Source organism: Eucalyptus grandis, chromosome 9, assembly GCF_016545825.1.
Source record: "Eucalyptus grandis isolate ANBG69807.140 chromosome 9, ASM1654582v1, whole genome shotgun sequence".
Taxonomy (NCBI): domain Eukaryota; kingdom Viridiplantae; phylum Streptophyta; class Magnoliopsida; order Myrtales; family Myrtaceae; genus Eucalyptus; species Eucalyptus grandis.
In genome coordinates this window covers 35,074,764-35,135,711 of record NC_052620.1, presented here as the reverse complement: position 1 = coordinate 35,135,711, position 60,948 = coordinate 35,074,764, and the positions used below count along the sequence as shown (strand labels likewise).

Below are 60,948 nucleotides of genomic sequence, written 5' to 3'. Positions count from 1 at the left end.
CACCCCACTCCAATTCTTATCTTATCCGATGACGTGTACGGAGTTACTACAAATCCCCGGGCCCCACCTCGCATTTTCCGGACGGTCTCCTCGGCTCCCGGCTCTGCGGCTCCGGCTCGCCGCGAGCCGCGCACTCGGCTTCCCGTCGCCGTCGCCGTCGCCTTTGCCACCTGCCACCACTAGCCGCAAGCCAAGCCGGCGCGCGAGCCGCGATAGCGACCGTTCATCGAACCCACCTCTTTCTCTTTCTCTCTGTCCCACCCTTATATAATACTTCTCTTTTCCTTCAGAGAATCTCTTTCTCCGTTGGCTGCTTCTTCTTCTTCTTCTTTGGCCCCCGTTTCTCCGTTAACAGTCGCGCAGGCGAAAGTGAGTGAGTGGGTCAGTGACAGATCGGCGAGCGAGCGAGCGATGGGTCTGCTTCACAATCTCTGGGACGAGACGGTCGCGGGCCCCGCGCCCGAGGCCGGTCTCGAGGAGCTCCCGGAGCACCGCTCCGCCGCCGCGGCCGGGCGGTCGGCCGAGGCGGCGGCGGCGGCGGCGGCGGCGGTTCTTCCCCGAGGCGCCGGCCTCGTCAGTCGAAGGATCACCTTCGTCAGGACCGGGACGCTGGGCGGGGCGGTCGGCTGGGATTCGGTTCCGGAGACTCCCGCCACGTCCTGTAGTGACCCGGGAACTGCCCCATCTCGTATGTCCCGTTGACCCTATTTTTTCTTTCCCTTCTTTTGCCGTTTTCGCTTCTTGCCCTTCGGCAAGGTCGTGTCGCATGAAGAAGAAACCGCAGAAATGGTGGAAAAATGGGCGATTTTTATTTATTTATTATTATTTTTTAAATTTTGTTCGCTTTTCTCCTTTATTCGGCTTCGATGCGATGTTTCAACGAACGGGTCTGCTTATTCAACTGTTTAAAAGCGCGAGCTTTCTTGAGAAGACAACGCAACCTGATTTTTCTTCTCAATTATTGCACACCGCGAAGAAGAAAGCGCAGAAATGCTGAAAAAGGGCAATTTTTTATTATTTTATTATTTTCTTTGCACTTTCCTCTTTATTCGGGTTCGATTCGACGTTTCACGTAACGGGCTGCTTATTCAATTGTTAAAAAGCGGAATCTTTCTCGAGAACGCAACGCATTTGGACTTTTTCTTCACAATTATTGAAGTTTCCCATCTTGTCTGAAAATGAAATGGTTGGGATGATGGGTTCTTTTCGTTTCAAGTTTTGCTCTGTGTTTGCGTGTCTCGATGTGCCATTGATCAAGAAGAAAACTTGACCCCCCTCGGATCGTTTGTCTTCAATTTGGAAGCTCTGTTTAGTGCTTATGGCTTCAGAGATCATCCAAGACGAAGGCTCTGTTATAATTACAACATAGTATAGTAACGCATGAAACCGAGTGAGCTTACAAGGTTGGACTTACTTCTGCATTTGTCTTCAGGCACTTGAGCCAAAGTGGATTCAATTTTCCTACCCATTTTCTACTATGTAATAATCATGGAGTATGATATATTAGGAGCCTTACCTAGCATGGCAATGCGCATCGCCGACGAATGAAACGGGGTTTTTGCGTGCTGCTATTTTGCTGTAGCCAAAACCTCAGAATATTGTGACTAAATGCTGTGTTTTTCTGGTTTTGAATGCAGCCGGTACGCAGCAGGGGGATTTCCAGAAGTTCACGAGGAGAAAATCCTCTGAAGCATTACAGAAGGCAGAGCCTAGAAGTCCTACGGCTTTCGATTGGTGAGTAACTGTCTAGTGTTCATGACCTGCATATTGAACATTCATGTTCCTGCAGAGTAGGAATGATGAGTTTTGCATGATTTTATCAAGAATATGCCTGGGCGATTGTAGCATGAATCGATCTGATCCCCAAGTCACCATTCACAGACGGGACAGGCCTATCTTTGATAATTTCTAGTTTAGGTTTTGTCCATCGGAGTAATTCAAACATGTTTAGTCGTTCATGGTTATGGCATGCGAGAACTTTCTGATTTTCTAGGCTGCAGACTCAGTTCTTTTTCAGGATTTCCTGTACTGCTTATTTCACGGAAGTTTTTGCCTCTCTCCCATGTAGTTGCGCTGATCTATGAACGCTAATCCATTGCAGGATCTTGATCAGCGCTTTGGATCGTTGATGGATGGAAGCGTGGGTTGATCTTCATTCAAGAACGCCCTATGGACATCTATCTACTAGAAGATGTCCGTTAACGCCGGAAACATGGAATGAAATGAGCTCAGAGTCTGAAGCAACCCAATCCCCATCAACGTTTTTGAGATAGCCGCATTTTTGGTCGTTATCTTTTCTTTCAGCTGCGCCCTTTTCGCCTCTGGATCTCCTGTACATAGGGCTGTCCGTTTTTGAAGATTTTTGTCTTTTTGTTTTCGGGTTCTGTAAATGCTTCAACTCCGAATGCTCCTCTAATGTTATTAAGTGGTCTGTCTAAGTTTGTATTTCTGGCTTCATATCCTACTGTTTGCCTATGGTTACTGTTCGAAAGGTCTTATTCTGCCTCAGTTTCTTGTTTTAAGCCTCATGATATCCTCCTAAGAAAATCCCAAACAAATTGCATACGGTGTCGAAGTAATCGTCTTCATTATTCGACTAAGTACTAATATGAAAAAGGATGAATACAATGATCGTGTCTTCAAAGTGGTCTAGCAATAACACAAAACTAAGGCAGAATTCAGATTATTGTAAGGACATTGAAATCGGGAACTTCTGAAAATGCGGCGAAATTTTTTTCCTCTTGATCTTCAGCAGACTCTTCATGGCTGGCTAGCTAATGTCGGGGGTACTGGCGTAGCCAACTTTGGCTTATGCTGAGGCTGTCTTCACCTTCTCGATGAGATCGGCAGCATCCTGAACGGTTGCAATATTCTCGGCTCCTCCTTCGCCGATTGACACTCCAAACTTCTCTTCCAATGCCATCATGATTTCAACCTGTGAAAAAGTAATATGACAATCAAGAACCAACCCAATAGCCACATTTAGGAAGGAAACAGTCATTTCATGAACTGGGGAAGCTGGAGCATACAGTGTCAAGAGAATCAGCTCCCAAGTCTATAAACTTGGTCTCAGGGGCTACGGTGCTTTCGTCGATCGAGAGCTGCTTTGCGATGATGCTCTGGACGGTTTTCAGAGTCTCCGGCTGGGCCTGCACATAGCATTGGATCATCAGACCATCGGCTACCGCAACTCGTATTCGGATGAAGTCCAGATTCTGGTTTTGTTTTCAGGACTAGAATGTAGAGGGGAGGGAAAATCTTACACCACAGCATGTGATTGTGGTCTTGGAGTAACTTGGTGCAACTGGCGACACTCTTCTCGCTGCCTTGGTGATTCGGATCCTCGGCACGAGTCTTAGTCTGCCACCCTGCAATTAAAGATCATAAACATGTTTATTCTTGCGATGAACCGGCCCTTAGTACTCGTCATTGTCAGCACTGTTGCCCCTCCGTCTGATAAGACGCTCAATACAAAGGCATGGTACTTTATTTCACTAATCCTACTACACATCTGTTCTGTCACATTGTTTTTCTAACAAGAACCATAAAGCATGAATTAAGACTGAAAAACATGCAACAGGATTGCACGCACAATGGCCGAGAGGCTGCTGAGTTGGCGAGAGTTGCTTCTGGCCTTGGGAGCGCAGCAAAAGGTGGCGACTGGAGACGGAGAAGCTGAGAGAAACGCAGTGGCCATGGATCCTCGACTAAGAGTGGAAGATAAGCTGATGATTAAATTCACACAAAGCTCTCAATAAAGCAGATGCAGAGCTTTCACTTAGGCTACAACACAATATATAATGTTGTTCTTGGGTCTCTCCAAATGGCTCAAATCAGGGTTGCGATGATTACTATGATTTTACACAGGCTTTTTGATTGTTTTTCCAATGGCATTGGGCGGTTGGTACCATGCGTTGTGTCCTTTGTGCGCATTAATATGCAACACAACTCGCCAAATTGTCACAGCTTGCGAATAATTTCTTAGTATTGAAGAGCTGGCATCATTTTCCCATTGGTTGTGGCTGAAACTGCACATATACACATAAATCAGAAAAGAATAGGATGGAATCGATGAAATGATAATTGCATGACTAAAATAACCATTGCATGCAACGATTTTTCATATGGTGGTACTCATTTCCGATGCCATGTACGAAAAAAACTAAGGAAAATTTCAAATAAGGACCCAAAGTCTGCAATTATTTTCTCAAAAGAAGACTTTGTCTCAAAAGGTGAATTTTGCTCAAATGATGACACTTTGGGTCATCATTTTCTCAAAAAAAGACCTGAAGTGAAGTTTGTCTCAAGAAGGACCCAAAGTAGTTATTTAATCTCAAAGAAGGACTTCACTCGCCGGTCGGTAAATAGATGCATCTTCAATATATTAAAGAAAAAGAAGAAGAAAACCATGGCCTTTGATTAAAGGTATTTTCGTCCATTTTTTTTTTTTCATTTTGGTTGCCTTATTCATCATTTTTTTTTCTTTTTGTCCCCTGTTCACTTCTTCTTGCCCAGATCAAGAATATTGGACTTGGGGAAAGGCCAGCGAGAGTCAACCGCTGGTAAGGGTCGGCGAGGGCTTGACGCCCATCGCCGGCAGTGAGCGAGGGCTCCACGCCCATCGCTGATAGTGAGCAAGGGCCATCGAGCCCTTGCTAGCCATGGGGGAGGGGGGCCGTCCAAATCGAGGCCCTACAAGAAGGTCTTCGAGGGCAAAAGGGGTAGCCAAAGAAGTTGTCGATCTAGGAGCGGTGGTGGGAGGAAGGGATGAAGAAAGTGACGTAGGCATCCCAATTGTGTCGATCTAGGAGCGGTGGTGGGAGGAAGGGATGAAGAAAGTGACATAGGCATCCAAATTGTAGTCCTAGCAGAAGACGAGGTTGTTGATGGAGTAGCGAGTGGAGGTGGGGGAGGTCGCCCCTCACGGCCATTAGTGAGGTCACCCCTCGCCGGTCCTGGGCAAGGGCTCGCCCACCTCACCGGCCACTGATAAGGGCCAACGAGGGCTTGCAAGCCCTCACCTGCAGCTAGAGAGGGCTCGACGGCCCTTGCCAGCCACAACCGAGGCCACCCTCGCCAGATTCGGCAAGGGTCAGCTTACAAGCCCTTGCCCACGGCCGGCAGGGCTTGGTGGCCCTTGCCTACTGTCGACGATGGGCGTCCAACTCTCGCTGACCCTCACCAACGGCCAACGCTCATTGGCCCTTCTCAAGTCCGATGTTCTTGAGAAGAAGACGAACAGGGATAAAGAAAATGATGAACAGTGCCACCATTGACCCAAAATAATAATAATAATAAAGAACAAGACAACTAAAAATTTTAAAAGAAAATTGACAAAAATATTCTTGATCAGGCTACTGGAATATACATTGGAGATGCATTTATTTACCAATGGGCAAATGAGGTCCTTCTTTAAGACTAAATGATTACTTTGGGTCTTTATTTGAGACAGATTCCACTCCAGGTCATTTTTTGAGAAAATGCATTTGGATCCTTATTTGAGACAAACTTTACTTCAGGTTTTCTTTTGAGAAAGTGATGGCACTGTAAGTCCTTATTTGAAATTTTCCCAAAAAAACTATTAAGTCTTGTTCATCCTAAAGAAACAGAATCACAACCTAGGCGAACTTCTAACCATAGAAATGCTCTAAAAGATCTTCCAATGAAAGAACCAATAAAAAGCACTCAAGCGAGGAAAAAAATTGCTTTAAGTTGGTATTTCGAATTCGATTCTTGCTAAGTTTGTCCTGCATATGTCTAAACTAGGGACCTGAATGAATATTGTATTCACAAAATATCTCTTTCCTGTTGAAACTTTGGCAGGTCCATTGAAATCCGCACCAATAATGGATAATCTGTGTTGTCAGCATTTGCCAGCCCTGGTCAGTCTTGCTTTATTCCCCCAAGGAAAAATGAATCTTGACTGACCAGTGGCTTCTGATGTCTTTCATCTTTGTATTCAAATGATAAGAAACTGAAGATGCATCTTGAGTAACTCGCCTATACAATTTTTCTTTTTCGTACTTTGATCCGAATGTTGACGGTGATATTCTTATTAAAGAGAACTTCAAATATGAGAAGCTGCGCTGGTTTATGATTCATCAGAACTACAGGTGAGTCAATGTCGGTGTAGTTCGATGTAGAAAACCGTGGGGTCGACACTGTCTCTTTTGTTGGTTAGCACTGCTTGGGTTTCCTGCCGGGTCCCCACTATTTTACTCAATGAATTGCATGTGACTTGCACGCTTAGAAGGACAAAGGGGGCTGAAACTTGTGCAGATCAGATTGAGTAAGCTGTTTGGGTGAGAATCCAGGATAGATCCAATCCTGCGGGTTAAGCCGGGTTACATTTCCTTTTTTTTTTTCAAGCCTCCTTCAAGTGAACAATTCTCTTTACGTTGTTATTCCCATAATGATGGTGTTCCCAGTGCCAGATGACAAACTTTGACGCTTGAGAATCTTTGCTGGTGCAATGTAGTTTCCTTTCTCAGGACCGACTAGGCAATGGTAACTTTCTTCACTTTTGTTTTCATTGTTTAACTGAGCTTCTCATCTTTTCGCCTTACAAATTACTCTTGGAAGCATCTTGAACTTTTTACAGCGGCTACCGGCAGTACACTTGAGGAGGGAAAAGAGACGTAAGTTTGGCTGTTATTGTCTTCTGATGCGTGTCTTTTACAAATGGCTTTTGAGATTTTTAGTTTAAGAATGACTGTTAGTTTCATAAATAATCTTTGTGAAATCTGATGTCTAATCATATCAACCCGACCATAAAAAGCCATCGTACGCAGAGGATTCTGCTGTTGGGCAAGAGGTTGTTTCATTCTGTTCAGCTTATTATGGATGCACTGCTGTAGAAAACTGGCGATTTCGTTTATGTATTAGCAGTATTTCTGTCACATTCGTTGAGAAAGGATGGAGAAGAGAAGCATATAAAGGTTCCTGTCGGAATGCTGATGCGGGAAGCTGCCCATCGAACGACATAGACCTTGGAGGAGAATAAGATTCAGGCCCAGGCATGCTATCCGGCCACATGAAACTCTGCATCATCTTTGCATAATGGCTAATGGAAATGCTCCTTCTCTTAACTGCATCCACATCAGTGATCACCGCATAGCAAACGAACGCTCAGATAAAAGCACCCTTTACATCCATTTGCCATGTGAGCAAGAGCATTTCGCGTGAGCCATGCTCTAGATTGGATGCGTGATGCAGCATCTCGAGGGTGGTCAATGCACTTTCTTCGACGAAGAAAATGTTTCTAATGTCTGTTTAGGAGCCTGGGATGGAGATTAAAGAGAGAATTAATGGGATTTGGGCTTTGGGCTGGGCCCCTTTATTGCAGGGGTTATACAAGACAGCATGTCTTTGGTGTGTACATATTATATTCAGGCACGGAGCCAAGACTATGCAAAAATTCAGGAGTGCGTTTGATAATTGTTTTATTCCCTAGAATAATTTCTATTCAAAAGTAGTTTTTCCCATTTCTATCTTTGGGAACAAGGAAGAAAATTTGTTTTACGTGTTGTTTTCATTCTAAATCTATTTTCTAACCATTTTTTCCATTTTGAGGAATAGAAAAATTAGTTGACGTTATCAAACATATTTCTGTTCCGGGAAACAGAAGACTGAAAAAATTATAAAAAGGGATAGTTTCCCAAATAGGTGCTCAATTGCACGGTTTCTTGAAGCTTTTTGTTACTGAAATGTGAAGTTAAATGGTGAGATGGAGGCAATGGTTATGGACTTGAAATGATTCTAGTTGTGTAGGACTAATTTGTTTGATTTCCCTTCATAGGGCCTTGCCTTCTCTCTCTCTCTCTCTCTCTCTCTCTCTCTATCTCTCTCACTCTCATATGATAAAACACTGGCTAGTTCCTTCTTACATGACAAAACAAGGCAAACTAGCCATTTTATCATGGCCTTCTCAATCGGTATAATCTAATCCATGATAGTAATTCATGCAGTGTGTTAGTCATTATCAAGCAACTAATGTAATGGCTACCCCCTCATGTCCTAATAAGTTACCAATAAGCATTTGGACACTATCAATATCCAGTTAATCCTAAGTATGAATTGCAACGGCATACATTGAAAGTTATGAGGATTGTATTGGATATGAGTGTTCAAGATTTGTTCATGTTGGAGGTATTTTCAACTCAAATTGAACCTATCAATTCGTGAACATCTCATGGCGAACCAATAAAATTACTATTCAACCAAATCGATAACTTAGACTTGTTGTTGGTTTAGTTCAGTTTTAAATCGTTGCCATCAAGTCGGTGTACAAGTAAGAAATGTAATGCATACTTAGACTATCTAATTTCAACGTGCAATAGGATAACAAAAGAGCACCTATTTCTACACAATTATTAAAAGAAAGGAATGTGATCACAATTAGTCATATTAGACTATTTAAACATTCAATGATACTATTTAAGTAAGTCAACGGGAAAATACAAAAGGTCATAAGCAGTTGGGAAAATGACCTAAATACTTCATAAATTTTGGTCTAATGTGTAATATCATCATTTGACTTTAATTCATTTAATGTGGTATTTGAATTATAATAATGTTTGATTTAGTCCTTAAAATTTCAATTTATTCAATTTAACACTTCAACTTTCTATAACAAAGTCAAACTTATCACTTGATACCATTCACAAATTTTCATAATTACACTAGTATCCAGATTTTATAATTTTATTTTTCATTTCAATCCATTTCATAAATCTGAAAGAGAATTCTATCATTTTACTACCTTCTTACCTTTTAGATCTCTATAAATATTACTATAGTTCCATTAAAATATATTTTAACTTATGATTTCTATAATATTTAAAATATAACCTCATTTGAAGTTATATCTATTCATTTTCCTTTTATTTTAAAATAAGTGATTCCCAAAGAATATTTAATAACAATATTCATCATAAATAGACTTCTTGTACTTTTATTAACCTATATCTTGTTCCTTTTTTATTTAAATAGCTAAAATTTTCAAGTTTTTGTGTTTTCTTAATTAAAATTAGTTAGAACTGTAAATTAGGAAATTGAAATAACATGATTATTAGCTCAATACAATTCCAAATGAGATTCTACTTTTGCTACGATAATGATTATAAGATAAAATATAGTTAAATGGAACTATAGTAATATTCATAAAGATCTAAAAGGTAAAGAAATGATAAAAAGATAGTTTTTTTTTTTTGCTAAGTTAGGAAATGGATTAAAATGAAAAGATATTGTAAAATTCAAGCAATAATGTAATTATAAAAACTTTTGGCTTTTTCCTATGAAAGGTTGAGGGACTAAATTGAACATTTTATGAATAGTTTGATTACCATATTGAACGAATTAAAAGCTCATAATTTACATCACATGTTGGGCCAAAGTTTAGAAACTACTTGTGTTATTTCCCTTTAAGAGTTCTTTCAAACAAATTATAAAATCAACCAATAATGGTCAACTTTTTTTTTTTTTTTTTTTTTTTGGTCAGTCCTACTCTCCTACGCTACACTCACTCGCGGACTTGTGCCAGAAATCTTTCATGGGGTCGCAACCCACTCTCGAAACGTACGCGTCCCTACCCCCATCCCTCGAGAGGTGGGGATTTGAACCTCACCTCCCTTCCATGTGTTGGAAGGGTGGCTTAACCCCCAGTGGTTTAATGGTCAACTTGAGAAGTAGAAATCTTTCATATAATAGCGTAGAGCAATCTTAGATAGGAAGAACTTATTTGATTAGGCCAAACTACATTTTTATTTGTCGAAAAGAAATATTTATTCTTCTTACATACATTTATTGGTTTAATTCAATTTTATTGGTTTCTAAAATTGTAAAGTAAAACCAACCCAATAATCTAAATACAAAGAAAAAACAAATCTAAACTAAAACCGAGTGTACCCATGTGAACCGGTTCGGTTCGGTTTAACTCCACTTGTCGATTTTCAGTATTTCTATGGCAACTTTTACTAATGGAGGCTAACAGCTGCACAACGCTAGCTTTTGAAATGTGAGTTACCAATTCAAGTGAAATGTGCATATTTTAGTTGAAATATGCCACAATTGCCGGCAACAATTTATCGTGAATATACGGCAAAGTCATCAATTTCTAGCCGAGTTTATCGGGATGCGGTCCATTCGCAAATTTACCAACTTGTCGAGAATGAGCAAGAGGGTCGAGAACTTCTTTCCCAAATATGGATCCACGAGATCTCGGGCGAGAGCCATTGACAGCTGCGATTTGACTTGGTCGGTGGCTTTTGGTTCAGGCAAGAATTCCTCCTCTGCTGTGGCGGTGTAACTATGTGGACCGGTTCGGCGCAATTGAACTCCGTTTGTCATTTGTTAATATTTCTATGGCAACCTTTATCAATGGAGGTTAAGAGCTGCACAATGCCAGCTCTTGAAATGCAAGTTATCAATTCAAGTTAAAATTACATATTTTAGTTGAAATATGCGACAATTGCCGGTAACAATTTATCATGAATATACGGCAAAGTCATCAATTTCCAGCTGAATTTATCAGGATGCAGTCCATTCGTAGATTTACCAACTTGCCGAGAATGAGCAAGAGGGTCGAGAATTTCTTTCCTAAATTTGGATCCACGAGATCTTAGGTGAGAGCCATCGATGGCTGCAATTCAACTTGGTCGATGGTTTCCGGTTCAGGCAAGAATTCCTCCCCTGCTGCGGTGGTGTAACTATGTGGACCGGTTCGGCGCAGTTTAACTCCATCTATCAATTGTTAATATTTCTATGGCAACCTTTACCAATGGAGGCTAAGAGTTGCACAATGCCAGCTCTTGACCAGCTCTTGAAATGCAAGTTACCAATTCAAGTTAAAATTACATATTTTAGTTGAAATATGCCACAATTGCCGGTACCAATTTACCGTGAATATACGGCAAAATCATCAATTTTCAGCTGAATTTATCAGGATGCAGTCCATTTGCAAATTTACCAACTTGCCGAGAATGAGCAAGAGGGTCGAGATTTTCTTTCCCAAATCTGGATCCACGGGATCTCAGGTGAGAGCCATCAACGGCTGCAATTCGACTCGGTCGGTGGTTTCCGGTCCGGGCAAGAATTCCTCCCCTGCCACGGCGGTGTATAAATATCCCAAAAGGATTTCTTGGCATGACATGTCTCTGTTTGCCTTTTCTCATATTTATTTTCTGGTTTCACATTAGGTGGCGCAAAAAAAAAAAAAAAAAAGGAAAAAAAAAAAGAGAAGTCGCTGGTTTTGTTTTCCCCGTCGTCGACCCGACCAAAAGAGGACGGCCAAGAAAGCTCCACCTACCATCACCAAACAGCCGGCGAACCCGCAGAGAACCCGCCGGTGACGGGACCCCCGGCGCATGATAACCACCCAATCGGATCTCGCCACCTCGGCCCCTCCCTCCACCGCCTCCCCGCCACGTGTCCCTCCCCCTCGCCGTCCCGCTTTTCCGTCGCCGTCAGCCGAACGCGCCCCCTCATCTCCGTCAACCGTTAATTGCGCTGAGAAAACCCCCACACACCTCGACGCGCTCTTCTCTCTCTTTTCCCCTCTTTCTCTTCTCTTCTCTTTCTCTCTCTTGCTCGCGAGTTACGTTGATCAAACCTGCGCACCCCCCGGCGCACGGTAGCTAGCCCCCGCGCCTCCCATGGAAGACGACGACGAGATCCGCTCCCCGCCGACCCCCGGCCCGCCGAGCGCGTCGTCCTCCCCGTCCCCGCCGCGCGCCGCCAACGGCCGCATAACGGTGACGGTCCCCCGGCCCCGGCGCCGACGCGGCGGCCCCCGGAGCGGCCTCTGCCGCCGCCGCTGCTGCCCCCGCAGAACAGCCTCGCCCTGGCCCTCCCGATCCAGAACGTGAAGGCCGGCGCCGGCGGCGGGGCGGCGGGGAGGGGGCCGCGAGGACTGCTGGAGCGAGGGCGCGACGGCGGTGCTGATCGAAGCCTGGGGAGAGCGGTATCTGGAGCTGAGCCGGGGAATCTGAAGCAGAAGCACTGGAAGGAAGTCGCCGACGTGGTGAGCGGCAGGAAAACTACGCGAAGCCGCCGAAGAGCGACATCCAGTGCAAGAACAGGATCGACACGGTGAAGAAGAAGTACAAGCTCGAGAAGGCGAAGATCGGCGCCGGCGCCGGCCCGAGCAAGTGGAGGTTCTTCGACAGATTGGAGCAGCTGATCGGGCCGTCCGCGAAGTACACCTCCCCGGCGGCCGCCGCGGCGGCGACTCCGAGTCCCGTGCGGACGCTGAAAGATGTCCCCGTAGGTATCCCGGTCGGAATCAGGTCGTCGGTCGGTAGTCAAAACAAGGACCAGCGATCGTCGCAAACGCAGCAACAGCACAAGCAAGGGCAGCAGCAGCCGCGAGGCGGGCAGAAGATGCAGATCCGGAAGCGGCGGCCGGCGGAGTCGGAGTCGGAGCCGGAGCCGGGGTTCTCCGACAACGACGGCTCCTCCACCGACAGCCTGCCGCCGGAGATTCGCCGCCCCAAGAGGTCGAATCCCGGGCGAGACGTGAACCTGAACGAGACCGGAGCGAGGCGGCCGCCGAAGCCGAAGGCGGGGAGCGGACTGGGGAGCTCCATCGGGGACCTGACCCGCGCGATCGCCAGCTTCGGGGAGGTGTACGAGCAGACGGAGAGCGCCAAGCTGCAGCAGGTGGTGGAGATGGAGAAGCAGAGGATGAGGTTCGCCAAGGAGCTGGAGCTGCAGAGGATGCAGTTCTTCATGACGACCCAGGTGGAGATCTCCCAGATCAGGCCCCATTCCGGGAAGAAGGTCGGGGACGGCGGCAAAGGCGGAGGCGGCAGCGGCGGCGGCGGCGGCGGAGGGAGCAGTGGGAATCACCAGCATAGGGACGACGACGACGACGACAAGGCCGACAACAGCGAGGATAGTAACTAGGATTTTTTTCCGACTGTAAGTGTTAGAAATTTATGTAGAGTTTCTAGGAAACTATGATTCATATGGGTGAAGAAGAAGACTTTAGAAGTTGAGGTTGTGTTTCTGAGGGGAGTTGTTATTGTTTGCTCTGTATCTCGAATTGGGGCTTCTGTCAAGTGTTATAATCCAAGGCAAAATGGCCAAATCCCCTCCAATTAGAACTATCTAAATTTCTGGGTATGTGCCAGTTCTTGGCTTTTTCAGTGACTAGTGAATTGGGAATCTAACCATCCCAATAAATAATAATAATAAAAAAAAGGAATTGGGGATTTGCTAAAAAATTTGCTATTTTCTTGCTGAGGAATAATCTAGTTGAGGAAGTGAATTTGACAGAGAATTGGTACTCACTCCTCTGTTGCTCTGTTGCATTTCGCATTTTGGGTCCGTGTTAGAATCGGGCAATTGCTGTTATAGGGGACTATTCATGGATCGCATGCATGATTCTAAAGATTTGATTGACCTTTTAGGGACCGTAGGAGCTTAATTGTTGCTTTTGATGTTGACTTTGTAACTTATGTACATTCGTTCTACCTTTTCTTTTTAATCTAATATAATGCTGAAAAAGATTGAAGTCCCTCTTTCGTCCGTTTCGTTGCATTCACATGAAAGCCAACACTAATTTAGATCTTTCTCGGACCTTAACCATCATCCGCCGCCTTGAAAACGTGAAGAGTTGTCTTGATGCTTTTTCCGTGAATCCTTTCTCTGTTCCTTTTGGGATTGGAAGAGCAAGGGATCATTTAGATAAAGCATTGGTGCAAAAAGAGGGTCTAAAAACTCTATCCTAATCCTACGGGAAAAGGAAAAACGCTATCGTTTCGTAGTCTCGGAATTGGAAAAAATTTAGGAAAAGAAGAAAAAGAAAAGGGGTTGGGGGAGATATTCTGTCATGTCATGTCTCATGATTATGAACTCATGATGATGACCTTATGGCAGGTATTAGCAGTTAATAATTGGCTGCTTTCGAGATCCCAAATTCCACGTTCTCGGACTTGCCGCCCTGTCGAACAGTTTCACAGTATTCTCCCTGTATTTTCCCAAATTTTGTTAAGGAAAAGAATAATCTGGCATTTGCCAAAGTGATGTGCTCTTGTTATTTTTCCCATCCTCCTATTTTATTTAATAGTTAGTACTACCAAAAATCCTAAATTAATATATATATGATAAACTTATCTAACACAAAAGATTTTAAATTGATATATTTATTTCTCCTTAATTTCCGTTAAATTTAATTAATATTAGAAAAAATCACAAAATCACACATCTATGACAAATACAAGATAAAACTCCAAATTGATGTATTATTGATTGTCTCGTGTAATCAAATTCAGTAATTTGAATTTATTACTAGATTTTTTACTGATTTAAAAATTCATTTAAAATAATTTTGTTACAAAGGTATTATTCTATAGTTTTTCGGGTATAGACCCTCCTTTTTATCCGCGGTAAGCCCAGCCCCCATGCAATTCCCCAGCGAAGGAGACCACTTAGAAGCCACGTGTCAACAAATTAAGCCGTCTCTCTCTCTTTCTTCTCTCTTTAGTCACCTGAGTATGACATTGTCCGCTGACGATCCCCGCCACCAATGGAGGCAGAAGGAAGAGCCAAGTGGGCCCGCCCATCTCTTCGAACTCGACGTTTGACCGGCCTACGCCCCCCTCCGGGGCAATCGCGAGCCTCCACGTGTCGCGGACCCAGAGCCCCTCCTCGCCACCATCCTCACTTCCCCGTCACACTCCCCATCCAAAACGAGAGATCGCACGAGGGGATGAATAATAATACGAGGAGCCTCACCTGACCGAGTCGCCAAACGACTCAGCCGGCCCGGAGGCTCCGTGCATTGACCGAGTTAGTCTCCTGAAGATCGAACCGATTCAGAAGCAGACAGGCGGCGTGGAGGAGCAGATGCTCGACGACGCGACTTCGGCGTATCGCTCGATGGAGCTAAGCTCTTGCGAGTCATGAAGTTCCAAGCACGAGCTCCCAGCGGCTCCCGGAAGATCGCGGGGTCGCGTGCTGCGGCCGGCCGCGAGACGGGTCCTTCTTCTGGTGATGGGGATGCAGTGTTTCCGGGCGGACAGGCTCCGGAGAGTCCGGTTCCGAGGTTGACACGGCGCTCCAGGGGGAACCAGGAATTCATTGAGGAGCTCAGGAGCCAAGCCGATGAGCTCGAGAGGCTTTTTGCTGAGCAGAAGCTTCGGACGCCCGACGATCAGTTCAGTTCCAGACGGAGGAGTACAGAACTTGATGGCCGGGCGATTCCTACTCGAGTTCATGAGAAGCAAATCGTGACCGAGTCGATGAGGAGTTCGAGCGGTGGCACAAAGTTCGGCACCTCTCCATCAGTGAAGATGGTAGGTGATCGGGAGGACAACGCCGATGCTTATAGGCAGGATGTATCGGTTAATCTGAGGGGGAAATTCTACGACGAGTACATGCGGAGACGGGACGTGAGACGCAGACAAGAAGGGGGATGCAGCAGGGTGGCGAAGGAGGCGAAGTTGAAGGACATGCAGGCCGACCTCGAAATGAATATTTCAGAGTTGAAAGCCAAATTTTCTGGGTCTGCGGAAGGACCAGATTCAAATTCCAGCGCGCGGTCGCGTATTGAGACGCTGCGATCATTCAATACTCGGTCGAGCACGAGGATGGACGAGGTACTGTTCCATGTCATTTTTTTGAAAGCTGGAATTAGGCTTCCGGGTTGTTACTTGGACTAACCATCAGAAAGTTTTCCTTGTCGCAGCATACGAGGGCATTATTCTGTGGTGAAGCAGAGAATTATCCAGATGGACAGAACGAAGCATCTCCTGGAGCTGGTTCTTCCAGGTGCTCTACAACCAAGAAGCAATTTTCACCTGTTCAAGATCAGCCTTCCAAGAAACCTCAGACAACCGCAGTGCCTGTCCCTCGGTCTTCCTTAAAACCATCCAACTCCATTTCTGGAAGGCGAAGGCCGCAATCTGAAAGCCCTCTTGCGCAGTCACTTCCTGTTGTTCCCAATTTCTCCAATACGAAGAAAGAGAACAAAAATCCTGCTCCAGGACTCAGTCAAACAGTGCCCCGCTCCCAAAATAGGAGCTTCACCAGAAGCAAAAGCAAGGAAGAAGAGATAAAAGTACATTGTGCAAAGGAAAAGAAGACACGGGACTCTCAGGCGACGAGGAAAAGCTTTTCCAGTCCATCAGAGTCCATAAATATTTCTGCTCGGAACTCCAATGGGGCTATCTTGGAGTCGGTTAGATTTGATGAAGAAGGGGTTCGTCCCAGCCTAAATGAGGAACATGTCAAAAGTGCTGATTCAGAGGCCTTCCCTAGTAACAGCGATGATTCGAAATACAGCAATGATTTTGGCGATTTAGCCTTTGAGGCTGCTGACATGGCTAACAAAACCGAAGACGAAGAGGTAAAAAACCGAGAAGTTAGATGTCATCCCCCCCTAGATGATGGAAATTCAGGAGACTCGATTGGATCTTATCATTCTGATCTCATGTCTGTTTCGAAGCTGCCAAGGTATTACCAACACGACTTATCAGAAATTGATGCTTCTGTTGATTCCTCAGTTGGAAGCTCCATATCCTGGAGCTCTCAACCAATGGTCCATGCGGAGACCGGTCTTGTTCGAACAAGAAAGAAGTGGGGCAATGCTCAGAAACCCAATTTCCCTGGTGATTCTTCCCAGAATGAATCTTCCAAGGATGCGAAGAAAGGTTTTTGGTTGCTGAAGTTTGGAAGAAGTCAGGTGGCAGAGAGCTCGGTCAATAGGGTATCTACATTGACATCGGATGGAGATGACGCTATTGAAGGCATGTGTGGTCCTCCTCCCCAGAGATCACTTGAACACTCGGAGCAGCCTGTTGCAGGTTTTTCGCAGGATCATTCTTGCAGTGGTAGCTTTGATACAAGTGATTTGTTCCAGGAACAAGGTCAGTTTTCCTGTTGACAACCAAGTTTGCCATGGTGTCTGATTTTGCTCATTACATGTCTGTGCGATACTAGCCTTTTAATGATGATGTCAGGATGAGTTTTTGCTAGTTAAGATTAAGATAATTCATTTGCAATTCCTAATGCGAGATTAAGATAATTCATTTGCAATTCCTAATGCGGATATCTCTATTTCTGGGTGTTGCTTATGATGCAGCCACTGAAATTTCGAAGCTCAGGCCCTGAAAATTTGTTCTGTCTTTTCGTTTATGTGTGATGTTCAACTTTATTTTATTTTATTTTTTAATAAAAGGGTTATGTTCGTGCATCAGAAGTAAGTCTGCATGGGGTCCTGTTGGAACTAAAATAACGTGTTAAGCTAAAAGTATTTCATGAGTGAAGCATACTCCCAAAAAAAAACAGAAAAAGAAAAGAAAAGCCCTGCAGCCAGACTAATAAGCACCAAGAAAATACATCATAGTTATTTTTTCCTTTGAAGTCCACCACAAACTAATTTTATCTATGCTTTACGTTCTCCCATAATCATCTGTAAAAACTCACATTTCTTTTCTTTGCTGGACACTGGCCCCAGTGATTGTTTAATGCTACCTACAACTAAAGCATGACTCTTGACTTGATTATGAAATCTGGTCTTCTTATCTTGCAGTTCAAGCCCTAGATGGATCTATCCCAGCCCCACCAGAAAAATTCAAGCTGAGAGGTGCTCAACAATCACTGTCGGGAAGCTCTCTCAAAGGTAATAGCTCACAATTGATGTTTCTAGTTGTCCAGCATTCTGATGTGCTTCAAAGCTTTAGGTAGGGTCTGCGTCAGGGGCGGTTTATTATGTTTACATCCCTACTGAGCTCACCCGGTGCTTGTGCAACAATATTTTTTTCCAAGTAACTTACATGCCAGTTGAAATTTTGCAGCACCACGATCGTTTTTCTCACTTTCATCTTTCCGGAGCAAGGGAAGAGACTTGAAGGTTTACCACTGAGTCACTCAACTCCTAGCGATAGTGTTCTGATTTTTCCCTTTCTCAGTGATTTGGTGTAAAGGAGGAATTCATGCTAGATGAAGATGTTTAGCTGGGCATGCTTAAGATTTGCATGAGATCCACTATTTATCACAGTACATGTATACACCAAATAAGTTATGCTGCTTGGCCAAGTTGAATATGCCGTATGTTGTGTGGAAGTTCTCACAGGCACGGCACCAAATCTGATTTTGGTATTGTATAGACCGCATTTATTCCGTATGTGAAATATGTATCAGAATGTGGAACCATTCTGTTAGTGAGAGTGATAGTTTGGCAAGTGAAGATGGATGACGTGATCATGTGCAAGCGGGTGTTATATTTTTTTGCATATCTTCTCCTCAACTTTCTTTTCTCTGCTATATCATGAGACTCACGAGTGGCCTGGGAACTGGATTCTGGAGTTAACATGTTCAGAATTGTATTCTCTGGCGAACAATATCCCAGGTCTTCAAAAGCAGCCTAGTACTTGAAAATGAATTTCCCAGTCAGGCAGTATAGTGCATTTTGTTTCCCAAGCATTGCTAAAACAGAGATTCTATTGCTCCAAACAGGAAAAAGACTGCACAGGTGAAATATGTGAAGTATCTGTTACTTAACACAAATGAAAGGAAGCCCCAGAAGTGAAACTGCGCAAGAGAATTTCTCAACTGATTTTCATGGATTTTAACTGTCACTCAGAGCATACAATTAATTTTATCAGATAAATGCAGCCTTGGTCCTCTGTCCTTGCATTTAACTTTGAAAACATATGACTAGTTGCAGAGGATGAACATGAGAGATGAAGGGAATTTCATGCATAGAGCATGGAGGGTGCAAAGAGTAAAAAACCAACAGTGACATGTACAAGCTACTATCTTAATCGAACTCAGTCCTTTTCTTTTTTTTTTTCCTGGTTATTTTCTTATAGGGAAGATCAGACCAAACCGAGTGACTTGCTTTGAACAACTCCAACTAAATTGTACCAAATTAGACCCTCAAATTATTAGCTTTGCGAGACTGTATACTTGTGTCTATGTGCTTTAACAGCCAAACTGAAGTTATGCAACCAAGATACAGATTGATTCTCGTCGATCAAAACAAAACCTAACTGAATAATTTGATCATGAATTTTTCCCTTTCGACTTTAAAAGGAAGCATTGTTGCTTCTCAATCATTACCTTCACCTTTTTCCCGCCAAAAACCAATTGACCATTGGCATACTCTTTCACCATTCCAAACGTACTCATATCCCTGTCTTTCAATTGAACTTTGATGCTTGTCATGACCCTTCACTGATATACTGACAGAGAAGGGATTGCATAAACTAATTAGCTCCAACTTCCATAGCCATGTCTTATGAGTCAAAGTTCTTATTGTATAGCTGCCAGAATTCACAAAAAATGAAAGAAAAAAAATGTGGAGCAGCTATGAATGATCTCGCTGCTGACAAATGGAGAGGCCCATTTTGCTTTGGCCTAAAGATATCACAAAAAAGAGCCCAGAGCTTGGCTAAGAGAGAACTCAATGTTTGGAGTTTACACATGGCTTTAAAATCGTGTATTTCCTTGGATCCTATGTTTTGCAAGACAACACACACAAAAGGGTCATCATGCACGACGAAAGAAGGACAATATTAGCATAAGCACCAATCAATTTAGTGCCTGTCTATCACTTCCACCCACTTAAATAATTATGCAGAAATGGTCAATATTTAACCACAGCTGTTCCTTGCAAATTCAGCTGCCGGCTTCGATGTCTTCTGCATTTCTCGTTGCATATGCACATATTCAACTCCTCTTTGTGATATGTTATTGTTGTTTCAGTCCATCGTTAAGTCTAAAGAAACTTTGCATTTGGATAAGCAATCAAATGATGCTGCTTCTTTCCAAATAATCAACTGTGGGGTAGAGAGGAATAAAAAAATGGAAACGTAACGTGGAACATCACGAACTAATCAAGTTGATTCTCCAAACACGAGGGACGGTTTCTTTGTGCTCCGTGGAAGTCACTCGAGAACAAACAATGTTTACCATAACTTCACGTTCCGATCCAATGTCCATACAATCTACCATGCGAAACATGTAGAAAAGCTAATCAATCTGATGTGATCAAATTGGTGGGTTGTCATCGAGTTAGTGCTGATAAACTCATTTCGGGAATAGATCAGTCATAAAACTACTGAATGAATATAGTGACGTTTAATTCTATATCAATATGAACCCGCTTGGTTGGCAAACTTAAGCATGGACAACATCGTAATATGAACTGTCATCCTAAAAAGGAAAATTTGCTGTGAGTATCTACGTTTACAAAAGAAAGAGACAAGCGTCACAAGAATCACGAAGAAACAAAACAAAAGCATTTTAATATAGGCGGAGCAAGCATAGTCTCAGTTATATCCTAGGCAGATGTCTCCTTGGATTTAACTCCTAACAAGGTTTTTACCCTGTCTTTCTAATCCTTCCTTGCGTTGTTTTCCTCTTCTCTTCATGGCATTCACACACATCTCTTTCTCTCATTATCATTGATCTTTCCATGCTCTCAACCTCTCCCTCCTCCACCCCCAACAATGGCTGACTCATCCTTCGACTTCGACTGCTCCTCCTTCTCCTCCCCAACCAACTCTCGTCGCCGACGCCATGTCACTCCAGCCACGTCGCGCCATGCATCCCACACCTTCACATCTCTCAGCTCGCGTCAGACGTCACGCAGCCATACCCCGAGGCGGTTTCCCCACCCTTCGCCTGCCACACCGTTTGGGACGGATGACGACAGGTCATGGCAGGGCGAGCTGTCCTGGCAGTTTGAGCCGACAGGGTGGTGGGATGGCCAGAATCTTGGTGTGGCCCTAAGCCCCTGGGCTGCAACCACGCCGTCCCAAAGCCGAGTTTTTCGGCGGACGGCGAATGACTACTACCTCTCTCGCACAAGTGGTGGGTTTCGGAGCTTCACAAATCCTTACTTCGAGTATTCAGGGCACGGTGCTCTTGCTGGGGGGAGGCTTGAGCTGCAAAGTTTTGTGGACAGAGATACTAATGAGAGTGCATTCTTTGGAAGGAGTTATGCTGCTGGTGAGAATGCTAAGATCAAGAAGGGTCATTCAAACTTAGAAGTGATTAAGGAAGGAAGTAACGATGGCCGTTTTGGTCATAAGGATGAGCTCAAACTTATTGGCTACAACAAAAATGATGATTTTGAGAGGAAAGTGAGCTCTTTAAGTCCTCTTAGATATCATCGTCATGTGAATACTGATTACAACGATGACGCAGATAATGACAGTCGTGGTCATCGTCATCATAACATATTGCATAGTGGACAAGATTATGGTCACGGCACATCACATGGTCGACATGATCGGGGTGGACATGGACATTCAAGGTACAAGGAAGAAGACACGGATCATGGTCGTGATTGGCATGATCATGACGAATGGGATTCAGGAATGCAATCTCACGGTCATGGAAATAGATATAATAACATTGAAATATTACCTCCTGGTGACAATGAGTTCGATGAGGAAGAAGAGGATGAAGAAGAGCCAGTGAAGCCTATTGGGCTATTCGGCTTGTTCAAGTACTCGACCAAGTGGGATTTTGTTCTTGTGATCTTGGGGTGCTTGGGAGCTCTGATTAATGGAGGTTCTCTTCCTTTGTATTCTTATCTTTTCGGAAAATTTGTGAACAAGATTGCTCTAGAATCGAAAACTGACAAACACCTGATGATGAAGCATGTCAACGAGGTATTAAAAATCTTCCCACTCTGTTTTCTTTCCTTCACCTTAACATGAATATCCAGGCTATGTTGGCGACCTGACCACATAACTGTCCATCTCTTGTAGTTAGTGATGAAGCACGATAAATTGTCTGTGATTTCAGTATACTCTTCACCTGCAGTAAAGTGATTGATCCGGCACCTTATAGTCGATAGTGAATTAAAGTTCATAGCATACATTGTGTGCGTACGAGACTGCATTCTTTATGCGGATTATTGCTACATGGTCAATAAATATGTTCAAATTTCTGGTGTTGATTTCATTTCAGGTATGTCTGCTTATGACTGGACTAGCAGCGGTAGTGGTGGTTGGAGCTTACATGCGTAAGAAAAAAAAAATCTATATAAATGCATTTTCTGTTATTTTATTGGCGTCAAAATTTTAATATTAGGACCTTCTCTCCTATAGCTAAGTGGCGTCTGGTTCGTGTGCTGCCTTCATATTGTCTTCTATATTGCTTTGGAAAGAATTTAACCGCTTCAATTCTCTTTTTCTTCAAAGTTTGCAATTATACGTCCCTTGGCAATAGTTAAGTGAAGAGGCGTGGCAAAATTTTTGCAGAAATAACGTGTTGGAGATTGGTAGGGGATAGAGCAGCTCAAAGGATAAGAACTAATTACCTGAGAGCAGTTCTGCGACAGGACATTGGCTTTTTCGACACACAAGTTAGCACTGGTGATATCATGCATGGAATCTCAAGTGATGTTGCGCAAATTCAAGAAGTAATGGGTGAAAAGGTGCACTCTTTATGCTATTGCTCTCAGTTTCTCAATCTTTTGACACCCTTTTCCCATGTTATCAGGACCAGCCAAGCAGTGCATCTATTTCTTTTTCATAGACATCCCATTCTTTTTTCTGTAATTTACAGATGGCATACTTTGTTTACCATATTTTCGCTTTCATCTGTGGATATGCGGTTGGGTTCTTTCAATCGTGGAAAGTATCTCTAGCAGTATTTGCTGTCACCCCATTGACGATGTTCTGCGGCATTGCTTACAAGGCTGTCTATGTTGGTCTAGCTTCAAAGGAAGAGGTAATGAGGTACCAAATACGCTTGACATTGAAGGATCTTAATATGGGAGGTTTTCTAACTCCTTTCTTGTCCTTTTCTTCTTGGTACAATATAGGTTTCTTATCGAAGAGCTGGCAGCGTTGCTGAGCAAGCTGTCAGCTCCATTAGAACGGTGTTTTCGTTTGTCGCGGAAGATAATTTGGCTGCAAGATATGCTGAATTGCTGTCGAGTTTAATTCCCATAGGAGCCAAGGTTGGGTTCGCCAAGGGTGCAGGAATTGGAGTCATCTACTTGGTTACGTACTCAACATGGGCATTGGCCTTTTGGTACGGTTCTATATTGGTTGCTCGTGGCGAGCTCAGTGGAGGTCAAGCGATCGCTTGTTTCTTTGGTGTCAATCTCGGTGGAAGGTACTTAATTTCCATCATCATACATGTTGAATGACCTCAGGATGAATTATTCAATAAAAGAGAACTTAATGATTTTTTAATGAACATTAGTAATACTATGCTACTCGGAGATGCATGAGGTTTCTGGTATGATGCATTGCAAATGCATATAAAGCTCTTGGCCAGAAGAAACTTGATTCACCTTCCTCATACTACAGGGGCTTGGCATTGTCGTTGTCCTACTTTGCTCAATTCGGGCAAGGCACTGTAGCAGCGACCCGGGTGTTCGAAGTAATAGACCGAGTCCCAGAAATAGATCCCTACGATCCTAGTGGGAGGATGCTCTCACATGTTCGAGGAAAGATAGAGTTCAGAGGAGTTAGTTTTGCATACCCAGCTCGTCCAGATGCTCCAATCCTCCGCTCCTTGAGCCTGGTGATTCCCTCTTCAAAGACTCTCGCATTGGTGGGTGTTAGTGGAGGTGGCAAATCCACCATATTCGCTCTGATAGAGAGGTTTTATGATCCTATAAAGGGTATGCTCATATGTACTTACAGTTATTTAAATGCAGATTGTTGCGCATTCTATTGACAGTCCCACAGGCAAATATAGTCGATAATGAGGGCTAATCTTTAGTGAAGCGTTGGATATTTATCTAGTTCTCCACTAACGTTTAGAAACGGCAGGCACAATTGCCTTGGACGGTCACGATATAAGGTCACTGCAGGTCAAGTGGCTAAGAAGTCAGATAGGCATGCTAGGCCAGGAGCCAGTTCTCTTTGCTGTAAGCATTATCGAAAATGTGATGATGGGCAAGGAGAACGCAACAAGGAAGGAAGCAATGGCTGCTTGCGTCGCGGCAAATGCCAGCAACTTCATCTTGGGCCTCCCACAAGGCTATGATACACAGGTGATACTGCTGAAATACTCGGTATTGGTATATACAAGGAACCAAGCTGTCTATTTATATCTAATTATGGAATTTAACAGTTTTTCTCAATTTGTGATCTCAAATTCTGGCTCTGACGCCTGACTAATTTCTTGCCAGTCAATACTAGCCTCAAATGCAAGAGTTGTCTCTTACTGACTCCTATGCAGGTTGGGGACAGAGGAACACTACTCTCAGGAGGTCAAAAGCAACGGATTGCACTAGCCCGAGCCATGATCAAAGATCCTAGAATCCTTCTACTAGATGAGCCAACTAGTGCCTTAGACCCCGAGTCTGAAATTATAGTTCAACAGGCAATCGACAAAATCTCCACTAACAGAACAGCCATTGTCATCGCCCACAGGCTTGCAACAGTAAGAAATGCTCATACAATTGCCGTGCTTGATCAAGGGTCTGTTGTTGAGATTGGTGACCATCGTCAGCTCATGGAAAAGGGCGGCGCCTACTATGACCTTGTCAAGCTAGCTTCTGAAGCAGTTTCCAAGCCTCCAGCAAAACAATTTGACATTGTTCAGAAGGTTGCTGACTCTGTCATAAATGATAAATCAGCGCACAATGTATCGGGTTCAAAGTATGACCATAAAGTCTCAAGATCAGACTACTATAAATCCCCGCATGACAACCAACTAGAGGATGGAGAACCACAAAAGCCAGTGCAAAGAAACTTTCAACTCTCTGAGATATGGAGCTTACAGAGGCCAGAGCTTTTTGTGCTGGTAGTAGGATTTCTCTTTGGTATGGTTGCGGGTGCAATTCTTTCAGTCTTCCCCTTGATACTTGGAGATGCCCTTGACATTTACTTTGATCCAGACAAGACAAACATAAAAAAAAGGAGTCGGTCATCTTTGTTTGGTTCTAGTTGGTCTTGGCTTAGGGTGTATAATATCCATAACTGGGCAACAAGGTTTCTGCGGTTGGGCTGGAACAAAGCTTACGACAAGAGTTAGAAGCCTTCTATTCCATTCAATATTAAAGCAAGAACCAGGGTGGTTCGATTTCGAAGAGAATTCCACTGGAATACTTGTTTCAAGGTTGTCATCAGATTGTATCAGTTTTCGGTCAGTCCTAGGAGATCGATTTTCTGTCTTGTTCATGGGTCTAAGTGCAGCAGCCGCTGGGCTAGGTGTATCGTTCTACCTCCAATGGAGATTATCCCTAGTGGCAACAGCTGTTACCCCAATCACCCTTGGCGCAAGTTATTTGAGCTTGATCATAGGTATTGGACCGAAACTAGATAACGAGGCTTATGGCGTAGCTAGCAACATAGCTGCTGGGGCAATCTCAAACATTAGAACGGTAACGACATTCTCAGCTCAAGAACAGTTGATTGAATCCTTTGACCGTGCTTTATCTGAACCCAAGAAGAAGTCTGTGAGGAGGTCGCAGGTTTTAGGCTTAACCTCGGGATTTGCTCAAGGTGCCATGTATGGTGCATATACTCTTACTCTCTGGTTCGGAGCGTACCTTGTCAAAGAAGACAAGGCCAAGTTCGGTGACGTTTCCAAAATATTTCTCATTTTAGTACTCAGCTCATTCTCAGTCGGGCAACTAGCAGGTCTGGCCCCGGACACTTCAATGGCGGCGACGGCTGTTCCAGCTGTTCTTGAAATCATTAACAGGAGGCCTCAAATTGGCAATGACAAAGAGAGAGGAAGGAAACTCGAAAGGTCAAAACCTTGGGATATTGAGCTAAAAAGGTAAATTTTGCATATCCATCGAGGCCGGAGGTGAGTGTTCTGAGAGACTTCTATCTTAAGGTAAAAGCTGGCAGTAAGGTGGCTCTGGTGGGATCTAGCGGGTCAGGGAAATCAACGGTCATATGGTTGGTACAGAGATTTTATGACCCAAACCAGGGGAAGGTCCTGATGGGAGGGGTTGATCTGAGGGAGATGAATGTGAAATGGCTAAGGAGGCAGACGGCATTGGTAAGCCAAGAACCTGCACTTTTCGGAGGGAGTATCAGGGAGAACATAGCATTTGGAAATCCGAACGCTTCGTGGGCTGAGATCGAGGAAGCTGCAAAAGAAGCTTATATTCACAAGTTCATTAGTGCTCTTCCTCAAGGCTATGAAACCGAGGTACATTTTTTATTACATTGCTTTCCTCAGTTCTTTTACTGGCAAGCAAAGCGTTATACGTTGTCTGTTTGCCATGAGCTTAGTCCTATTCCATGATGGCTTTCTAAAACCTCATCTATTGGGTCCCTAAGAATTAGTTTACTGTTAAGTGATGGAGTACCGAAGTAGTTTAAGAGTAAGAGAAAAAATACAGTATAGCAAATAGGTTAACCTAAGAATTCTCTGCTGTTGCAGGTTGGCGAGAGTGGTGTCCAATTGTCTGGAGGTCAAAAGCAAAGGATTGCCATAGCAAGAGCCATGCTAAAAAAATCGGGAGTGCTTCTACTAGACGAGGCCAGTAGTGCTTTGGACTTGGAATCTGAAAGACATGTTCAAGATGCGTTGAGGACGGCATCGAAACGAGCGACTACCATCGTTGTGGCGCATAGAATGTCTACCATTAGGGAAGCCGATATGATCGCTGTTGTCAAAGAAGGCAAGGTCACAGAGTACGGAAGCCATGATACACTCATGGCCTCCCATGTCAATGGCCTCTATGCTAGTCTAGTTCGCACCGAGAGCGAAGCTGTCGCATTCTCCTGAGCCTCTTTGTCTAACATTTACCAGTGGCTATAATAACTCCCTCTCCCTCTCCTGTCTCTGATACTGGCAAACAGAAACTGTGATATCAATCTTTTTGTATAATAGACAGTTTGATGACCTCACAGAGCGGAAGTGTTGGTTCTTGGGATTGCTACAGGCGTAGTGACTGAAACATTGTTAAAAGGATACGAAAATTAAAAATTCAGAACATCATGCGCCATTTCTGTATTTAACCTTTCTAGTCCCATATGCTAGGCCATGAAATCCGTCAATTCGTGTTATAGCACGGGTCAACTGATTCAAGGATGTCAGAATGACTAAGCGCAGGTATAAGAAAGTTGAGAGAGAGCTAATATACAAGCTGGCACAAATGTCCATATGTACGACATAAAAGATAATGGAAGAGTTGTATTACCTCTGATATTTCTGGTGCAGCTGACGCTGCTAAACACTAGCAAGTCGGCCAAAGATTAACACTAAGAGAGAGAACCAAGATGGAGAGCCAGGGCACACGCTCAATTTGTGATCAACCTGCATAGGCATTACAAAACTAAATTCAGCATGTGCCCTGCTTCTCCAGCCTGGTTTTATCCTCTCCCTGACTTCCTTACACTTTCTGGTAATTAGCCTGCAAGAACTTATGGGGATGACTTTCAGGGACTAAAGCAAGCACAAGTTAGAATTCCGTTCCAACTAGTGGCAGACATAAGGGTCTTAAAAAGATAAGGGATTTTGCATACGATTAACACTTGCAGTGATGGGACTAACGGGCCATTTTGTTGGTTGGTGGGTGGTTGATCTTTTCTGCAGGTTGGTTTAATGTGAATAAGCATTTACATGCATTGTTCTGTGAGCAAAATCCAGGAAGCATGTTGACCAACCAAGTTATGGTTTTCCGACTGTTGAGGTTTGGCTGCCAAAAAGGTCAAGTTTGATGAAAATTGCTGTTCTGCTCTCAAATACTTTTCCTCGTCATACTCGAAGGCTAAAGCTTCATAAATTCTCTTATGCGATAAATTCAACTAATAGACAATATACACATTCTATCTTTTCTTTTCTTTTTCTTTGAAATTTAGCTTTCTTGGGTTCTCCATTTTACCCACAGAAGTCTTTGGTAAATCATAACCATGACCAATGCTAAAGAGGGCCTCGTATCATCACTTTAATAAGAGAAACTCGTTTAATGATTATATCAGGAATCTTTGTGCAGTTCTGACTTTACCCATGCTGACTAACCCTGAACAACTTCAAAACAAAAATAGCTCCAGCTAACCTATCACGGAAAAATCATCTACCACAATAACTAATTCAATGTACTCAAACAAATAGTAATAAGAAAAAAAACTAAATAAAAAATATAGCCTCAATTAGAAAGATCGAAACTTAAAAGTCATCCTCTTGGTTCTTACACCACATTCTGTCTTATGTATACCTGACAGGGAAAAGAGAACTGATATTTCTAAAATGAGAAGCTTAGCAACTGTCTTCCGATTCCAATCATGGTTAATATCGACAAAACCACTACAAACCAAACTTTTATATATGAAACCAATTAACAGCTTCTTGCACCTAATACTATGATATCAGTACTCTCGAAAAGTTAAATTCAGACGGCCACTTCGAAGCCTTGATTGTTCCAACAAAGTCTTGGGTGCAGAGTCCTGGACAATCGAAGGTACCCCATGAAAAATATGTCTAGATTTTCCACCAAATATCAAGACGTCTCCTGATTCCAGTAAAACCTTTTCAGCTTTAACAATGTCTCTTTGATCTCCGTATAAAAATTCTGCCGAGTCTCCAATGGAGAAAGACACCACAGGTAATCCTTTGCGAAGACTTTCTTCACTCTCATCCCGATCCTGCATTTTGACAATGTCACAAAATTCTGTATCCAGCAAACCCAAACCTGACTGTCGATAGTGACGCTGTGTGAACCAAGACTCCTATTTCTATATACTATATAGAAAGACAGTACAAATTTGCATCTACTCTGCAGCTCAAACAGACTAGAAGGGTTAATGCTGTTTTTCCTTCGGAGGAGAGAGGTGATAGATCACATCTACCTCACAATTTACATGTTGCTTGGAGAAAAATAGCAGTAATAAAACCACGACTTTACTAGACTTGACTCCTTTAAGGAGCCATATCATATCAAAGACTTCAGTCAAAGAATTTCTGACAAAAGAATGTCGTACTCCGTCAGTACTCAAGGTAGAGGGGTTTCTACTGTTCAGAGGATAGATGAGCAGATAAGACATCCATCCTATAAAGATAGAACTTGAAAGTAAAGAGAATAATCAATTACAAAATATTAGCATCCAAGAAGAACAATCTTCGATTAATGTATTTGGGCCTCCAAATTCAGCCTTACTACATCTGCCAGAACTATTCTGACAATGCAGTTCCTTGTGTAGGATATATCTACTCAGTAACAAATTTATATAAAACAACCTAAATAAAGACCAACTAATTTATCCGATTAATTGCTACAAACCTGATGGAGACCAAGTCGGCCACTGGCAGTATAAAAGTTCACAATGCAAACGTTTGGGGTCATCAGTGGAAATTTTTCCTGCACATCGTTTTCTTGACATTTTTACCCATAAGAGCATGAGAATCTTTGAGAGCTTTTGCAACCAAGTTACAAAATTCTTCCGGGATCCTTGGTGGTTTGGCTCCATCGATTGGCCGATGCTCTCCATACTTGCTTGTCTCAGGGTCCCAGTTTTTACCAAGGCACATCATTTTCAGATGCAACTTTGCACCATCCCGATAACCAGGTTGGTAGAAACCCCAGCTCCAAGACCAAGGTCACGGCACAGCTTTACAATTTTAACCTAGCATCAGACAAGACAAGCATAAGATGCAGTTCCTAAACAGCTATAGATAGTAGGATTACACTGAGCGGACTCCATTCAAATACCACTGTAAGTAACTGAATATGCCAGTTATTATTTGTTGAAAAGCATATTTTAAGACAGCCAGGAGAAGGTATCCATCATAATAGCAAACTGGTAACACCAAAATGGGGCTACTCATTCATACTGAGTAGTGCTAAGACTAACAAGTAATAGTCCTATGCTGCCTTCATTTTTATTTTTCTTTAATCATACCATGGGCTTGAACGTGATACAAATTTGCAAATCAATAGGCACAGATGTTACAAGTCAAAATTTTCAATCAAGAAGGACGCTTCTGTTCTTCTTCTCCCCCAAAATTTCCATTTCAAGAAAAGGTAGTGTTTGGAGAGGGATGTAACCGTATACCTGATCACCTACGGAGAGATAGCTTTTAAGAAGAACCATTCCAGGTCTCAATATCCTCCAATTATGTTCTTCCAGTGACCGTTTCTCTTCATTACGCTTTTCTCTATTCTTTACGAGCAACGACGGCTTCAGCATTACAGGTGTACCAACTTGGGGCACACAGATATCAATCTTCCAGCCCCTGTGAACTCCTCAGCAGGCACCGAATCTTCAAAGCCAGCAATACTTTTCGTTTCCTCGCTTTTACCACTATTGGAATGTGAAGGTTGCTGAAGCTCACTTGGTGGAAAGTAACTATTTTTGTTGGGTGAAAGAGAATCATTCTCTGTTTCCTTGCTGTGAGTTTCGTCAATTTGGATTCTGTTCATGCCCAAATTAAGTTCCGGGTCTGCAGGCTGAGAAGACAAGCAACATAATGATTTCAATCTACTTAATACCTGAGCAGCAGTGATTCAAGTCAAAGGCCCCCCGGAACTAAAATGGTTTCTAATTTGTTGCGAAAAAGAAGTCACATTGAGAGATAGATGATACCACGGACTTCAGTTTACTATAATAAACTAAAAGAACTTACAAGTGCATAAATACAGTAGACATGAAGCTGAATTGTTACATCAGCACTAATCTATTACCGATGAAACAAACAAGCAGCGATGTCTGCTATCAATTTTGTCCATAGTTTTCCATCATCCGTCTTACGCATACATTAATAATGCTCATTCATCCCATGTTAATCACACTTCCGATTTTCACCGACAGATAAATCCTTTTTTCACTTTCAGTCCAACAGTGAGGGGTCGGTTCTTTTTCTTGCAAACTTTCAAATTGCACAATTGTTTCTCCGTGTATTCTTCCATTAAGGGACATGCATCGGGCGGTGCATCATTTCTAGTTCACCTAAAAAATAAACTCACTACCATAACGCCACAAACACCCCATCATATCTACTAGCCAAAAAGCAGACTTTACAGAAACCCATTGCAACAAAGAGATGAACTTATCTACCCCAACATCAAACCCAGAAAAACAAGAGCAAAACGACGCAGACCCACGAGAGGAGGGACAAAGATAAAACGATACAACGACCGGACAAATAACAAGTGCATAAGAGAAGAGAGAGGGACACGAGGAAATTACAGAGGAGCGACGATGCGCAGGACCACCCACCGGACGCCAAGCTCGGCCTCCCGGCGGGCGGAGATCGATCCCACGTCGCGTGCTCTCCTGCCGCGATTCATCTGCTCCGGAATTCGAAACTTGGGCCGTCGCAAAGGTCGGGTTTTTCCTCTTGTAGCGAGAGAAAGTCCGAGGACGAGAACGGCTTACATACGTATATGTGTATCCGCCTGCGATGGAATTCGCTTCGAAAATCGAAACTGCTTTAAATGCTTCGCGAAGTCTCGCCTTTTCCGACGTCGAAGATTCAGGTTTCGAGGATGACGGTAGTAATAAGAGGGGAGTGATGTTGTCGACCAGTGCCTAAGCATTTCTACGCCAAAGCCCCCCCCCGCCAAAAAAAAAAAAAAAAAAAAGAGCAAGCGCCGAGGAGTACATAATTGTCTAAATAATTATTAGGATAAAAATCGCAAAAATTTCCAAACTTTATCTATTGTAACACATTTATCATGATCTATTTATGTGATACATTTACTCTAGATTTATATAACGTAACACATTTATCTCAAGCTTATTTTTTGTAACACCAAAAGTTATGAACTTTTTTCAATGACATCAAAAGACCCCAAATTTATATATGTGTAACATATTTACATGAAAAATTTAGCATCACAAAAAAAAATTGAGAATTTTTGATGTCACAAAAATAAATTTGAGATATATATGTCACGGTTTTTGGCATCAAAGAAGAAAATTGGATTGAATGTGTCAAAGTGGGCAAGGTTTGGGATTTTTGGTGTCAAAATAATTTAGCGTAAATGTATCACTTTGGATAAAGTATGAAATTTTTGTGTAACTTTCTCCCTCATTATTAGAAAAACATGGGGGAGATAGTATATAATATAAAGTTTTCACTTATTCTACAGCAATATAAATATTGCATCTTGTAAACTAATGAAAATCATACCTTCCAGACTCAATAAATTGAAATCACCTTCTTGAACATATGAGCAGTAGCTTCGTCAATCGAGCAAGATATTTATGATCACGCGTCATGTCGCGCAAGACTTTCACAAGCCTACTTGGAACGAAGAACCGTCAAAATGCTAGTAACGAGGACACGAAATCGCTTTAAGAAGTTAAAAAATCAGTCTGGCCAGAGAATGAAGAAAGGATCTGGCAGGATCCACGGGATAACGTACACGCACATGATATCTCCATGAATATTTGGCATGAACTTGTTTCTGATTATTATTTCTTACTATAGACAACATGATTACAGGGATTGCAGAGTATATGTCTTCACCACAAAGTCAGCCAAAACAGAAAAACCCAGAAGGAAAAGAAAATGGGAAAGGAAGTAGACAGTCTTGACATGCTCACTGCTCCGGCTCAACTGATTGAAAATTCACATACATCATTCCGTTTCATCCTTCAACCTTGTACATCGCAAATTTCGCATCTCAGAATCCAAGATCTGATTCTCCTCTGCTGTTCGTGAGTTTCTTTCTTTCCCCTTACTGTCCTCTTACGCCGCCGTGAGTTCCATGCTATTGTATGTAAAATCCACCTCGGACATCAAAACAAGAGACAGATCACAGTGCAGGTGTCCTGCTTTTAATCAACTTATTGGTGATTTCCAGCATCGAGATCAATTGAGTCTAAAAAGCAGCCCTTTCCTAGAGAGCCAAGGTGAAAATTTGTGCCTTGCCCCCTCCTCAAAGCCCCGGTGTCGATTATACTGGCACTTTTATCAACAACTACCTCTTCCGCTCCATCTTATAAAAACAAAAACCTCTAAAAAATTCCTTCGACTTCTCTGCTAAGTTAAGAAACGATTCAGAATCGCATAGGACAGGACTTCATTATGCACTGCTCAAGTTGCTTTTATTAACACCTTGTAGCTCCATAGGAGAATTGTTTATACTGCCAACTGAGCCAAGGGTCTGAGAACTCAACTGTGGACTAGCGGGACAAGCTTCTGGATTACCAGCACTCATGCCATGCATAGTCCCAGAGCTGATCTGTTGTGGGCTCACTGGGGTTCTTTGGCTCATTTGCTGGGGACTAGACTGCTGTTGCTGCTGTTGGGATTGTGAACTCAATTGTGGAATTGCCATGTTTGAAGGTGAACTTATTTGTGGTGGTGACATAACAGCTTGCAAGGGTGAGGTTGTTTCAAGCTGATGCAGCTGCTGCTGCTGCTGCTGCTGCATCTGTTGCTGCTGCAATTGGAGTTGCTGCTGTGGTTGCTGCTGCAATTGCTGTTGCTGTTGTTGCAATTGCATCTGCTGCTGCTGGTGCTGCAGCTGCATTGGCTGCTGCTGCTGCTGATTCATATACGGATTCATCCCTGTCAACTTTGGTGGGCCCATTGCCCCCATTGCTGCACGCTGCATGTTAGCTCGATTTGAGGCCAACATTTGCAGGCCAGCAGGGCCCGGAAGCATCGGTCGAGGTCCAGAGACACCACCCATGCCAGACTGAGTGCCCCTAACACAGCTTGACTCTGCCTCGCCCCCTGAAATCTTGGCAAATTAGCGGGTTGCATCAGTCGCTGGTTGCCAATGTGAGAGGCCTGACCAATGTTTGGCATTTGGCCCATGGATGCTGACATTCCAGGCCCTCCCATCCCCTTTGCGCCTGCCATATTTATGGTGTTACTGATGCTACTAAGCCCAGCCAAGTTACCACCCATGTTTCCCATGCCCATAGCAGCTCCTATCACCATTTGTCTTTGCAACATCGATTGTCGTTGCTGCTGCTGCTGCTGTTGCACTTGCTGTGGCTGTTGCTGCTGTAAAATCTGAAGATGCGGAGGTGGTGGCTTATTTGCCATGTGATTGCCCAACTGAATACTAGTATTCTGGCTGGCATTCAAGTGCAAGAGGGGATTTGTACCAGGCATCGTTGTGGATCTTGGAAACTGAGCAAGATGTTGAACCATAGGATTTTGGTTATGTTGTTGCTGCAGCTGCTGAGTCTGTTGCTGCAATAAGGACTGTGAATCTAGCTGTTGTGGCCGTCCAGGCACAGAGACTCCGGAGCTATTTGTGAGGCATGAGGGTTTCAGGAGGCAGCATCCTTGCATGTGGAGGAATATTCACAGATGAACTAAGAGATACATTGCCACTATTAGAGGTAGGCAACACTTCACTGGACAATTGACCTGAAACTCCTTCAGGACAGCGGGGATATCGGCAATGGAATTATTATGAGGAATTCCAGGAGCATTAGGTTGATTGCTTGGAGCAAGATTCATGCGGGTCGGTTTTGGTTGGACCTGATCTTCCACATAAAATCCTTCGCGTGTCATCTGCAGAAACATTCAATATCATTTGATTGAAATGTAAATCGATATCGGATAGATTTAAGCACTTAAGCTTAACCTGTTTTCATAAACCTACCAATGAGCATAACTGGGCTCCAAGCAAATCTGCCAAATGCTGTATCAGAAATTCAATCACAGATGTTAGCCATAATGTTGAAAGAAAAACATACTTTCTTGTGAGGCAAGGTAAGAATAAGGCCACATAGTGCATATGATAAACAGGAAACCACATCTTCCAACTATGAAGTAGGTGAACACACTGAAATGCCATTTGACATAAGAAAGATTTATAGGTAAGACTCCTACGGTATTTGGTAGTGTCGGAAGATGCTCCTCTGAAGCCAGAATATCACCCTCTTCCAAATCTCCATAGTGCATAGCAACGGTACCATCGCTTGATTTCTCTGACATGATCATCTTGGTCTGAGGCCAGGAGACAACAGTCCCTATACAAACAGGAGAAAGCCCATGTTAATTGAAAGAAAGTTCATGCAAGTGATGTTGCTTTTGTCTTTCATTACATTAGCCTCTCTACAACATTAAAATTAGCATCTCATCCTTCCAAAATCATTCAAGTTGGGTGTTGTTTATCAAACCAAAAGACATTCTTTTCTACGGGTGTCTTTTCTACAGGTGGTACCGTATGTGACAGACTTTTAACACATCAAGATTGGGCAAGTACAAGTAACAGGAATTTAACTCCACGCCACATGAGATTGGGTACTTTGCATTGTGGCCAATATAATGGTAAATACTGCAAAATTCTAGCAGCCAGCAGCAATTTTAAGTCAGCATAAAATGAGAAGGAAAGTTGTAGCAAAGTCCAAGGTACGATTAATATCAGACCGGAGAAATCAATTTTATGCTGCCATAGATCATCTCCACATGAAAGATGCAACAAACCTTGAAGATTTTGCTCTAGCTGCGAAAACTTAAGGACTCTAGTCTTGCAAATATTCGTGCTGCCTCCTACCAGTGACTTCAAGAGTGGTCTGGCACATGAGTCATCCTTAAAATTCACATCGTTGGAAACATTGTGTAGACATACCAAAAGATTCTCAGTCAGGAAGGCACCGGGCTTTGTGGCTGGGTAACCTGCCTTGTTCTTTTTGTGGTCTATTTGGTGCCTGAAGCATCATTGGATGAGGGACAGTACTCAGAATGAAATGAATTATATATTTGATATTTATATCAGAAAACAGATGCCAATAATTGCCTGAGAAAAATAATGTAACAATGCTTCTGGATGCACATGTAAAGCACGTGGACTAAGAATATTTCGAGCTTACGTTTTCAAGATTTACTGTACTTCATATTACTTAACTCAATTACGAGTCAAAGTCAAGCAGCAAGCACAATAGCAACATATAAGTTGTCATGGTTGCAGCATGGTAATTAGAGCATCCTATGCTTTAAAGAAGGACAAAGCTTACTGATATAATCCACATCTAAATGCCATCTAGATCAGCCTCATGATCAAGAACGCAATTAGATCATTTTTCAAACTATTGTCTCACTGGGAGGTAGAAATTTAAAACTCATGACAACAGATAAATGTTGTAGACATCTATCCTTAATCTACATTTCCATCAGAGGTAGATGTTCGCTAAAAAGCTATTAATTTAATAGGAATACATCCTGAAAACAGATCAAAGTTCCTGATTGCTCTGAAAATCATTAGCCAACCACCATAAATACTCCAACTGGCTTCGCCTATAATCATGTAAATTGGTGCTTTACATAGAAAAAATAAGATTGATATCCCAATTTTTCAAGTTTTAGACAACCAGCTTTGCTGCATTGCTGATGCGGCTAACTAAACTTTTTCTCATCCTCGATATTATCATTAAGACTCTGTATTAACAAACTCCGGGCAAGTAAATTACTGAAGAGAAAGTATAAACTATAAAACTGAAAAATGTCTGACTAGCAGAAATACAGGAGGGAAAACAAGACAGAGCAACAGGCTTCAGAGCTCAATCAACCTCATACCTCATCATAATTGTATCAATCTTTAAAAACCTCTCAAGCATTGTTTGATCAACCAGAGGTGGGGTTCCAACAGAAGGACTGCTTGCATTTAATGCAACACTAATGTTGCCCACGCTAGCAGGAGAGCCAACACCACTGATTACTGGCGTCTTTGGAAGTGAATTCTGTCTTTGTTTTGCAGCAGCCTGAGCCTGGTTCTGTTGTAGTGTTGAATCATTGGCACTAGATGTTAAAGATCCTGTCGCTCCAACAGGAGGAACTGAGGTTATTCCAGCCCTTTCCTTGGGCAACAATCCAGGCACAGGAGTTGCTGCAGCTGCCCCATACTGTGGTCCAACTGAACTGCTAGAAAATTCCCCTGATTTTGATGACAAGGGAGATTGAGCCAAGGTTCCACCAGATAGGCGTGGGCTTTGCACTGCTTTCCTTTTTTATCTGTTCCTCCTCTTTCAAATTACTATCAATCTGCTGATTGACGTTACTATCAAATCTTCCATCCCCTGTGAAGTCCTCAGCAGGCACCGAATCTTCAAAGCCAGCAATACTTTTCGTTTCCTCGCTTTTACCACTATTGGAATGTGAAGGTTGCTGAAGCTCACTTGGCGGAAAGTAACTATTTTTGTTGGGTGAAAGAGAATCATTCTCTGTTTCCTCACTGTGATTTTCGTCAATTTGGATTCTGTTCATGCCCAAATTAAGTTCCGGGTCTGCAGGCTGAGAAGATAAGCAACATAATGATTTCAATCTACTTAATACCTGAGCAGCAGTGATTCAAGTCAAAGGCCCCCCGGAACTAAAATGGTTTCTAATTTGTTGCGAAAAGAAGTCACATTGAGAGATAGATGATACCACGGACTTCAGTTTACTATAATAAACTAAAGGAACTTACAAGTGCAGAAATACAGTAGACATGAAGCTGAATTGTTACATCAGCACTAATCTTTTACCGATGAAACAAACAAGCAGCGATGTCTGCTATCAATTTTGTCCATAGATTTCCATCATCTGTCTTACGCATGCATTAATAATGCTCATTCATCCCATGTTAATCACACTTCCGATTTTCGCCGACAGATAAATCCTTTTTTCTCTTTCAGTCCAACAGTGAGGGTTCGGTTCTTTTTCTTGCAAACTTTAAAATTATGCAATTGTTTCTCCATGTATTCTTTCATTAAGGGACGTGTATCGCGCGGTGCATCATTTCTAGTTCACCTAAAAATAAAAAGGTCATTGTCATTACCATAACGTCACAAACACCCCCATCATATCTACTAGCCAAAAAGCAGACTTTACTGAAACCCATTGCAACAGAGAGATGAACTTATCTACTCCCAAAATCAAACCCAGAAAAACAAGAGCAAAACGACGCAGACCCACGAGAGGAGGGACAAAGATAAACGATACAACGACCGGACAAATAACAAGTGCATAAGAGAAGAGAGAGGAGACACGAGGAAATTACAGAGGAGCGACGATGCGCAGGACCACCCACCGGACGCCAAGCTCGGCCTCCCGGCGGGGCGGAGCTCGATCCCACGTCGCTTGCTCTCCTGCCGCGATTCATCTGCTCCGGAATTCGGAACTTGGGCCGTCGCAAAGATCGGGTTTTTCCTCTTGTAGCGAGAGAAAGTCCGAGGACGAGAACGGCTTACATACGTATATGTGCATGCGTGTACGGCTTTCCGTCTTCCGCCTGCGATGGATTTTGTAATATATGGGCTCTTTAATAAAATAAAAGGAAAAGAAAGAGTTGAAAAGTCAAAGAAGGGAGGCTGAAGAGAATCGTAGAACCTTCAGCTGGGCTTTAAAAAGAGAGAAAGAGGGAGAGAAAGAGGAGCACGGGCAGAAACAGGGGAACGAAAGAAAGAGGGGAGAAGGGAGAAAGAAGAGAAAGGAAAAAGGAAAAAAGGAAAAATTTTGGCGCGCTCGTGACCCGGACGCCTCATCAAGCCGACTCAAGTGTGTTTTGCAAGGCCGGTAAGAAATTGAAGTCTTTAATCACTTGCTTGAAGCAATTACCGCAATTAGGGCTCGAAATTCGGATTTCTTGGGTATTTGTGTGGCGAAACCCAATTTTGAGTCATTAAGCTGTAAATTTTTTTAGAAATGGTACTTTGGGATGTTGTGAAGCTATAGCATCTTTCGGATCGTGATTTGAGCTTGCGGTTTGTTCGGAACGGAATTTTGAAGTTGGAGCGCAATCTGGTACTATAGCGATCAGTGGCTTCGAGTCTCTTTTTTTTTTTTTTGTTATTTCCGGTACTGTTTTGGGGCGGCTGAGTTGGGGTTGTTGTTGTTCGTTAAGAGAGCTTTCTAACGACTATAAGACGGCTTGAAATGGAATTTTGTGGAGGAAGTTATGGCGTGACGAAGTTGGCGCATGGGCCGCGCCTAGCTGAAAATGATGGGTTTATGCTAAATTGTGAGCTTTTGGGGCGCGTAGGTGTCGTTTATCGACTCATAGGCCTAGTATAGACGAGTTGTTATAAGAATATCATTTTTTACTCGGCTTTTTGATATTTTTCCGTTAATTGTTAGGAATCCGAATGCGTCGGTTCGTGTGAGCGTCGTAGTTGATTTTTGGCTTTTGCCAGGTGAGTGACACTATTTCTTCTTTGTATTTTAAACTCATGTTTTGAGAAACGTGATGGATTATATATTCCATGAGTTGATAAAAGCATATTTTGTTGCATTAAACGATTGAGCTATTACTAACATTTTTGTTATTCGAAGGGAGTTATATTCCGACTTCGATTTGAATAGTTGTTTGAAAAAGGATTTGTGAAATTCTTTGTGAAAGAATCTTGAAATGTTTTGGAGAATGCTTTGATATTTATATATCAAAATTTGGAGTTGTGGTATGATTCTCTTTCCGATATTGAATTACTGGATATTGTAATTGGTGATTAGTACTCAATGTCACTGTGGACCCTGAGGGATGTGGGTATGCGCATACTATTCTAGGATATCCTTGTGGGCCGAACCACCGGCTAATAATATGTGGAGACCTTGCCAAGGGGGGAATCTTGGTCGTCTTGTCACGAGCGTTACGCATGACCATGGCTAGACATTTGAGCATGAATTGGTCAATGGAGTGGACCATTGACGTGTGATTTGAGTTTGGTCGATGGAATGGACCATCGATGTGATTTGATGAGATTAATCAATGGAATAGACCATTGATGCATGTTTTACGAGATTGACTAATGGACTCGACCATTGGTATTTTCGGTATTCGAGTTATGATTTGATAGTATGATAAAATGGGTTATATTTGTGTTTTAAAATGTGCATAGTGATTTCTCGATCCGCTTAGAAGAAATGTGTTACTCACTGAGCCGTGGTAGCTCACTCCTCTCATCTACTTGTTTTTCAGGTTCTTTAGCGAGTCACGAATAGGCGTGAGCGTTCGTTCGAGGAGGACTTTTGTGGTGGAACTTTTTGGTATGACTTGTGCATAGTTAATGGGTTTATAAGTTAGTCTTTGTAGAAGGTTTATGTTTTGATGTTTGTGATTATAGATATACTCTGATATAGATATTGTAACCAAGTGCCCATTTTTGTCAAATATATATATGTGGATGTATATATGTTGATATCGGGTTGAATTCTGGTTACGTTGAGGCTGCGTCCTTTGGTAAAAGGACGGCCGTGTCATGCCCCTTCTTCTTGTGAATCGGGGTGTGACAGATTTCGCTGCGAAAATCGAAACTGCTTTAAATGCTTCGCGAAGTCTCGCCTTTTCTGACGTCGAAGATTCAGGTTTCGAGGATGACGGTAGTAATAAGAGGGGAGGGATCGAAAATGTTGTTGTCGACCAGTGCCCAAGCATTTCTAGGCCGAAGCCCAAAAAGAAAATGAAAAAAAAAAAGAGAGAGCAAGCACCGAGAAGTACCTAATTGTCTAAATAATTATTAGGATAAAAACCGCCAAATTTCCAAACTTTATCTATTGCGACACGTTTATCATGTATTATTCATGTGATACATTTAAAACTTATACAACATGACCTTAAACTTATTTTTTGTGACACCAAACAAACTTTTTTAGTAACATCAAAAGACCCCCAATTTATATGTGTAACATATTTACATGAAAAATTTAGTGTCACAAAAAAATTGGAAATAATAAGTTTGAAATAAATACATCATGGTTTTTGGCATCGAAGAAAAAAAAGTTTGGATTAAATGTGTCAAAATGGGTGAGGTTTGGGATTTTTGGTGTAAAAAAATAATTTAGAGTAAATGTATCGCCTAAAGTTTGAAATTTTTGTGTAGCTTTCTCCTAATTATTAGAAAAACATGGGGAGATAGTATATAATATAAAGTTTTCACTTATTCTACAGCAATATAAATCTTGCATCTTGTAAACTAATGAAAATCATACCTTCCAGACTCAATAAATTGAAATCACCTTCTTGAACAAATGAGCAGTAGCTTCGCAAATCGAGCAAGATATTTATGATCACGCGTCATGTCGCGCAAGACTTTCACAAGCCTACTTGGAACGAAGAACTGTCAAAATGCTAGTAACGAGGACACGAAATCGCTTTAAGAAGTTAAAAAAACAGTCTGGCCAGAGAATGAAGAAAGGATCTGGCAGGATCCACGGAGTAATGTACATGTACATGATATCTTCATGAATATTTGGCATGAACTTGTTTCTGATTATTATTTCTAACTACTATAGACTACATGATTACAGGGATTGCAGAGTAAATGTCTTCACCACAAAGTCAGCCAAAACAGAAAAACCCAGAAGGAAAAGAAAAAGGAAAGGAAGTAGACACTCTTGACATGCTCACTGCTCTGGCTCAACTGTTTGAAAATTCACATACATCATTCCGTTTCATCCTTCAACCTTGTACATCGCAATTTTCGCATCTCAGAATCCAAGATCTGATTCTCCTCTGCGGTTTGCGAGTTTCTTCCTTTCCCCTTACTGTCCTCTTATGCCGCCGTGAGTTCCATGCTATTGTATGCAAAATCCACCTCGGACATCAAAACAAGAGACGGATCACAGTGCAGGTGTCCTGCTTTTAATCAACTTATTGGTGATTTCCAGCATCGAGATCAATTGAGTCTAAAAAGCAGCCCTTTCCTAGAGAGCCAAGGTGAAAATTTCTGCCTTGCCCCCTCCTCAAAGCCCCGGTGTCGATTATACTGGCACTTTTATCAACAACTACCTCTTCCGCTCCATCTTATAAAAACAAAAACCTCTAAAAAATTCCTTCGACTTCTCTTCTAAGTTAAGAAACGATTCAGAAGCGCATAGGACAGGACTTCATTATGCACTGCTCAAGTTGCTTTTATTAACACCTTGTAGCTCCATAGGAGAATTGTTTATAGTGCCAACTGAGCCAAGGGTCTGAGAACTCAACTGTGGACTAGCGGGACAAGCTTCTGGATTACCAGCACTCATGCCATGCATTGTCCCAGAGCTGATCTGTTGTGGGCTCACTGGGGTTCTTTGGCTCATTTGCTGGGGACTAGACTGCTGTTGCTGCTGTTGGGATTGTGAACTCAATTGTGGAATTGCCATGTTTGAAGGTGAACTTATTTGTGGTGGTGACATAACAGCTTGCAAGGGTGAGGTTGTTTCAAGCTGATGCAGCTGCTGCTGCTGCTGCTGCTGCTGCATCTGTTGCTGCTGCAATTGGAGTTGCTGCTGTGGTTGCTGCTGCAATTGCTGTTGCTGTTGTTGCAATTGCATCTGCTGCTGCTGGTGCTGCAGCTGCATTGGCTGCTGCTGCTGCTGATTCATATACTGATTCATCCCTGTCCACTTTGATGGGCCCATTGCCCCCATTGCTCCACGCGGCATGTTAGCTCGATTTGAGGCCAACATTTGCAGGCCAGCAGGGCCCGGAAGCATCGGTCGAGGTCCAGAGACACCACCCATGCCAGACTGAGTGCCCCCTAACACAGCTTGACTCTGCCTCGCCACCTGAAATCTTGGCAAATTAGCGGGTTGCATCAGTCGCTGGTTGCCAATGTGAGAGGCCTGACCAATGTTTGGCATTTGGCCCATGGATGCTGACATTCCAGGCCCTCCCATCCCCTTTGCGCCTGCCATATTTATGGTGTTACTGATGCTACTAAGCCCAGCCAAGTTACCACCCTTGTTTCCCATGCCCATAGCAGCTTCTATCACCATTTGTCTTTGCAACATCGATTGTCGTTGCTGCTGCTGCTGCTGTTGCACTTGCTGTGGCTGTTGCTGCTGTAAAATCTGAAGATGCGGAGGTGGTGGCTTATTTGCCATGTGATTGCCCAACTGAATACTAGTATTCTGGCTGGCATTCAAGTGCAAGAGGGGATTTGTACCAGGCATCGTTGTGGATCTTGGAAACTGAGCAAGATGTTGAACCATAGGATTTTGGTTATGTTGTTGCTGCAGCTGCTGAGTCTGTTGCTGCAATAAGGACTGTGAATCTAGCTGTTGTGACCGTCCAGGCACAGAGACTCCCGAAGCTATTTGTGAGGCATGAGAGCTTCCAGGAGGCAGCATCCTTGCATGTGGAGGAATATTCACAGATGAACTAAGAGATACATTGCCACTATTAGAGGTAAGCAACACTTCACTGGACGATTGACCTGAAACTCCTTCAGGACAGCGCGGGTTATCAGCACCGGAATTATTTTGAGGAGTTCCAGGAGCATTAGGTTGACTGCTTGGGGCAAAATTCATGCGGGTCAGTTTTGGTTGGACCTGATCTCCTTCCACATGAAATCCTTCGCGTGTCATCTGCAGAAACATTCAATATCATTTGATTGAAATGTAAATCGATATCGGATAGATTTAAGCACTTAAGCTTGACCTGTTTTCATAAACCTACCAATGAGCATAACTGGTCTGCAAGCAAATCTGCCAAATGCTGTATCAGAAATTCAATCACAGATGTTAGCCATAATGTTGAAAGAAAAACATACTTTCTTGTGAGGCAAGGTAAGAACAAGGCCACATAGTGCATATGATAAACAGGAAACCACATCTTCCAACTATGAAGTAGGTGAACACACTGAAATGCCATTTGACATTAGAAAGATTTATAGGCAAGACTCTTACGGTATTTGGTAGTGTCGGAAGATGCTCCTCTGAAGCCAGAATATCACCCTCTTCCAAATCTCCATAGTGCATAGCAATGGTACCATCACTTGATTTCTCTGACATGATCATCTTGGTCTGAGGCCGGGAGACAACAGTCCCTATATAAACAGGAGAAAGCCCATGTTAATCGAAAGAAAGTTCATGCAAGTGATGTTGCTTTTGTCTTTCATTACATTATCCTCTCTACAACATCAAAATTAGCATCTCATCCTTCCAAAAATCATTCAAGTTGGGTGTTGTTTCTTAAACCAAAAGACATTCTTTTCTACGGGTGGTAACATATGATGGCAGACTTTAACACATCAAGATCGGGCAAGTACAAGTAACAGAAATTTAACTGCACACCACATGTGATTGGATACTTTGCACTGTAGCCAATATAATGGTAAATACTGCAAAATTCTAGCAGCCAGCAGCAATTTTAAGTCAGCATAAAATGAGAAGGAAAGGTGTAGCAAAGTCCAAGGTACAATTAATATCAGACTGGAGAAATCAATTTTATGCTACCGTAGGCCATCTCCACATGAAAGATGTAACAAACCTTGAAGATTTCGCTCTAGCTGCAAAAACTTAAGGACTCTAGTCTTGCAAATATTTGTGCTGCCTCCAACCAGTGACTTTGAGAGTGATCTGGTACATGAGTCATCCTTAAAATTCACATCGTTGGAAACATTGTGTAGACATACTGAAAGATGCTCAGTGAGGAAGGCACCGGGCTTCATGGCTGGGTAATCTACCTTGTTCTTTTTGTGGCCTATTTGGTACCTGAAGCATCATTGGATGAGGGACAATACTCAGAATGTAATGAATTATATATTTGATATTTATATCAGAAAACAGATGCCAATAATTGCTTGAGAAAAATTATGTACTATGCTTCTGGATGCCCATGTAAAGCAGGTGGACTAAGAATATTTCGAGCTCATGTTTTCAAGATTTACTGTACAGTCTGTACTTCATATTGCTTAACTCAATTACAAGTCAAAGTCAAGCAGCAAGCACAATAGCAACATATAAGTTGTCATGGTTGCAGCATGGTAATTAGAGCATCCTATGCTTTAAAGAAGGACAAAGCTTACTGATATAATCCACATCTAAATGCCATCTAGATCAGCCTCATGATCAAGAACGCAATTAGATCATTTTTCAAACTATTGTCTCACTGGGAGGTAGAAATTTAAAACTCATGACAACAGATAAATGTTGTAGACATCTATCCTTAATCTACATTTCCATCAGAGGTAGATGTTCGCTAAAAAGCTATTAATATAATAGGAATACATCCTGAAAACAGATCAAAGTTCCTGATTGCTCTGAAAATCATTAGCCAACCACCATAAATACTCCAACTGGCTTCGCCTATAATCATGTAAATTGGTGCTTTACATAGAAAAAATAAGATTGGTATCCCAATTTTTCAAGTTCTAGACAACCAGCTTTGCTGCATTGCTGATGCGGCTAACTAAACTTTTTCTCATCCTAGATATTATTGTTAAGACTCTGTATTAACAAACTCCAGGCAAGTAAATTACTGAAGAGAAATTATAAACTATAAAACTGAAAAATGTCTGACTAACAGAAATACAGGAGGGAAAACAAGACAGAGCAACAGGCTTCAGAGCTCAATCAACCTCATACCTCGTCATAATTGTATCAATCTTTAAAAACCTCTCAAGCATTGTCTGATCAACCAGAGGTGGGGTTCCAACAGAAGGACTGCTCGCATTTAATGCAACACCAATGTTGCTCACGCTAGCAGGAGAGCCAACACCACTGATTATTGGCGTCTTTGGAAGTGAATTCTGTCTTCTTTTTGCAGCAGCCTGGGCCTGGTTCTGTCGTAGTGTTGAATCATTGGCACTAGATGTTAAAGATCCTGTCGCTCCAACAGGAGGAACTGAGGTTATTCCAGCCCTTTCCTTGGGCAACAATCCAGGCACAGGAGTTGCTGCAGCTGCCCCATACTGTGGTCCAACTGAACCGGTAGAAAATTCCCCAGATTTTGATGACAAAGGAGATTGAGCCAAGGTTCCACCAGATACGCGTGGGCTTTGCACTGATTTCCTTTTTTGTATCTGTTCCTCCTTTTTCAAATTAGTATCAATCTGCTGATTGACATTACTCCAAGATGCCTGAGAGAAACCAGGTCTCAGGAATGGATGATGTGGCAACCTTTGTTGAAGTTGTGGTTGCTGAGGATCCATGCGGTCCTTTTCAGTCTCCGCCATCTGGATGTCAGACTTACTCCGATTTACTTCTGTAGCCTCCATCTGTGTATCTAGTTGTTCTTCCTTTGCACGATGCCCCATGCCCAGTGGTAGGGATGCTGCTGCAACCTCCGGATTCTGGACACCTTCAAGTGTGTGCTGGGGGAACTTTTGCATGATTGCATTACCAAATTGAATTCCTCTAGATATTGCTTGCTGCTGCAAAAGGGTATTCTTGAGATTTAAGTCTGATGTATGGAAGTTCTCCATCTGCTGCTGCTGATTGCCGTCAGGTCCATGTGCCAGTCTTGGCCTCTTATTAAAGCTAGACCTGGGCGATGATTGCCCATCTTGAGTCTCTCTCTTTCCCTGAAGGGAAATAGAAGAGTTATTATCCAAGTATGAAATCATCATGTCCTGCCCACCAGGGAAGCTCCACGATCCTGCATGCCTCTAGCATTCCCAACCAACATTTGATACCTCGGGGACATCATTGGTAGTGTTGAAAAAGATGCATCTGCTATATAGCCTTTTGGTCTTAGAGGTGGTGTGTTGCCAGCTCCAGCACATTGGGCACTCAGATTCTCATGGACATGTTGCGGCAATAGATTCCCTTGGATAATTCCCGAATCAGACCTTTCTGGAACTCTGTCTATGCAGACTTTCTTCCCGTGGATTTTGTTACTAGAAGTCACAGAGGTTTCTGGCACATGTCTCAATCTCTTCTTTTGTAGACTAGATAAAGTCATATGTAGCTGAAAAAAAACCAACAAAACCATAAAGTTAATGCTCAGGATCTACAAGATATAGATATGATGACCGTGAAATAACTACCTTTTCTGGAACTGGACTATTGGAGAGCCTATCGAGCTTGGGAGTAGGATCCAAACACAGTTGTGGCTGTAATGTCTTCAGTATCCTGGATTCTACTTCCTATTTTAAAAATCAAACACAAACATTAAGCTCATGTCTCAAACACAAAATAAAGTTCACAGTTCATCCATGGAGATGCTGCAAGCCCCAGCCCCGACTCCCGAAAAAAAAATCTTTAGAAAGAAGAATAAAAGAAATGGAAAAAGAAAAATGGCAGAGAATCTCCAACCCCCTCAAGAAAGAGGGGCAAGAAACTCCATGTGCAGTGCCTTACCATCAGATCACCATAAGTCCAAGAACTACAAATAGGTGGTATATCCTTAACGATGTTCTCCAAGGAAATTTTCAGCCACACTTTAGTAACAACGGGCAAATCAACCACATCTGGAAGATTGGGCCCTCTATTAGATGCATATTTTCGGTAGTCCCGCACCTGCATCATTTGTGAATAGTCAGCGATTAATGTTAATCATACTATCTGTGAAGAATAAGTAAGACGAAGAATGATAAAATAAAGTGAAAAAAAAGTAATTTTGATTAAAGCTCAAATGTATATAGCTATGTGCTCGTTGCAGATTAATTTGTCTTGGTAAATGCAGACTAGATGGATGGAAGAGTGACTATAGTTACAATTAAGACTGGTCCATTTCATAAGAAAAGGCACATGAAAGCTGAGAATTTCTGAACACCGTCCATCCAAAGTATAAGCTAAAATGAGTACTAAATTTACCATTGCCACTGGTATCCTAGGGACACACCCACAAATGAAGAGCTGCTAAACTAAGCAAGTTGCATCAACATGCAACAATATGCAAAGCCAGAATGAAAAGAGTTGCCATAGAACTCTTGGGATAGTCATCAAAATGCAAAACCGAAATAACTTGAACAAAAGATTGGGAGGATGATGTTGTTTCATCATAAATGCGTGATATTAAAAATGATTTGAAACTTAAGCGAAAAGATCGTGACTTTTTATAAAGTCAAAAATAGGATCTGAAGACTGCATTCATATAAACCTATTAATGGGACATTCACTCTATCTCTCTCGGAGATCTGTTTCGTAAAAATTAAAAAAAAAAAAAAGGAGAACACACACACACACACGAGAATTATCTCGAATACTCACCTCACAGATAAGTGAACCTTCAATGTATTTGCAAGGTAAATCGTCAAGGAGATCTCAGGCAACCGACCACATTCAATTGCCTTCAAAGAACATGACATTTAAGAAATGTAAGAATTGAACATGTAATAGAGAGATTTGAGATAAATAGCAAGGACATCGAACATGAATCAAGATTTTGACGAAAAACTTAAGAACAAACAAGAGATATTATCCTCTTAAAATTCAGTGTATGAAGTTTCACCTCATAGTCCTAGATCGTTTGACATGTCCCAATGTAAAGACGGGCAAAATAGGAAGAAGAGTATCTCAAGTTCTCACACATATCAAATAAGTTCCACATTGCTAGCAATGGATGTTGACATGTAAAGTTTTCTGAGCAATTTTATAATTTATCTTCAAAATGTTGAACTTTTCCCTTTCAGTAGCATAACTAGTATAATACCAAAACGTTGATCTGGGGGGTTCACTGTTGACACCAAATACGAGTATGGATACCATAGCTATAACCATGTCATTCAGTAGAGTACAGGTAAATTAACCTTCAGAAGAGTCAAAGGTAAACAAGCAGATAGAATGTAAATGTCAAGTCCAATTGACTCAGTATATGTCATTTTCCTCTCACAAAGAATGGATAAAATGAGAAGGGATACTTGCAGAAAAGGAAGAGAAAAAATAGGGTCAGACGATCACCGAGAAGAGACTTTCAGATGTCCTGTTGTAGGGACGTAAGAACTTCGAAGCATGCTGCAATGCGTCACTCTGGCAAGATAAAGAGAGAAAATTGGAAACAAGAGAAGGGATGTAAGTAAATGAGAAACTTTTGTTGATTAACTTCCTAAGGTCAAGAGTTCTTCATAACAAACCTCCAAAGGTTTTCCAATAGAGTATCCATCAGGGAAAAGGTTCAATGTGAAGGAAACTTCGTCCCCTGGCATTTCAACAATCACAGATGTACTTATTTAGTTATAGGAAAGCCAACATATTCAACATGCAATGGAAGCATAAGCAAGAATTACCTGCAGAAATAGGGTTTTCATCGGTAGAGAAGAATGATGCAGACCCCCCAGAAGCCTCTGTACCCACCTGAGTTTTATTATCCTAAGTCAACAGATAGTTCCCATCACCATAGAATCTTTCCAACAGCGCACATGTGAAATGCCCAGAAAAGCAAAAGAAACCACACACACACACACACACACACACACACACACACACCCCCAATGCTTCCCATCCTTTAGAAGCCAGAAACCCACTAGCTTAATCTCACTCACAGAAATACCCGCATAATTATATTCCAACACAAACATCCCACTCTTTCTCTTTAGTTTCAATTCTCCCCCATCCCCGATATATTCTCGACGAGGTACAGCGCCAAGCATGACGAGCAGCACGACCGCGGCCACTAACCCTCATCAATTGCGAGGTCCCACCCATCCTAAAAGCAGCCAATGGCGAGGGCAGCAGAAATTCTGAGTCCCAGATCCAATGGTCCAGTCGAGATTTCCCAATTTCAGGCAAGCGACACGCGAGAATCAATTTCAACACAGTCCATCGAACGCGGTAAGCCAAGATAAAGCATCGAAGACCGAGCGCAATACAGCAACCCCCCCAGACGAAGAAGCCGATCAGAACTATCGGCGGCTCCGCCCACATCTAAAAAAGAAAACTTTTCCCCTCCACACTCACCTCCGCTCCGCCCCGTTCCAATCGCATCATGCCCAAAACACAGAAGAAGAAGAGTAAAAAAAAGCCACGCGGAGCAAAATCGCAAGCAACCGAGCTAAGCAACGCGCGACCAGGTAGCCGCTCAGCACCACACGCGCACGCACACGCACACGCACGGCGAGCGTTACCTCGGGGTTCCGACCGGTGGAGCGAGACGTGACCTTCGGATTTTGCGGCGCGTCGTCCTCCCCGGCGTCCGGCGGGATCGGGGGAGGTTTCGGGGAGAACCTCCGGCCGGTCTTCGAGAGCTTGAACGAGACGCCCATCGGCTAGGGCTTTCGAGGCGAATTGGGGTTGGGCGGGTTTTCTCCGGCGCTTGGATCATGAGAAAGTAGAGCTGAAGGAAAAAGTAGTTTTCCGGGAAAATTCCCGCAGAGAGGAAGAGGCTCTTTTGAGAGAACGAAATGGAAAAAGCAGTCGAAGCAAGGGCGGTCTAGAACGGACGGGACGGGCCGCCCGAGTTGAAAATCGTCCAATTTGGTCCGATTCCTGAAAATGAGATTGGTATATGGATATTCTGATCCTCAACTCCAAAAAATATCGGACCGGAGCGATTATATATATTTTTATTACTTTTTAAAAAATGAAAAGAAATTAGTTTTTTTTTTTAAATTTCTTCATAATATATAGCGGAAAAACGAAGTCCGGTCAACTCCCAGATCGAACCGGAAATCAGAATCGGAATCAACCGGTTGGACCGAACCGGACGAGGTGGACCGAACCCCTTTTTAATGACTCATTGGGCGGACTCGGCTGTGGTTTTTGGGCCATTGGGCTGGCCTGGGAAAAATTTCCAGGTCCAGTAATTGGTGGGCTAGGCCTGGGAAGGGCCTTTGAGGCTCCGCCGGTCCCGGGCCGGCCTGCTTATTCTTCGAAGGATGTAATGTGTGGTTCATTAGTTATTCAACCTCGGCAGCTAAAATTTATAAACATCGATAGAATATAATTAGTCCGAATTTCTAATACTGGATATCATAATACCTATAGGTAAGTAGCAGAACGATATAATATGATGTAATGCCTATATATTATTTTTGATATATTCTTCCTTTAAGATGAAACTTTCACACATAAAAGAAATAATATGGTGGCTTTGTGGGCGAGCCAAGCCGCCCATATCTTCCCTCGGGCGAGCCTAGGCAGTTGCCCACGCGTGATAGTTGCGCCTAATAAACTCATTTTAATCTATATTTCTTGGGTTAAGTCAATATATAGATTAGTTGTGTTCCGTGAATGGATTATAAATGGGTATAAGATGGAAAAACTTGAAAAAAATACGAGTGTTACACTTTTACGACTCTCTTCACATTTTATGAGAAAATAATGAACTCCTTGAATTGTTCCAAGTTCATAAAATTTTTAGTGGGCTGGACTTCACCCTTATTAAAAATGTCAAGTTGGCTTCTTTTTTTTTCTCAATTATTTTATTTATCTTTATTAATCTTGTAAGTTTTATCTATTAGATATTGAAGTATATCTTTCTTGATTGCATTAGACATTGTTATTTTTACACAATATTTTAATCTTAGTTCTTATCATTGCAATCAATTGTCAGTATCTTCTTCATATCTTACCTTCCATTTAATTAACATTTCCTACGTTGATTGTTGTTGTGTGTGTGTGTGTGTTTTTTTTTTTTTTTGGTAAATTCAATATCAAGTAGTTGCGTGAACTGAGTTCTAAATTTTTTTATAATTTGCTAATATGATCAATTTGACTAATTTGGGCCAGCGGAGGCCAACTGTCCCTACATGATGTGGCAATACCGATGTGACAAATTTTAAATTATTCATTATTTTATTTTATTTTTCTTCTTTTATTTCCCATTTTTTTTCCTTAACCTTTTCTTGGTTTAAGCAAAAGCGATGCATCCATCGCTAGCCAAAGTGAGGGCATCAGGTCCTTGCCCAAATCCAAGTGAGGGTCACGATGCCCTCACTTGCCACATGTGAGAGTCGCAAGCCCCTTGCTTGTGGTCAACAAGGGCACAAAGGCCGTCGCTCATGGTTGGAGAGGAGTTGTAAAAGAAAAAAAAAAGGGAAAGAAAAGAAAATGGAAAGGAAGAGAAAAGAAAAGAAAAGAAAAAAGATTTTTTGTTTAAATATTAAAAAATATAAATTTTGTTTACATATGTGCTAGTCATGCTATATAGGACGGCCGGTATTCCATGTCAGTGATTTCCTACCAAACTTAGTTGGATTAACAATGTTGGCAAATTACCGACCAAAAAAAAAACTATGTTGGCAAATAATCAAAATGTTTAGGGCACAATTGGTATAATTGAAAAGTTTATGATTAAATTGTAACATGTGCAATAGATTGAGCACTTTTTGATACCTTTCCCTGTATAGGGCAATGCATAAGATACCTAACTCTTGAGTTCCAAAATTTGCAAATTGGTTTAAGCTCCAGGTGATTAGCGGGTCTTGTTTGCCACATTGAGTGATTAGTGTTTGCAATTAACGAAAGTTGAATGCAATGAAATTGTATACCATCAATCAACGTTCTACTCAATCTTTGATAACGCTTCATGATTAGTGTGATTTTTGGCAACTACATTCGTAAGACCAGTACGATTATCTTGATTTTGCATGAATAGGTAACGTGTATCTACATGTGGACATCCCTAGCTGCAAGGTCATTTTTTTTTTTTTTTGGTTCACTTACTGACATAATGCAGGAGAGAGAAAACATTAAAAAGAAAATATACATTGGTACGCTCTATTATCTAAATCAAATGAGTTAACAAGATGACTTGATTATACAAATTCGACAAATTTTAGACCTTGATGGCATTTTTTAAAAGTCTTAAGTCTCAATCATATTTTCGGGACAAGTTTTAGGATATACGACGCACTTATCTCTATAAATTAAATATCTATGGAATTCATCTAGATTTTAATTTGCCTTGCGTTGAATTTCAAAAGATCGTACACCCCTATCTTGGATTTTCTTCCTTTTATCTTGTCCTTTTCATATAGCATGATAAATAAGAGATAGCATGCGGAAAATACCAATGCTCCACGCGCGAGTACGATCACTTTTGCTTTCTTCGAGAGTGTATAGATGAAGGATAAAAATGTTGCCTCACGAACGATTATGTAGGGTTAACCGGTTGATCAAAGAGCACACGACGTAAAGAGATAAATAGATGCCATATATGCTGCTAACCTCTCGGGGAAATGACTATGAACAGTCAATTAAGTAACCGGCAAAAGGTTGGGATTTTGGACCGACCATTGCCTTGCTCCATTTCATTTAACAAGACTCATGCAATAAATAGAAAAACAACTAAATAAGTGGATATTTTGCAATATGAAAGATTGATGTTTGGAGCAACTTATCAAAGACAAAGCAAAAGGGGATGAACGTGCAGATGATGGAAGAAGAGCAGTGGAGTGGCAGAAGGTGGATAATTAAAATTTTCGATTTTGGATGATGTTTTTTATAGGTGAAAAACTTAGGTAATTTGCATTAAGTAAAGTGCATATAGAAATTCAGAACATTCCAAAAGAAGAGGTCCAGAGGCCCCTTTTTTTAAAAAATTAAAAAAATTAAAAAATAATTAAAATAAATATAATTAAATAAAAAGAATAAACTAGAAATAAATTCTAAAAAAATTGGTGAGGCCGACTCAGAGGTTTAAGGGATAAAGGTGCAATGCATCTAGAAGTCCAAGGCATGCCAAAAAGGGAGGCCTGGACGGCCTCACATTCTGCGGAATTAGGCATAATCCAACTGATACGAGACTCTGATTTTCATGAGTCTGTGTGTGCAGTGAAAATTGGTTGAGAAATTGATATGAAACTGAGCATGTATTTAAATATTCCTTTCTTTCGCTTTAGATCTTTCTTTAACTTGACCACAAGTTTGGAATGAAGTTTAATAAAGCGAGGCCAAAACCCGGCTTCCAATATTGTATAGAAGATATGTCATTCGTATTGAACAATTTATCAAGCCACGTCAAATATTTAATCGATCTTTTTAGCTTATATGGAAAAAGCAGCCATGACTTCTATTTTTGACTTTTTATCTTTTGACATTCGAAATTTGACCGATCTAGAAACCTATACATAGGAATATTAAGGTCATTTGCAATTGTAATCATGCCATTTTGTTTATAAATTTTGGAAATCAAATTATCAATATGATAGGAATTTTCGCTAGAATAACGGAATAATAAAGGGAAGGTTCTATTTCTTACCTTTACCAAAAAAAAAAAAAGAAAAAAAAAGAAAAAAAAAAGGGAAGGTTCAAGTATGCACTTGGCATTTTCTAAATAAAGTCAACCTAAATTTTGAAGGTTTGGCACGTAGGGGTAATGATGACATCAGTGTCATAATTATTATAAGGCGCTTATTTTAGTACTAATTTAATTGATCATTTAAGTACCATATTTTTAAAGAGCAATATTTAAATGAATTTGGTGATGAAAAAAATTGATGTGGCTCATTGAGGCTAACTGGACAATTTAAAAGAAGTGACACTAAAATGATCATTCCTAAAATTTTGCACTAAAAGTAATCTTTCTTAAAGTTTTGGTATACAAAGTTTTAAAATTCTGTGATGCGTAATTTATAAACCAATCAACGTTGCTTAATGTATTTATTTTTCACGAATTAAGAAATTTGGGTTAGATTGGTTTCCGAATGTTCTTTAGTATCGATCCTGGGAGTTGATAAAAAGAAGTGTATTTGGTTCAGCCCAAGTGACTCTGGACCTCTAAAATCTCCTGGGACAAGTTATGGCATTTGGTAAATTTTTACGGAGAGCATTGTACGGAAATTAGCATTGGCAAAACTGAAAGTTTAAGGCAGGTGAAGAGCGCTTTGAACATTTTTGGAATGTTATTATGGGGTTTAATTTAATGATTTATATTCTTCCAATCTTGCCCTCAATTATAATTTTGCTTATCACTTTTGCCTCTAAAAACATTGTTCATCGTCTTCTCATGCACTCTTTTTGTGCTTGCTAGTTTCAATGTTTGCAGAGGTCGAGGCTCGCCTAAGGTTGTGCAACCTCAATAGTGGTTGCTTGTGGTCGCATGACCTTGGCGACAAGTTGTCATCTCTCTTTTAGGCTTCGCTTGAGGTGCCATCTTCATCGATCTATGCTTACATTTTTTTTTTCTAATTTACAAGTTTGTGGCAAATAGTGTTTTGCATTTTGTAAAACCCTTTTAATCTAAGATCCTTTCCGTCTATGCAAAGGTAATTCACAAAAGTGAAGCAAAGGCACTGTAATCCATTTCCACAATGCTTCAAGCTTTGTTGTTCAATCTAAGAATACAGCAAGGTTAGAGAAGAAATAAAGACGAACTTGGTAGAGGTGTGGAAAAATTTGCTTATGTTCCCTTTTGTTAGGAAAATGTGATTTTAAATGAAATTATTTTAAGAGAATGTTTGCTCAATGATTTTACTCTTGAGTCTAACAAAACAAAGAAAAATAGTGTCAAAGTTAGAATATTTGCCTTGTAATTTTTGCTTTTGGCTCACTCTCTCCCTTTGTCACATTTCTAATTTGTTTAACATTAAAGCCACCATTTTAATAATGATCAATTTGATGTCAAAACTTTTGAATAATCACTTTAGCATCAAAACTTCGTAAAGCAACCAGATTTTTGACAAACTAAGTCACCGTACTCACCTAGGTGATCGTTCTCTAAAAGTTGTGGTAATTAAAATAATTGTTTGAAACGTTTTAATACTAAATTAAGTGTATTTTAAAAGTTATGGCACTAATGACGCCCTTTCCATCGTTCGGAAAAAAACATAACTTATTTTGAGGTTATGCATTTTTGGACTTAGAGGTTTTCATAAGTTCTTAATCGATGTATCTAGCCTTGCAATGTTAAGGGTTTGATTAAGTTAAGCTAGAAGTGCATTAGTCGTGTGTCCTTCGCGGGATAGTATGTGGAGGATGAAAATGCGACCGTGATAAACCACGTGCCTTGGAGAAAATGTTCCGTGAGTGTCGCACACCACGTGCCAGTAGATTGGGCACGGATGACAAGTCGCGAACACGGTGGTCAAAGAACACATCGACTTACGGCAATGTGGTGCGCGACGTACGCTTTTGCGCAATGTTCTGTCACAGTACCAACTTCATTCATGGATTTACTACAGAGATCAGTGTCCAAGGACTTATGCTGTCCAGGGATCGAAGCAATCACCTCAATGCATTGGAATCCCTTCAATTTGGAGTAAGCATTTAGCACCATCTTTTTGGTCATTTTGCGTATCTTTACTCCTTGTTATAGCAACCCAAACGGGTGATTTCGATATTCTACTCGAATCACGTTGGGTTGGTGGAGTGTGCTAGACAAAATGTTAAAATCACAATGATTAGAGTGAAGTTCACATGATTCAAAACTATGAGAGGTGATTGAGAAATCTAACTTAAATTTAGGTCTATATGCTGATCTTCTCAATTAAAGCAGATTATGCTTATGCTAGTGCGAAAGTCGGAATCTGATTTTGTCACTTTACTTCCTCTCCAGGAAAATGTAGAGATTTGCTTGAAAATTATACATTCAAAAGTGGTGTTGCGAATGTTGTGTCACACAGGTATTTTGAAAAACGTATTACTTTTTCAGTCTTGTAATGTTTATGCGGGGCATAGAGGTGATCTGTATTTGTTCCTATATTCAAGCTCTTGGTTATAAATAGAGGCCATTCTGAGGATGTTGCTAAGGTAAATTCAAGGCTAACACTGTTTTGCCTTGCTTTCCCCTCTCCATTTATAAACCTAAGTTTGATTGGTCTTTGAGACGGCGCCTGATCGTTGCGCCTTACGGTGCTGACATCGAGTTCAACCATGGGGTTTTCACTGCTCCCCCAAAACTATCGAGAACTGTGGAAAGAGTGGGAGCTGCGGTTTCTCGTCCTCCTCAGCTTGTTCCTCCAATTGACCCTTGCGACTCAGGGCTTCCGGAGGAAATCCATTTACAGGTACTGGATCCGAATCGTCGTCTGGACGACATACCTATCGGCCGACTCCATTGCGACCCTTACGCTTGGTGTCATCTCGAACCGCCTGGCCAACATCAAGGAAGAGAAGGGGATGATCGATCCGAGGAGCCAGATCACTGCCTTCTGGGCACCGTTTCTTCTCCTCCACTTGGGCGGGCCCGACGCAATCACCGCCTATGCCCTGGAGGACAATGAGCTATGGTTGAGGCAGTTGGCGCGACTTTGCGTCCAGGCAGGACTAGCTTGTTACATCTACTTCATGGCCTTGTCGGGGTCTACGCTGTCGATATTAGCGGTTGGCGTGATCCTTGTGGGGTTCGTCAAATATGCGGAGAGGACATTGTGTCAGTACTTGGCAAGCGAAGATCGACTTCGAGATTCGATGCTTTCGCCTTCCGATTTTGGTCCCATATACCCCAGGATAATGGAGCAATACACTCTGAAGAAAGAGGAGGGATACCGAGTCAGCATTGACGAGGTCGTGGAGGTTCCGGCTCCAGAGGATCTCTCAGCGATTGGCGGTCAAGGCGGGGACGGAGAGAATGCCAAGACTCTGGCCAAAGCCTATGAATTGTTCAAGATCTTCAAGCTTCTCTTCGTGGGCCTTATCCTCAACTTTGGCGACCTCGAGGCCAGTAAGCGCATGTTCTCGAACCCTGCCATGACCTCGGAGACGGCTTTTAAGATAGTGGAGATCGAGCTCGGGTTCATGTACGATCTGCTCTACACCAAGGCATTATTGCTGAACCGTGCTTGGGGCATCGTTCGTTGCGCCATCAGTCTCTCGGTGCCTTGTGCTGTGTTGGTATTCTTCCTCTTACAGGATAGGAAGGATTACCCCAAAGTCGACGTCTGTATCACCTTCTTGCTGATAAGCGCGGCTATACTTCTAGAGGTTTACTCGGTTCTTCTAGCAATTTCATCCGATTGGGTTGACCACTGGCGGCTTCAGAGACCCGAGAGATCCGCAATTTCATCAGCCGTGGCTTTTCTCCGGACCTGCCCGCAACAAAGATGGTCAAATTCCGTGGCCCAGTTCAGCCTCTTGGGATTATCTATCAAGAAAAGAAACAGGATCTTCAGCAAGTATCCAGGGCTCGCCAAGTTAGACGAGAAGTTGGAGAAGAACTTTTGCATCAATTACAAAGTGTTCAAGAACAACATCAAAGATTGGATCTTCCGTCACGCGATGAATACGGTCAAACAGCTGGCAGAAGACAACAAATTGAAGAGCGGGTTGACGAGTCTTAAGGAGGAGGTTAACGAAGTACTGAAGAGGTTAAATCACGATGACCTGGACTGGAGTGTGAAAGGTATGGACTTCGACCAGAGCATCCTCATTTGGCACGTCGCCACTGAGCTCTGCCACCACAAGGACCTTGTCGAGAGGGTGGGAAAAGGCCCGGAAGACGTCACAAACTTCAAGATGAGTAAGTTGGTCTCTCGGTACATGCTCTATCTTTTAGTACTCTATCCTTCCATGTTGCCAACAGGGATAGGGGGGCTCCGATATGAAGATACTTCCGTCGATGCTCAGAAGTTTTTCGAGGACAAGCTAGCGGTGTCGTCAAAGAAAGAAACCAGCATCGTGAAGTGGGCGCAGAATTTATTCGAGAAAGGGGAGCATGCCCACGCCAGTGGTCATAGCTGCAAAAAGGCGCACAAGTCAGCAGAGTCGCATGATCTGTGCGAAGTCTGCCATCTTCTGCTTCAAGTGGGAACTCAGCTGCCCGCCACAAAAATACGTGGTGGCAAAAGCAGGTCGGTGCTGTTCGACGCGTGCCATCTCGCATCCCAGTTGAATAACTCCGAGATGGACTTCAGCAATAAATGGGACCTGATCAGCAAGGTCTGGGCGAAGTTTCTGATATACGCGGCCTGCCAAAGCAAAGGCTGTGAGCACTCTGAGAGCCTGAGCAGAGGCGGAGAGCTTCTAAGCCATGTTTGGCTTCTCATGGGGCATCTTGGCATAGCGGATCCGGTACAGATTTCTGAAGTACAATGCATTACCAAACTGATCATGAACTAGAACTTCCAGGTGGAATGTGTCTTTTCTTAACCTACTGTCACTTGAGTAAGGTGAATAAGTTGAGCTCATCATCTTGAGATGGTGAGGGAGTTATTGCAATATTTGTTGTGCTTGAGGAGTCAGGAAATAAATTGAGACGATGCATCAGTTGTTATTGCCATTCACCAGAGGCATTACCCCGGCTAGAACACTTCTAACTTTGGGGAAAGCGAGTGTTTATCTATATGCGAGACCGACTTTTTTAGAGTGATTCGTAAGTTTCATTAGAAAAAGAGGAGCTTTTTAGCCTATTGTGAATTGGTAGCTAGCTTGCTTACGTGGTTAATAACGTTTTACTTGGAAAATCCATCTTGGGGCCTGTTTTTGCCTATTTATCACTTGTAGGCATGACTTTCCCTAAAACATTTTTAAAAAGGAAAAAATAATTTAAGTTTCGAAAAGTGATTAGAAACTCGTTTTATGTGGTTCTGCATGACGATATTCGGATACTTAGGAAAGTTTCAAGTGTTTCATAATATATAAATGTCAAAGTTCGAGAGCCGCAAAATTCATGGAAAATTAAAGAGTAACTCTTTATTCCTTAAAGTGGCTAGTAAATCTCACATTCAAATTTTAAAAGGTTTTATTTTATTTTTATTTCCACAATATTATGCAGCAACTTCTCCATCTGCACTTACGTCATTAAAGATACGTTCGGTTCTCTCTCGCGACTGACAATTCCTTTCTAATTCTTATTTTACGAAATTTTAATTCAACGGTCGTTCATAATCCAATAGGAACCTGAAGACGCTAGGAAGTTCTCAAATAATTCTTTTACATGATTTGAAAGTTGCCATAATAGTTTCGTCGAGCGAAATATTGTCCTTAAGAATATTGTTATCTGACTTTGGTCAAATTTATTTTCTAGTTTCGATTTTTTTAATAATTTCATATTTATTCCACATCATGTTTATGACAACTAAATGATCGTTTTAGTATCCGTGCAAAATCAACTGTTTTCTCTACCCTTTGATGATCTATAGATTGTTCCGGAAAACACATTTCATTACTTGACTCCTTTAAGGTTAGTCTTTCCTATCCATTTTTCACACTAAAAGCATCGAGATTCACAGCTAATGCAATGTCACAACTAATTCCTTGAGTTTAGTCTTTAATCCTTTTACTAGACATTACTTTTTTGGTTTGACAACTTTATAAAAGTTCCATGGAAACGAGCTTCACTTTCAATTTACTTAGGCATCGATACTTGACTTAGCAACAACACAAGTTCAGTAGATAAGAAATCAATTATTTTAACGATTGTCACGAAATATTTTCTTATATACGGAATTTTGAAATAATACGTAATCGTTTATTTTATGACTATTTCATGCCTCTCCAAATAAAGGAAATAATTCAAGAAAGCATATGTCAGAATCGGAAGACAACTAAAAAATGTCTTATGAACACATTATTATATTTTGCCATATACCCAAACATATATTATTTACATGCGTAACTAAACTTCAATATACTATTGAATAGAATAATTTGTCAAAGATCTCAAGATAATTGCTAATCTTTAAAAAAGAAAAAAAAAAGGAAACCAGTGAGTACGTATCTAAAGGTTTAATACAACTAACCTAAATAAGACTAACAAGTCTTCTGTTTATTTTATTTTTCAACAACTCTTTTGTTTAAGTAGATATAAAATTAAAGAAATCTTTAAATCATTCTGGCATTCTAGGATATCACTAAACAATTGTCAATCTCAATTCACTATTCATTTTAAGTAGTTTCCACTAAATCTAGAAAACATTATATTATAAAGGAATGAGCTTGCTTGCAAAGTAATCCTCTACCTCTAGTAGTGATTAGACAGAGGCATTCACTAAAAGTTCAAGAGCACTTTAGGGTACAAATGAAAACTATTTTGTTTCTCTATTGCTTTGTTTTTATGTTCCCTAGAACAAGTTTGGAACATAAATCAGTTTGATAACACAATTTCATTTTATATTTTTTGGAATAGATTTATATTCTAGAAATAAATTTGGAAGATAAATCAGAAATTAAATTTTTTTTTAGCTTTTCTTTTTCTGAAACAAAAGTAAGAAATAAAAACTCTTTTCATCGTTTACTCTCTTCATCGTCCGCTACCCACCCACCGCTCGTTGGATGCCAACTGTCAGCCACCCACTTTCGGATGCCGGACGCCGTACACCAGCCACGGACGCGTGGCCGCTAGTTGCTGGACGCTAGACACCTACCAGCATCACTCGGGAGGGAGAAATTTTGTATCGTTATTGAACAGATTTCTATTTCAAGAACAAAAATTTTATAAGGTTATTAAATGCATATTTTTGTTTAGAAATTCGTTCGGAGAATAGAAATAGAAAAATCAATTTTTAACTAGAAATTAATTTTTGGAACGGTCAATGCAACCAGGCAGACATAATTTCTAGTAGCAAATTATGAAAATCTCAATAATGGACACAAGCTTGCAGGCATAACCTCAAAGGGAAATAGTGGCGTCACAGCACGATTGCGAGCAACTGT

The 60,948-nt window shown here is 41.8% G+C and overlaps 7 protein-coding genes and 2 pseudogenes across 7 annotated transcripts; 5 read left to right on the top strand and 4 right to left on the bottom strand.

The window, feature by feature from the left end:
* Window positions 1–290: 290 nt before the first annotated feature.
* LOC120288104 (dormancy-associated protein homolog 4-like) lies at window positions 291–2,508 on the top strand. The gene is made up of 3 exons (XM_039301454.1): window positions 291–688; window positions 1,638–1,734; window positions 2,102–2,508. The coding sequence occupies exons 1-3, from the start codon at window positions 412–414 to the stop codon at window positions 2,127–2,129; spliced, it is 402 nt and encodes a 133-aa protein (XP_039157388.1). The 5' UTR covers window positions 291–411; the 3' UTR covers window positions 2,130–2,508.
* A 301-nt stretch (window positions 2,509–2,809) lies between these two features.
* LOC120288526 (acyl carrier protein, chloroplastic-like) lies at window positions 2,810–4,622 on the bottom strand. Its single transcript, XM_039302570.1, has 5 exons — window positions 4,512–4,622; window positions 3,473–3,532; window positions 3,264–3,368; window positions 3,030–3,149; window positions 2,810–2,935 (listed from the first exon to the last, which is right to left on the bottom strand). Exons 1-5 carry the CDS (start codon window positions 4,620–4,622, stop codon window positions 2,810–2,812), a joined length of 522 nt encoding a protein of 173 aa, XP_039158504.1.
* A 7,029-nt stretch (window positions 4,623–11,651) lies between these two features.
* LOC104424018 (trihelix transcription factor ASIL2-like) lies at window positions 11,652–13,145 on the top strand. The gene is given in 4 exon segments (XM_039302569.1): window positions 11,652–11,764; window positions 11,867–11,973; window positions 11,976–12,023; window positions 12,026–13,145. Coding segments are annotated over 4 exon segments (1,146 nt in total). The 3' UTR covers window positions 12,904–13,145.
* Window positions 13,146–14,714: 1,569 nt separating this feature from the next.
* LOC104422911 lies at window positions 14,715–18,233 on the top strand. Its single transcript, XM_010035373.3, has 4 exons — window positions 14,715–15,599; window positions 15,689–16,868; window positions 17,534–17,623; window positions 17,799–18,233. Exons 1-4 carry the CDS (start codon window positions 14,904–14,906, stop codon window positions 17,864–17,866), a joined length of 2,034 nt encoding a protein of 677 aa, XP_010033675.2. The 5' UTR covers window positions 14,715–14,903; the 3' UTR covers window positions 17,867–18,233.
* A 2,223-nt stretch (window positions 18,234–20,456) lies between these two features.
* LOC104424019 (ABC transporter B family member 19) lies at window positions 20,457–26,701 on the top strand. Its single transcript, XM_010036419.3, is given in 11 exon segments — window positions 20,457–21,626; window positions 21,928–21,982; window positions 22,221–22,396; window positions 22,528–22,692; window positions 22,787–23,082; window positions 23,280–23,596; window positions 23,748–23,971; window positions 24,160–24,842; window positions 24,844–25,697; window positions 25,700–26,088; window positions 26,323–26,701. Coding segments are annotated over 11 exon segments (4,677 nt in total). The 3' UTR covers window positions 26,671–26,701.
* Window positions 26,702–28,015: 1,314 nt separating this feature from the next.
* LOC120288288 lies at window positions 28,016–30,119 on the bottom strand (annotated as a pseudogene).
* A 2,210-nt stretch (window positions 30,120–32,329) lies between these two features.
* LOC104422913 (protein PHYTOCHROME-DEPENDENT LATE-FLOWERING) lies at window positions 32,330–36,800 on the bottom strand (the record flags this gene model as incomplete). The annotated part of the gene is given in 8 exon segments (XM_018863965.2): window positions 32,330–33,537; window positions 33,540–34,120; window positions 34,122–34,242; window positions 34,245–34,365; window positions 34,457–34,495; window positions 34,687–34,826; window positions 35,284–35,507; window positions 36,373–36,800. Coding segments are annotated over 8 exon segments (2,277 nt in total), but the record flags the coding sequence as incomplete, so codon positions are not given.
* A 4,108-nt stretch (window positions 36,801–40,908) lies between these two features.
* LOC104424020 lies at window positions 40,909–49,846 on the bottom strand (annotated as a pseudogene).
* A 6,383-nt stretch (window positions 49,847–56,229) lies between these two features.
* On the top strand, window positions 56,230–58,413 carry LOC120288525. Its single transcript, XM_039302568.1, has one exon. It carries the CDS (start codon window positions 56,230–56,232, stop codon window positions 58,411–58,413), a length of 2,184 nt encoding a protein of 727 aa, XP_039158502.1.
* The last annotated feature ends 2,535 nt before the right edge of the window (window positions 58,414–60,948 follow it).

What these genes read in the sequence shown, in the direction of transcription:
- LOC120288104 (XM_039301454.1), top strand. Translation starts at nt 412, where the DNA reads ATGGGTCTGCTTCACAATCTCTGGGACGAGACGGTCGCGGGCCCCGCG. An exon ending in CCCGGGAACTGCCCCATCTC is followed by an intron (nt 689 to 1,637) that starts GTATGTCCCGTT and finishes TTTTGAATGCAG; the next exon opens with CCGGTACGCAGCAGGGGGAT. An exon ending in AGTCCTACGGCTTTCGATTG is followed by an intron (nt 1,735 to 2,101) that starts GTGAGTAACTGT and finishes AATCCATTGCAG; the next exon opens with GATCTTGATCAGCGCTTTGG.
- LOC120288526 (XM_039302570.1), bottom strand. Translation starts at nt 4,622, where the DNA reads ATGGGCGTGGAGCCCTCGCTCACTGCCGGCGATGGGCGTCAAGCCCTC. An exon ending in GTCCAATATTCTTGATCTGG is followed by an intron (nt 3,533 to 4,511) that starts GCAAGAAGAAGT and finishes GGTTCTTGTTAG; the next exon opens with AAAAACAATGTGACAGAACA. An exon ending in AAATAAAGTACCATGCCTTT is followed by an intron (nt 3,369 to 3,472) that starts GTATTGAGCGTC and finishes CTTTAATTGCAG; the next exon opens with GGTGGCAGACTAAGACTCGT.
- LOC104422911 (XM_010035373.3), top strand. Translation starts at nt 14,904, where the DNA reads ATGAAGTTCCAAGCACGAGCTCCCAGCGGCTCCCGGAAGATCGCGGGG. An exon ending in CGAGCACGAGGATGGACGAG is followed by an intron (nt 15,600 to 15,688) that starts GTACTGTTCCAT and finishes TCCTTGTCGCAG; the next exon opens with CATACGAGGGCATTATTCTG. An exon ending in TGATTTGTTCCAGGAACAAG is followed by an intron (nt 16,869 to 17,533) that starts GTCAGTTTTCCT and finishes CTTATCTTGCAG; the next exon opens with TTCAAGCCCTAGATGGATCT.
- LOC120288525 (XM_039302568.1), top strand. Translation starts at nt 56,230, where the DNA reads ATGGGGTTTTCACTGCTCCCCCAAAACTATCGAGAACTGTGGAAAGAG.